Source organism: Nothobranchius furzeri, chromosome 3, assembly GCF_043380555.1.
Source record: "Nothobranchius furzeri strain GRZ-AD chromosome 3, NfurGRZ-RIMD1, whole genome shotgun sequence".
Taxonomy (NCBI): domain Eukaryota; kingdom Metazoa; phylum Chordata; class Actinopteri; order Cyprinodontiformes; family Nothobranchiidae; genus Nothobranchius; species Nothobranchius furzeri.
This window is the reverse complement of record NC_091743.1, coordinates 46,735,946-46,796,893: the sequence shown is the minus strand read 5'-3', so window position 1 is coordinate 46,796,893 and position 60,948 is coordinate 46,735,946. Positions and strand designations below refer to the sequence as shown.

At 44.2% G+C, this 60,948-nt stretch overlaps 3 protein-coding genes across 4 annotated transcripts in view; 1 reads left to right on the top strand and 2 right to left on the bottom strand.

Moving 5' to 3' along the window:
* The first annotated feature begins 6,535 nt into the window (after positions 1 to 6,535).
* Positions 6,536 to 35,186, top strand: LOC107385757 (sodium-dependent neutral amino acid transporter SLC6A17). Its single transcript, XM_015959854.3, has 12 exons — positions 6,536 to 6,669; positions 11,161 to 11,453; positions 20,171 to 20,328; positions 23,045 to 23,171; positions 25,097 to 25,278; positions 25,362 to 25,472; positions 25,548 to 25,789; positions 26,102 to 26,294; positions 26,363 to 26,555; positions 26,713 to 26,872; positions 26,955 to 27,117; positions 29,566 to 35,186. Exons 2-12 carry the CDS (start codon positions 11,171 to 11,173, stop codon positions 29,971 to 29,973), a joined length of 2,220 nt encoding a protein of 739 aa, XP_015815340.1. The 5' UTR covers positions 6,536 to 6,669; positions 11,161 to 11,170; the 3' UTR covers positions 29,974 to 35,186.
* Positions 35,187 to 37,498: 2,312 nt separating this feature from the next.
* On the bottom strand, positions 37,499 to 57,496 carry strip1 (striatin interacting protein 1). Its single transcript, XM_015959855.3, has 20 exons — positions 57,060 to 57,496; positions 55,576 to 55,645; positions 55,397 to 55,471; positions 55,185 to 55,319; positions 54,969 to 55,089; positions 54,672 to 54,847; positions 54,468 to 54,595; positions 53,617 to 53,799; positions 53,142 to 53,362; positions 46,052 to 46,117; positions 45,897 to 45,960; positions 45,738 to 45,809; positions 45,555 to 45,629; positions 44,271 to 44,368; positions 42,923 to 43,049; positions 42,738 to 42,838; positions 42,584 to 42,650; positions 41,441 to 41,545; positions 41,117 to 41,321; positions 37,499 to 37,977 (listed from the first exon to the last, which is right to left on the bottom strand). The coding sequence occupies exons 1-20, from the start codon at positions 57,294 to 57,296 to the stop codon at positions 37,730 to 37,732; spliced, it is 2,574 nt and encodes an 857-aa protein (XP_015815341.3). The 5' UTR covers positions 57,297 to 57,496; the 3' UTR covers positions 37,499 to 37,729.
* Positions 57,497 to 60,697: 3,201 nt separating this feature from the next.
* Positions 60,698 to 60,948, bottom strand: part of LOC107385760 (S-adenosylhomocysteine hydrolase-like protein 1) — a 19,491-nt gene continuing 19,240 nt past the window's right edge. For both annotated transcript variants that reach the window (XM_015959857.3, XM_054748989.2), the window contains exon 17: positions 60,698 to 60,916. In XM_015959857.3, coding sequence (XP_015815343.1) covers positions 60,910 to 60,916 — 7 coding nt within the window. In that variant the 3' untranslated portion in view covers positions 60,698 to 60,909. The remainder of the gene's footprint in view (positions 60,917 to 60,948) is intronic.

Genomic DNA, 60,948 nt, shown 5'->3' with positions numbered 1-60,948 from the left:
CAAAAGTTCTGCTCAGGGAGTAGCAGAATGACCTTCGCAGAAAAAGGGCAAAACACGCTGTTTCAGCAAAGCAGCGTGTTTGACAAAGTCCTTTGGAGCTGTTAGCCAGAGGTCAGGGTCAGACAGACATAATCTGAAAACACCAGCTGTCAAACATAAATCTGTCATTTCAAACGGGAAGGAAACTTCTACATTCTCCTAACTTTGGCCTGATGCAACCTGGATGCTTCTGGAGCTACAAGGTCATACTGTGGTGATGTGTGGTGAGCCACTGATTCCTCTGGAATCAGATATACAAATGTGTCTGGTCAGAGCCATGCTGGACCATCCTGCTGGTGGAGCTCACAGTTCCACAGGAGGAAGGCATGGAGGTTGTGAACAGTCTGAAGCATTCCCAGTACGTGGACCTGTTAGAGGACTGCAGGGATGGTGGCTGGAAAGCCATCATGTGCCCCGTCTGAACTGGGATGAAGGCTTTTCTCCAAGTCCTCAACTTTTCTCTTAAACTAAGATATTGGCTGCATAGGAGCAGGGTGTTGGAAATCCATGAGGGACCTGATGGAGGAGGCAGAGCTTGGAATTTTGAACTGTTAAAAAATAACAGCAACCTTGGTTGGAAACAACCTAAAGATGGACTCCGCAACCTTAGTAAACACAAAAAAGTGTCCTGGGCCCAATTCCAATATTCACACGGTGCCCCAACGGTCTTCAGCAAAGTGAGGCTTCAAGTGTGTAAAACATAAGTGTGCAAATAACTGCCGAATTGGGACAGGGACTATTGTGTCATCAACCACGATGCATGCCGGGATGCCAGTCGCTGTTTGTGCTACTGTTTAAAAAAATTGTAACTAACAACTTTCAAAAAAACAACTGACTAAATTTACATTAATTCTTGTCCACATCAGAATCAGCTTTATTGTCGGTGCTCCAGCGTCCCGAAGCACAGAAATTTGACTCCGCAGAGCAGCCTGACCAAGGTTACACACACAAAACGTACAAAACCAGATGCAGGCAGACCACGAGAGCTGCCATTTGAGGCGCTCTTTTTTTTCATTAAATCTTAGTCTGAAACATTCAGAGCATGAATAAATACCTTTAATCGTCTTTAAATGAACTTCTTTAGTTTGAAAATACATACATTCAGAAAGCCACTTGAGCCGATGTTCCGCCTTTTTCTCAAAATTTCCTCAAAATATTCCTCTTGTGGGTAACACTTTCCCCAAGTCCGCACTAGTGCGAACTTGGGGAAAGTGTGGATCAAGGGTGCAAAAGGGGTGTGATCAACTCCCGCACATGAGGATCAGGACACCCTACACACGTGCACCCCTGGACTGGAACACGCAATGGATGGAAGTGTGAGTACTGGGATTGGGCTATGGTCTGAGGTGAGTGGCCTTCATCTAACAGTTTAGTAGCAGGTGGGCGGAGTCATGGAGCGGGCACAGCCCCGGCTGCATGGGCGGGCAATGGGAGTCCGTGCCTGCCCATGTAGTCAGCTGTGCCAGCCCTGGACCAAAAGCAAAAAATGTTTCCTTTTTTTTCATAGGAGTAGCCATACTTCCGTGTTTTTTTTTTTATTGTCAACCCTGCAATCCAATCAGGGAACAAAGGCAACACTTTAACCAATCACAGACAGAGGGGGTGGGTCACTCTTAGTCTGGTTTCTGGGCAGTCACCATAGAAGACGATTTTTATGAACACTGAACACCGCCACACTGCGATTCTACCGTTCAACATGAATATAGAAAAATATTTCCTCAAATTCTAAAGGACATGTGACGATGACGGTGCAGACAGGAGGTGGAATAATAAACGGCTCCACGCCTATTGTAAATGTGGGCACTGATTTAAGCAGCCATGCTGGAGTTAGCAATCATGCTAAGAGAGCTAGCAACAGCACCCATGGAGATCAAAGAGCAGCGCCGAGCTAGTCTGGCCACGCTCCATTGACGGCTCTCGGTTGTGGGGCGGGTTCTACCGTTGTCTTTCAAATGATCTCCGCATTCCACTGGACAATGAATGTGACGTACTCTTGTTTCACTCTGTTGCATCATCCCACCCACCAGGCATATAGAGTGCCCTGATTGGCCCACAAAGCGGATAAACCTCTGTGATTTGTTCACCAAGCAGATAGAGCACTATGATTGGCCCACCATTATGGACCAATCACAGCTCTTTATGTGTTTGAAACCCCTCTAGAGAGCTGTGATTGGCTAGCCAGAGTCCTGGTAGGAGCTGCGGAGGTTCCAATGGAGCGTGCCTAGACCATTCTTTGCAAAGCAAGAATTTGGTCTAGTTCACTAGGCTAGCGCCGAGCAGCATAAACTCTTCTACATGGAATAAACAACGTGAGTGACCTCCTCTGCAAAACAAACACGGAGATTCATCGTAGTAGCATTACAGCTACGAGGGACAACAGGCCACAGTTTAGTGATATTGGCACAGAAAAGCCTCAAAGACCAGTCCTGCAGAGCTGGCCTTCACGCCTTTTCTCAGGAAAAAAAGATAATTTTGCTGTTCCTGGTATGGAAGCTTTCCCTGCCTGGAGTATTCAGTTCAAGCAGATGCTGCATTCTGCTACCCATGCAGAATGTTTCAGGGACCCGGACCCACTGACGCAACTTACAGTATAACTGGAAACATTCAATAGAATGTGGAAAGAGACTGAACAAACATGCTGCATCCAAAGAACACTTGACTTGTGAAGCCATGTGGAGGGACAAGGAAAGGCGAGTTCACATGAGTAAGGAAACATCAACATGAATTAACACTGAACAACTACAGCGCAACAGATATTATGTGTCTGCAATTATTGATGTTGTGGAGTTCCTTGCTGTGAACCAGCTGCCCTTTAGAGGTGACCATGATGCATTTATGGTAAATGGCCTGTATTTGATATAGCGCCTTCTAGAGTCCTAGAACCCCCAAGGCGCTTTACAACACAATCAGTCATTCACCCATTCACACACACATTCACACACTGGTGGTGATGAGCTACAATGTAGCCACAGCTGCCCTGGGGCGCACTGACAGAGGCGAGGCTGCCGAGCATTGGCGCCACCAGTCCCTCCGACCACCACCAGCAGGCAACGTGGGTTAAGTGTCTTGCCCAAGGACACAACGACAGCGACAGACTGAGCGGGACTCGAACCAGCAACCTTCCGATTACGTTCATTTAGTAAAATGAACAGCGACGGGTGTGGCCTATTTTTGTCTCTATTTGAGTTTTCTTCAAGGAAAGATGCAGAATTAGCAAAGAAAACAAAAACTATTCCTCACAACACCACATACAAAGTCATGGTATTCAACATGACTTAATGGATTTAATGAGTACTTTAGTAAGAGAGCATATGGTGGAAGAAGTTGGTGAAACATTCTATACATTAAAGGCAGATGGAACCAGAGATCCAACTGGGACAGAAAACATCTCCATTGTTCTCCGCTTTCTGAATGAACAATGTGAACCAACTGAGCGACTCCTAACCATAGCCACTGCCGACCAGGGAGGGGCCGCTACTTTGACTGACACCATCATAGGAGAACTGACCACTGCTGGCCTGAACCACGAAAATCGTCAGTCGGGTGTATGATGGTGCCTCCCTCGTGTCAGGTAAACATGGGGGTGTACAGAAGCTGCTTCAGCAAAAACTGGACTGAGAGATACCGTATGTCCACTGTTATAACCATCAGCTGCATTTGGTGGTCACCCTATGGTGATCATGCCCTGTCAGTTGAAGAGGCTGTGATGGACTTTTCCAGTGTGTGCAACATGCAGAAGACCAACTGTTGCCATTCTCCACAAAGGAGAGACACTCAAGCGCCCGTTGGACCAACGCTGGAGTGGACATTTAGCAACAGGTAAGTTAATTAGTACTGATACGTTAATAATGACGAGGATGTACGTTTGCAACTGTGTACTCTGTGAATGACTCCCCGGCCTGAAAATAATAGTGATCTATTTTCTGTATTCTGCATTCTCAGTAATTCTGAAATTATTTGATGACCTATTCACACTGCTCCAAGAGATCACCAACAACAGAGCGTTTGGAGCAGATCTGCGCATCGAAGCAACAGGATTGTGGCAGAGCATGTCCGAGCCAAGCTTTAAGTTCATAGCGGAGATGGTGCACAAGATCCTCGCGTATCTTGACCCCCCCAAACAAGCTTGGACAGGTGAAGGAAGAATCTTTTTATTTTTTTATCCTAAGCGGTGCAATAAATATGTGCAAGCCAAACCACATTTTATATTTATAATGTAATAATAAGTGGAAAGAGCAGGTCTGTCCAGCCCTGGTCCTGGAGATCTCCTGTCCAGCATGTTTTATATGTTCAGTGGCTGAATCACCTGTTCAGCTGCTCATCAGGCTGCAGAAACTTGTTAATCACCACTGATTCTAAAATGGTGTGCGGAAACAGGGAAACATCTAAAACATGCTGGGTATCATCACAGACAAAATTATGGTTATAGTGATTTTGGTTTCAAACTTATTTCTCAACCCTTTTCGTCACAGGTTCTGAAACAGTTCCAGAGGCCACTGGAAGCAATGCCCACTGTCTTCACAGCATTCAAACATGGACTGACCTTTGGAGCCAGCACTGCGTTCTGTGAAAATTCCTTTTCCACTCTTAAAAATGTCCTCACAGACCATCGCTTAAGTATGCTTCATCAGCGCAAAGCCAACCTCATTCAGTTGGCATTTGGGAAGGACTTGACCCGGAAATTCAGGAATGAGTGGAAGGACAAGATTGTAAGAAGGTTTCACACGGTCCACAACCGCCGCTTGCCACTCTTCTAACTTGTGATTAACACACACACACACACACACACACACACACACACACACACACACACACACACACACACACACACACACACACACACACACACACACACACACACACACCATCATGTGCAGTAAAAGGGGTCCTGCTCTGTGTATTCCTGTAGCTGCTGTAGCTATTTACCCTACAGCTGTTAACTCAAGTACTCAGTTCCATGTTGGTGGTTATGTTTTTAAGAGAAGTAAAGCTAAATAAGTGGACACTGCGCTACAGTACTGTCAGTACAGTACTGAGCGGTCAGCTGCTGCTGATCATCCCATCAGTGGCCTGGATAGAAAGGGAGGAATGAGACAACAACAACTTGCCAGATGATTATGTTTATGTTTATTCATTTAGCAGACGCTTTTATCCAAAGCGACTTACAATTTATAACCTACAGGGCATGTTGTGATCTGTGGGGGAAACCGGAGTACCCGGAGGAAACCCACGCATGCATGGGGAGAACACCAACTCCACGCAGAAAGGCCACAGCCGAGATTCCAACCTGCAACCTTCGTGCTGCGAGGCAACAGTGCTAACCACTGCGCCACCATGCAACCCACCTCACCTTGGGATCAACCAACTTGACCACTCATCTCTCCAGCCATGACCCCACCAGATTCCTCACTCCTCCAACCCGATTCACCTGCGCTCATCCTGGACCCCAACCTCTCAAGCTTCCTGCGTGAAACCCTCCTGAGCCTAACACTCCTGGAAGCCTGGCCACGACCTCTAGATCTGACCCCCCCCCCCCCCCCCCCCCCCCCCCGAGCCCTTCTCTCTCAAAGGATACCACGGTTCCCACAGCTCAGCTATGTGCTGCAGCCCTCACCTCCTTTGGACAGTGCTCCCTTGGTTAAATAAACTCAATTTATATTCTTACTTACCCGAGTGTCTCGTGTTAACTCTGTATGTCTTGGGTCAGGAAACTACCTCAAAACATGACTAAATGGCTCCACCTTGGTCCATTTTACAGATGATCTTAATAGATTGCAGCATCACAAGACTTTCAGCTTGACATGATTTTAGCTGTTTGGGTGAAAAACAAACTAAAATTACATCATTTATCAAAATCTGAGAATTTTTGTTTAAAACTCTGCATTCCATCAATGAAGCTAGGTCCTATTGTAGGTGGTGTGATGTTATGTGACAGCAGAAACTCAGCTGGTAGAGCAGGTTGTCCAGCAGAGGCTTGCCGGATCGATCCCCAGCTCCGTGTGTGTCCTTGGGCTAGACACTCCACCCTCCTTGGCGACCGCTGGAGCCAGTATATTGCAGCTGTGGCTATGATGCAGCATCACCATCAGTGTGTGAATGATGGGTCGTAGTGTAAAGCACTAAACTCATATATTTGGTTAAAGCTGGTTTGCATTTTCATACAGTTTCCTAACAACTTAGCGTCTCAGCATCTCTTTTCGAATTCTGATTCATGTATTCACATCACAAAACATGAATAAAAACGTCCACCCCAGAAGAAAGTTTCGCAGAGTTTAAAACAGCTGATGCGCGACGTTTTCTGCTTTCCTCAAACTAAGAAGAGCAGCAGAAGGCCTCCTCTCCTCCAGCATCCCTCTACAGGCTCAGTGAGTGGCGGTTGGAGTCTGTGCGTCACGGTGCGCACCGCACTCTCCTCCCTGAATGTTAAACGTAGGCGCTGCTCACCATGTGACGCTCCTCACCCCCTCCCTTCCCCACCGTCCTGTGAGCGCTCAGTTAGGACCACAGCCACACACACACACACACACACACACACACATTCTGCTCGCCGGATGGATGATTTTCTGCATCTCTCCACCAATTCTCCGACAGCTGATTCTCTTCAGGGCCCGGGTGGTGTTGAGACTCACGGTAAGTCCTATTCCAAGGCTGTCCTCATCACTCTTTGTCTCCTGGACATCACAGCAGAAGTTCACAACTGTTTGTAAAATTAGGTTTTCGCGTTTAAACATCGGGGGAACTTTTGTTTCTGGTCTCAGGAAGTTGTGAGTAAATGGCTGGAGGAGGGAGACGTGCTCTGGTTCATGCAGAGGTCAGGGAATAATTGCATGTGACCTTGAGTGTTTAGAGGTGATCACATCCGTCCTGGCTAGAGGCAGCAGCTGATGGCATCCAGCATCCATTCTCTCACAAGCAGGTTCAGTTCAAGTCTGTAAATCTGTGTTTGGAGGAGTCTTTTCCTCTCTTCAATCGTCCTCTGAGTGATTTTTCTGTGTCATACAGCTGGATTAGAGCTCAGTTACAGTCACATGATCAGTCACTAATTACTGTTGGGCTTTTAACTAGTTCTGATCAGTAAATGTGATGCTGTTCATCTCTCAGTGTGATGGCACACATTAACCACTGATACTCAGATCTGTTCAGAGCAACCTAACCAGACAGTTCATTCATGCACTAAAGCAGGGGTGTCAAACATGCGGCCCGCGGGCCGAATCCAGCCCGCAAGCGGGTTAAATCCGGCCCGCGAGATGGTTGTGTAAACTTTATTTTCCTACTTTACAATGTAGAGTGAAAATAAACTTATCTTTGTGAGCAAGTTTTCTCTGTAATGAGTATAAATAAAACAAAGCTGCGCTCAAGGCTCACACAAGAACTTGAATCACATCCTGAAGTTGGCCGCCACTCAGGATGTGACTTCTGATATTGATGTCCTGGTGAAAGCTAAAAGATGTAAAGTAAAATGAGTCAAATATACTTTAAGTGCTGCATGAAACTGATCTAGCCATGTGATCTGTAAGCTCTTTGAATCACTAAGGAATGTTTTTTTTATTTGTTGATTTTTTTTTTCAAATTTTCAAGTACACTTCAGGTGTTGTACTTGTACTACACTGTCTTCAGGCTCCAGCCTTGTTTTATATTGATTGTATTAAAACAAAGAAAACGATCTGAAGTTTTTTTTAATTTACCGGTCCGGCCCACTTGGGACTAGATTTCCCTCAATGTGGCCCCTGAGCTAAAATGAGTTTGACACCCCTGCACTAAAGGAAACATGTGTTCATGTGTTTGTTTCATTCTGAATGACTTCTGGTTACTTTAACTTTAGTTTCCTAATAACTGGAAAGAATATTAGCTCTAATTTTAGCCTTTGAACCTTTGCTGCTTTTCTCCATGAAATGGGATGCCATTATTGATTTTTACTGATTCATGATGGGTTTGGGAATCTTTAGGTCGGTTATCGCATCCTTTCAATCATACATTTTTAAATAACCATCGTATTAAATATGGATAATATCAATTCATGAGTCAAACAAGAAAAAAAAACTAATTGTTTAAGATTTAGAGGATTTTTGTTGCCTTATTAAAACATGAAAGGAAACAAAACAAGATCGAGGTCCCAGTCAGCAACAAAGAAAACAAGAATAAAACAATTACAAAAGTTTAGAGAAGACGATTTTTGAAGTGAGTCAAAGTCTCGACTCGCCCTTCCACCCATCCAGGTCAACCTTATTCATGGTTTACTAAAGTTGCACAAGTTATGAACAGAAAGGATTCGCAGCAAGGAAGTAATTCACAAGATTCGTCTCAAAGCACCTCACAAGGTAAACCCTCCAGTCGAACCTTCTCATCAGTTCACTCACGAGTTCAGTTCATTATGCCAGTTAGTCAAGTGTCCTGTGTAAGGAGGCCCAGCAGATGCTTACACGTGCCAAATTCCCCAGTCCGGTGCAGATCTGGGTTGATCGGAAATCTCTGTTTACATGGACACTAACTGAAACGATGCGATCATGTCGTGAGTACACATGCATCAAGCATTCAATCAGATTAAACAGAGGATGCGCAGAGTTGTCTTTCCCGGAAAAAAACAAACGCCATCTTGTCCACACTTCTGTTCTCTCCCATTTTATTTTCTCACTCTCTAGCTTTGTCCGTTATGTTTTCCCTCATTATGGACCGCTTCTGTGTACCTCCTGTCATGTTTCCGACTTGTCCTGATTGTCTGCAAATGCGGAAAGACGTTGCGCTGAAGTTGCACACATGTGGGCAGTATTGTACTCCAGCAGTCTGACTGGATGCGTACACGGACGTCAATCGGAACGAGGACTGGACCAAACCACCATCTCTCAATGGGAATGAAATTTCATTCCGATCGGGCCGCGTCGCATCAGAATTTTCCATTTAACATGTTTCCATGAAGAATTTTTGATCTGATAGAGCATTCTTTCCGACCACTTGTGCCCATGTAAACGTAGACACTGACTTGTTGTGTCAGACTTTAAGCAAGCATGTAGCGACAAATAGAATAGAATAGACTTTATAAATCCCACAGTGGGGAAATTCCCGTGCTACAGCAGCACAAACACGCAGAGAAAAAGAATAACAAGATTACAGGTAAACACACAAAAACAATAAGCTATTACTGTAACCTTCTACCTCTAAAAACAATGAATAAAAAGAAAAGTTGGGTTTCCAGAACCACGCATCACGAGGGACGCAGACATACTACTAATGTACATCCGACATTGCACACTATTGAACACGACTCCCCTTCTGAACCTGCTCTCTGTGAGCAGCTGTCTGCAGCGACTCTCTGGGGCTTTGGGGAGCAGAAACACACAAGAAAGTATAATTATAAAATGTTCTCTTTATTTTGCTTACAACCAGCCAAACTTCTTGTAATCTTTTAAAATGATCAAGAGTTCCTCAGACTTTTGGAGCTTCTTGCAAAGTTTCACTCAGGACTTTGTAAGTTGTTCACTGCTTTTCATTACCTGAACATAGTCAGAGGCACGTCTTTACTTAGTCCAAGTTCTTTAATTCTGACCCTTTTATTCTTGAATAAAAGGCTTTCAAACTTTCGCAGTGATGTGTTAGTGTGGAAAAACTGCCAAGGTTCTCCTATAAGTGCTTGTTTTTCCCAATAGAAAGTATGCTGGGTTGGCTCTGATACAAAACGTTCCTCAGGTTTAACCCTCTGGAGGTATGGCCATAGTATGCAGATCAGCAACGTTAAAACCTACCTACCTGGTTACTCCACGCACGTATTTCATGAGCATTTTTTAACTCTGAAGTACCCCTGAAGGACTTAGTTGCTCGTCCTTCTATCAAAACTTATTTTGAGCCTGAGAGGGTTAAATAATAAAAGTATTTGTGTTTTATCTGAGATTATGTATGCAACACAGCTGTGATCATCTGGTCTGGTCTAATAAACCAAACAGTGTTTGCATCATTCCAGTGAGTCATTTCCTCACAGTTCATCTGAACTGTGTGTCGACTGAGTTTTTCCAGTAGGATGGTTGGTGGAGTGAGCTGTTCCCAGTGCAGCCACGGCTCAGATTACGTGTTTTAGAGCTGGAGTGGATGACAAGGCAGAAAAGTGTGTGTGTGTGTGCGTGCGTGCGTGCGTGCGTGCGTGTGTGCGTGCGTGCGTGTGTGTGTGTGTGTGTGTGGGGGGGGGGGGGTGTTACAGTTAATGCACCCAGGATTATGAAGACTTGTAAACAGCAATTCATAGATTAATGCTAAGGGCTCATCTTCCAATGCAAAATGGGAGGAAATGTGTTTTTATGTTTTGAATGGAAGGACAGAAGCTGTAGGGGAACATGTAATTTCTCTGTTTGACCTTTAGGAACTTTTCAGGTGTTTGTAGAGAATCAGTTGATGGTGAGGAAGCTGCTTTTTAAGCTGATGTGAGCAGTGGGAGCTAGTGCACCTCTGTGTGCTAGTGCATTAGTGTTGTTACATTTCTAATTGGAAGATGCGGTCCGTGTCTACGTGCAGTGCAGGAGGCAGACCTGGACCTCCCACACTCTGTCATTACTGTGTCTGCTCAGAAGAACACACGAGGCCACTTCATCCAAAACATCTTGTTCACCTCCTCCATTACATTTGGTTTGAAGCAGCCGTTCCCTGAAAAAGAGGTCGAGCAGGATGCTGCTGCGGAGCTGCTTTAGAGGATTAGAGGATTTAGAGAGAAAAAACATTGCTGAAGTTAAGCTTTAGCAAAACAGGGACATTAGATAGGACAATCTGCAGAATTGGAAATTTCAAAAGGAAACGTGTTGCGTAAGAGAGGAAAAGTTGTGTGGAGTGGAGAGCCTGTCTTTATGGTGACACCTCTCATCATTCTGACAAATCTGGTGTCCAATGTGCTCCAAATGGATAAATAACAACAACAGCAAGTCTGCTGTGTTTTCCTGGAGCATCATTTTAGCTTGACCTTCCTGTTTTGTTCTAAATGCAGGACTAACAGCTCAGAAGTGGAATCCAGCCCTTCAGCATCATCTTCTTAGCTCCATCTCTTCCCGACATTTTCTTCCAATCATTTTTGTATTCTTCCTACCGGTAGCCAGGTTTCTCTCCTCCTTTCTTATTCTTTCTCCTTCCATCTCCATCCTCTCCCAGACCCTCCCAGATGCCGAAGAACAGCAAGGTCATCCAGCGTGTCCAGAGCCATGAGCACGTCACCGAATCTGTGACCGACCTGCTCGGAAATGAGGAGCCGCTAGACTACAAGAGCAGCTCCCTGAATGTCGGGGCTGCTGCTGGGAAGACAGTCCCACAGATAGAAGTGCCTGAAAACGATGGAAGACCCGCCTGGAACAGCAAGCTGCAGTACATCCTGGCCCAGGTGGGCTTCTCTGTGGGGCTTGGGAACGTGTGGCGCTTCCCTTACCTGTGTCAGAAGAACGGAGGAGGTGAGCAGAGTGACTGTGTCTTTTAGAGGTGGAGATGCTGCTTCGTTTGGTCAGAAAGAATCAAGAATTATTTATTTTTGTTTGTAAACTTAGATTTTGATGTGCTGATGAGGAAATCCAGAGCAGGAAGTGATGTCCTGCATGTTTTTTCTGCTCTCAATCAGTGGTCACCCTCCCTTTTTACGATGGTGCTGCCTCACAGTTTCCTCCTATTTTTGTTTATTTTGTCGCTGAAATGTTTCACATCTGCAAACAAATGTGTGTGTGAGACAAAGATAACCGGCGTAAGTACAGAACGCAGTTTTTTCATTTTTCAGGAAGATTTTGACAGAAAAATGTCTTCCTTACCAATTTAGCTCAATGTTCATGCAGCCATTTTCATCCCTCCGGGTCGCGGAGGCAGCAGCTCCAGCAGAGGCCCAGGCCTTCCCTGGCCAACGCAAAATCCCTCCAGCAGGTCTGAGTCAACCAGAGGGTCTTCTGTCAGGAGATGTCTAAGAGGCATTCCGAATAAATGCTTGAACAAACTCAGTCAGCTTCTCTCTAAAGCCTGATTTATGCTTCTCCGTCTGCGTCAGTGCGGAGACACGCAACGCCATTATCCATCCTTGCGTAGGGCACGCAAGTACGTACGGAGTCGAGCCCACTTTTTTAAACATTCGTCGAACGAGACGGATTACGCAAGCTTGTGATTGGTCAGGACGCCGCTGTTGTTTACAGCGCCGCCATTGCAAAGAGAGCCGAGGATAACTAGCGGCAGACACGGAGAAGCTTGAAGAATATCTCGCGAAAAAACTCTAAAATATGAACGTTTAATTCTCCCGTGACTGGAGGAGTGAAAAGATGCACAGCAAGCGTTTTATTTGTGGACGGAAATGACAGGAAACGTGGGTTTAGAGGTGGGGAGCGCATGAAGAGGTGGGAGAATGAGAGACAAATATGTCCGTGTTAAAAGTCTCTTAAACACACAAAAAACACAATATAAGCAAACGATCTTGGACCGATACATGACAGGATACCACAGAACAGCGCTACGCCCTCTGTTGTCCTGCCGGGCAATTGCTTTGCAACACTCTCCAGGAGACGTAGAAGTATGAGAGCAAAACGCTTCCGTCAGTCCGTGCGTGTCTGTCCCTTGCGGAGCTGACGGAGAAGCATAAACCAGGCTTAAGTCAGGGGTGCTCAACCCTGGTCCTGGAGGGCCGGTATCCAGCAGGTTTTGTGGTTTTTCTGCTCCAACACACTTGATTAACTGGTTGAATCACCTGTGCAGCCTCTCATCAGGCTCTGCAGAAGCCTGTTAATCACCTGCTGATTGAAATCAGGTGTGTTGAAGCAGAATTAAAACTAAAACATGCTGGATACCGGCCCTCGAGGACCAGGATTGTGCACCCCTGCTAAGTGGAGGAGCAGTGGCTCCACCCAGAATCTCTCCTGGAGGTTGGAGCTCTTCTTCTCTGTGGCTGAGGCTGACCAGCCTGTGAAGAGAATTCATTTTCCCTGCTTGTGTTCACAATCTTGTTCTTTTGGTCACCAAAGCTCGCGACCATAATTGAAGGATGGAACGAAGAACATCATCACACCCGCAGTAGTGTGATGGTTTGGGCCGCTCTGCTGCTTCAGGACCTGGACCACTTGCTGTAATTGATGAAATCATGAATTCTGATCTCCAGCAGAAATTCCTGAAAAAACATTTGACCTTAAACAGGTCATTCGTTACGGGGGGAAAATATTAAAATAAAATAAAAACAACAATAAAATAATTCAGACAAAATTCCTTCACAGAGATAACACTCTGTAGTTGACTTGGTTGTCGCCACCAGAGGGTTAGAGTGTCACTTGCACATTAAAAGGGTTGGATGGAGAGCTAGACAGATCTTTTTAAGGTTGGCTCACAAATACCAACTAAATGTGTCATCTTCAGATTTATACTAGCTATTATTTTAATGCTTCTGATTTTTTTTTCTTTATTTTACTGAAGCTCTGCTTTAAGAAATACTTGCTTAGGTTTTGATTTGATATCGTGTTAATAAAGGTTAGAAAATTCACTAAAAAGGTGCTTCTTTGTACGGCACCTGAGGGGCGGCGGTGGCAGAGGAGTTTAGTGCCCCCCTTTATCCAGAGGGTTGCAGGTTTGCATCCCATCTGTAGCAGTCGTTGTGTCCTTGGGCAAGAAGAAGAAGAAGAAACTATCATTTCTATAGCACCTCTCAAGATAAAAATCACGAGGCGCTTCACCCACCATGCCTTTTGGTGGTGGTCAGAGGAACTGGTGGCTAAAGTGTATGGCAGCCTCGCCTCTGTCACTTTGCCCCAGGGCAGCTGTAGCTACACTGTAACTCATCACCATCAGTGTGTGTGCATGGGTAATTGACTCTGTTTTTAATCAACTAGGACAATTTAGAAAAACAAATGTTTTAAATCATTATAAGATGATAGAAATGATATGCTATAGTGCACATATATGGTCATAGCTTCCTGCTCTCAGCTGTCAGCCTTGGTGTGTGTGTGTGTGAGCTCATCCATCAGAAACTACACAGCTCTTTCATTCAGCCCAGAACTGTCATGGGAGCAGCTGCATTGTGCAGAAAGTCTAAAAATAGCAGCAACATCGATTGCTCAGGTTGAGCTCATCTGATACTTCGATAAACAGAGCGGGTTGAGGGAAATGCATTCATGTAACTGCATAGGGAGGAGGTTTTGTTTGTATTTGGGATGCATGTGTGCACTGGAGTTGTACAAACCTGCTTCACTATCAGGAACCACACCTGGTGCATGAGTCCATGCTGCAGTAGGTCGGACTGTTTCAGCTGATTTATCGACTTTCTTAAGGACTTACTGCCTGTTGCCTCTCCCTGGGCTGCCACCTTACCGTGGTGGAGGGGTTTGAGTGTCTCAATGATCCTAGGAGCTAAGTTGTCTGAGGCTTTCTGCCTCTGGTAGGGTCACCCATGGCAAACAGGTCCTAGGTGAGGGATCAGACAAAGAGCAGACCAAAGACCTCTTATGATGAATTATATAAATGGAAACCGTGTTTCCCGGACGTGGGTCACTGGGGCTCCCCTCTGGAGCCAGGCCTGGAGGTGGGGCACGCTGGCGAGCGCCTGGTGGCCGGGCTTACACCCATGGAGCCCAGCCAGGTACAGCCCGAAGAGGAAACGTGGGTCCACCTTCCCATGGGCTCACCACTCGTGGGAGGGGCCAAAGGGGTCGGGTGCAGTGTGTGACGGGTGGTAGTCGGGGGCGGGGACCTTGGCGGTCTGATCCTCGGCTACAGAAGCTGGCTCTTGGCACATGGAATGTCACCTCTCTGGTGGGGAAGGAGCCTGAGTTGGTGTGTGTGGTTGAGAGGTTCTGACTAGATGTAGTCGGGCTCACCTCAACTCATGGCTCTGGCTCTGGAACCAGTTTCCTTGCGAGGGGTTGGACTTTCTACCACTCTGGAGCTGCTCCCACTGAGAGGCGCAGAGCAGGGGTGGGCATACTAGTTGCCCCCCATCTTGGTACCTGTACATTGGGGTTTACCCCAGTGAATGAGAGGGTAGCCTCCCTCTGCCTACATGTGGGGGGACGGGTTCTGACTGTGGTCTGTGCTTATGCACCAAACTACAGTTCAGACTACCCACCCTTTTTGGAGACCTTGGAGGGGGTGCTGGAGAGCGCTCCTTCCGGTGACTCCCTCGTTCTGCTGGGGGACTTCAACGCTCACGTGAGCAACGACAGTGAGACCTGGAGAGGTGTGGTTGGGAGGAACGGCCTCCCTGATCTGAATTCGAGTGGTGTTTTGTTATTGGACTTCTGTGCCAGTCATGGATTGTCCATAATGAACATCATGTTTAGACATAAAGGTGTCCATATGTGCTCTCTGCACCAGGATACCTTAGGCCGCAGCTCGATGATCGGCTTTGTCGTTGTTTCATCTGACCTGCGGCCACATGTCTTGGACACTCGGGTGAAGAAAGGAGCGGAGCTGTCAACTGACCACTAGCTTGTGGTGAGTTGGCTCAGATGGTGGGGGAAGATGCTGGTCAGACCAGGCAGGCCCAAACGTATCGCGAGGGTCTGCTGGGAACGTCTGGCAGAGTCTCCTGTCAGAAGGAGCTTCAATTCCCACCTCCGACAGAACTTCCAAAATGTTCCGGGGGAGGCGGGGGACATTGAGTCTGAATGAACCCTGTTCCGTGCCTCCATTGCTGAGGCTGCCGACCAGAGCTGTGGTTGCAGGATCGTCGGTGCCTGTCGGGGTGGCAACCCCCAAACCCACTGGTGGACATTGGCGTTTAGGGATGCTGTCAAGCTGAAGAAAGAGCCCTATCAGGTATTTTTGCCCTGTGGGACTCCAGAGGCAGCTGACAGGTACCGACAGTCAAAGCGAAACGTGGCTCGGGTGGTCGCCAAGGCAAAAACCCGGGCATGGGAGGAGTTCGGTGAGACCATGGAGCAAGACTTCCGTGTGGCTTCGAGGAGATTCTGGTCCACCATCTGGCGCCTCAGGGGAGGAAAGCAGTGTGCTACCAACACTATCTATAGTGGGGATGGTGTGCTGCTGACCTCTACTCAGGATCTTGTGGATCGATGGGCAGAATACTTCAAAGACCTCCTCAATCCCACCGACACGTCTTCCAGTGAGCAAGCAGTCTGGGGACTTTGGGTTGGCCTCTCAAATCTCTGGTGCTGAGGTCACTGAGGTGGTTAAAAAGCTCCTCTGTGGCAAGGCTCCAGTGGATGAGATCCGCCCGGAGTTCCTTAAGGCTCTGGATGTTGTGGGGCTGTGTTGGCTGGCGCGGCTCTGCAATATCGCATGGACATCGGGGGCAGTCCCACTGGACTGGCAGACCGGGGTGGTGGTCCCCTTATTTTAAAAGGGGGACCGCAGGGTGTATTCCAACTACAGGGGGATCACACTCCTGAGCCTTCCTAGTAAGGTCTATTCAGGGGTTCTGGAGAGGAGGGTCCGTCGAATTGCTGAACCTCCGATTCAGGAGGAGCAATGTGGTTTTTGTCCTGGCCGTGGAACACTGGACCAGCTCTATTCCCTTAGGGGGATGCTAGAGGGTGCGTGGGAATTTGCCCAACCAGTCTACATGTGTTTTGTGGATCTGGAGAAGGCGTTTAACCGCGTCCCTCGAGGGGCCCTCTGGGGGGTACTCCGGGAGTATGGAGTACCAGGCCCTCTGATACGGGCTGTTAGGTCCCTGTATGACCGGTGTCAGAGCTTGGTCCACATTGCCAGTGTTCTGAGAAAACATCCTACTTTGGCAATACCCATAGGATAATTTTACGGTGTTTTACATGACACAAACCCTAACCCTTACCCTAACCCTAACTATGTTCTGAGATATGGAGGTTTGTTAGTGCCACACAGCCACTTTCACTTTAGGCTCTAACTCTTAATTCTACCTATAACTATAACCAAGACTTCTTGTGTTGTGTCCTGATAGGGTTATGAATAATGTTTTGAACTATGGAGGTGTTTTAGTGCCAACCCCCCATTTTACTTTTAAACTTTAACCCTTAACTAAAACTCTACCCTTAACCAAGACTTCTAGGGTTTCGTCCTGATAAGGTTACGAACAATGTTTTGAAATATGGAGGTCTGTTAGTGCCACTCAGCCGTCTTAACTTTAGCCTTTACACTCTACACTCCAGCTCTAGCCTTAACTAGAACTTCTTGTGTTTAGTCCTGATTAGCTTACGACCCCTGGTGAACAATTACTGTTAGGCTAAGACTAATAAATAATATAATGTTTTAATTCTGGATGTTTTTATTACTACCTGTCTATCTGAATTTTAAATTCTACCCCTCACCCTTACGCTATCCTAACCCTAAAACTCCGTGGGTCTAATTCAGTAGTCTTTTTCTGTATGCTACTAGTCTCCTACCTATTGCAAACCTAGAATCTAACCCTCACCCTACACCCCACCCTAACCCTAAGGTTTGGGGGTTTAAATCATTAGTCTTTAACTGTATGCTACTAGTCTCCTACCCATTGTAAACTTAGAATCTAACCCTCACCCTGCACCCCACCTCTAACCCTAAGGTCTGTGGATTTAATTCATTAGTATTTAGCTGTATGGAATAATGTTTTTTAAAAAACTATATAGGTTAGTTAGTGCCACTCACCCACCTCTCTTGTAGTCTCTAATTCTGACCTTCAGCTCGAATCTTAACCAAGATCTCTTGTGACTAATTGGGATTTGTTGAGAATAATACTTTAAACTATAGAGGTCGGTTAGTGCCACCTGTCCACCTTACTTTGAACCCCTAACCCTGAAGTTTAGATTCCAACCCTAACCAATCTTACTTTTTAGATTCTAACCCTGAGTTGTAGCGCTAATCTTAATCTAGACCCCTTGTGGCCAATTAGTATTGATTTAAGAATAATGTTTTAAAACTATGGAGGTTTGTTAGTGCCACTCGCCCACTTTACTTTTAGCCTCTGAACTCGGCACTCCAGCGCTGTCTGCCTGCTCATCTCTTTTCCTCTCCCATTCCCTCTCATGCACGTAGGAGGAGGAGTTGGGAGAGCCAGGTTTAGCCTACTCCGGCTCGGATGTGTTTGGGCGTGACACCACATCTGTTACCTGGACCACATAACCCCTTTAAGTTAGGGTTAAAACATACACAGGTTTATACTTGAAAATACAGTTAATACCACACTACAAACTGTGCTGTTCTCTTTCTCACCACTGTTCCTCTCCCATTCCCTCTCCCACACTCAGGACTGGGAATTGGGGGAGCCAAGTTTAGCCTACTCCGGCTCGGATGTGGTTGAACGTAACACTACGACACCATGTCTGTTACTTGGTCTCTACCAAATCTGGGTCCACCTTGGTTTCCTCCTTGTTTCCTCTGGTTCTCTATTCTGTTCTTCTTCTCACTGTCTTCTTGAGTCTGTTTTTTCATGTTTTTCTACTCTACTCTTTTACTGTTCATTAAGACGAACCAACAACTGGAGGGGAGTTCTAGAGTGACACGCGACGGCCCGTGCATTGCCAGTGACTCCCTATTCAACTGTTTCGGTTAAGCTACTGATTCAGGGGGAACTCACTGAGATTTATCTACTCCATCTACTCCACCTAACCCAAAAAAATTAGGAATCAACGTCAATAAAAAGTACTAATACTTACAACTTACCTATTTTCCTGCAAATATGACAACGGAGTAGCATTCCCTTTTTGTGTTGTGCGCATGCGCGCACATGCTCAGGAACAACGGGTAGGACGGTTTACCGGGTAGGAGAAATTCCCAGAACACCGGAAGTAAGTCGGACTCGTTCCCAGTGAGAGTTGGACTCCGCCAAGGTTGCCCTTTGTCACAGATTCTGTTCATAACCTTTATGGACAGGATTTCTAGGCACAGCCAAGGTGTGGAGGGCATCCATTTTGGTGGCCTGAGGATCAGGTCTCTGCTTTTTGCAGATGATGTGGTCCTGTTGGCTTCATCAGAACGTGATCTTCAGCTTTTGCTGGAGCGGTTCGCAGCCGAGTGTGAAGCAGCTGGGATGAGAATCAGCTCCTCTAAATCTGAGACCATGGTCTTGATTCGGAAAAGGGTAGAATGCCTTCTCCGGGTCAGGGATGAGGTCCTGCCCCAAGTGGAGGAGTTTAAGTATCTCAGGATTTTGTTCACGAGTGAGGGAAAACTGGAGCATGAGATCGATAGGCGGATTGGTGCTGCACCTGCAGTGATGCGGGCGTTGTACCGGTCTGTTGTGCTGAAGAGAGAGCTGAGTCAGAAGGCGAAGCTCTCGATTTAACGGTCATTCTACGTTCCTACCCTCACCTATGGTCATGAGCGTTGGGTAGTGACCAAAAGAACGAGATCGCGGATACAAGCGGCTGAAATGAGTTTTCTCCGAAGAGTGGCTGGGCTCTCCCTTTGAGATATGGTGAGAAGCTCGGTCATTCGGGAGGGGCTCGGAGTAGACCCGAGAGGAGCCAGTTGAGGTGGCTCAGGCATCTGGTCAGGATGCCTCCTGGACGCCTCCCTGATGAGGTTTTCCGGGCACGTCCAACCGGGAGGAGACCTAAAGGTAGACCCAGGACACGGTGGAGGGACTATGTGGCCCAAGTGGCTGGGGAGAGGGAAGTCTGGGCCTCTCACCTTAGGCTACTGTCCCCGCGACCCGACTCCGGATAAGTGGATGAAAATGGATGGATGGATGGATGGATGGATGGATGGAGGCTTATTTACCTCCAGGGGCATCTTCTCCTGACTCAACAGGTTGCATTACCTGACCGGCAGCCATTTTTCACTTGCTGTCTGGAAGACAATTACAGGCACATTAAAGACCTTGTTGTATTAGCTATCAGTGTGTGGGCTCTCGCCTCTCTTCTCTCCTCTGTGATGCTCCTTCTCCTCCTTTGTCTTCATGCTTTGTTTGAGCTGAGGTGTAATAACACATCTGCTGCACGAGCCGGCTCAATTTTTAATACGATGTGTGATGGAGCGTATTCACTTAAAGCTGATTTATGGATCCTGCTAAACCTCCTCACTCCATTTAACTTCCAGTCTTTTTTTTTAGCTGTTTTCATTTAGGCTCTGCCTCTCTACCCACCCACTATGAGATGTGTGTGACATCAGCTGTATTTCCTGTTTTTGATGCAATAATAGATGAACATGGGAACAAATTTCTATCAAAGATTTGACAAAATATCAAAAATAAAAGGAAAATCAAATAAGGATATATTTCTATTGTTCATTTTCTCCCCAGGGGCTTATTTGGTTCCTTACTTCATCCTCCTCATCATCATCGGTATCCCACTCTTCTTCCTGGAGCTGGCCGTGGGTCAGAAGATCCGGCGTGGGAGCATCGGAGTGTGGAACTATGTTTGCCCACGTCTCGGTGGGATAGGGATGTCCAGTCTGATGGTGAGGACAGTTTGTTTCTGTCTTTAATCAGAGGATCATAGGCTGCAGTTAGAAAGCAGCTCTCAGATGCTGCAGTGAAACGGAACGCTGAATGTGCAGCAGTGAAAGAACAAAAACACAAAGCTCTGCCTGAGATTTATGAGCACGTCCTCTTTTCTGCATGAGTAAACACTTAATACTACTGTCATAGCAAAAAGATTAGAAACACCCTCTATCTGTGCTATGATTCTATGTTGCAGGACTTTATATAAAAACATTTTGGGCCTCTTGTTACTAATTTAAATAGTCAATAATATTTATTTTTAGCTGCTTTTTCACTGGATTCTGACAAGTCCCTCTGACTATGACAACATATGCAGCATATGGTGGTCAACCTGGAACCTCATACACACTCATAGCTGTCCAGGATATTTACAGTACTTACAGGTGGTTCAGAATGCCTGTGCTCGGCTTCTGACCAAGTTCTCCAAACACACCCACATCAACCCGCTTCTCCTCCAGCTTCACTGGCTGCCAGTCAACTTCAGGGTTCATTTCAAGATCCTGGTTCTGGTCTATAGGGCCTTACATGGACACGCACCATCTTACATTGGGGATCTTCTTAGTCCCTACACCCCCAGCAGGTCCCTGAGGTCCAGTGATCAAAGCCTTGGTTGTGCAGCACCAGGCTAAAGACCAAAGGTGACAGATCATTTGCTGCTGTGGCCCCCAGACTCTGGAACTCTCTCCCCCTGAGCCTGAGATCAGTGGACTCAGTGGTCTCCTTTAAAAAGCAGCTGAAGACTCACTTGTTCAAGCTGGCTTTTGTATGACCTTCTTCACCACTCTCTCTTTATTCTGCTCTCCCCACCTATTCCACCTTCCTCAGGATCCACTGATTTCCCTCTTTCCTGTTCACTCTCTCTCTTTCTTTACATTTTTTAAATCACAATTGCCTATTTTTGCCCATTTTAATATATTTCTAAACTTTTTCTAAATGCTTTTTTATATTTTTACAATTTTTGTTTTTGTGAAGCGCCTCATGATTTTTATCTTGAGAGGCGCTATAGAAATGATATTTTCTTCTTCTTCTTCATCAGTAAGACATTAGTTGGGTCTGAGGAATTGGCTCCCATAAACTTAAATAGTTACAACTTTGCTTTAGTTCATCCACTCAACATGTGATTGTAAAAGTCAACCATGCATATGCTAATGCATGTGTCAATAAAGGAACCGGCTTAATGTGACAGAAGTTTGGTATACACCAACAAGCAGCAGACGACTCCTTCTATCCTGCTTTAAATAACACCCCCTTACCATCACACCTCCTTCTCCATGCTCGACAGTGGGATACACGGATCCCTTCCTCTTTTCTTGAGCCTGTCAGAAGATAGTAACCAGTGAACTCAGTTTTGGATGCAGCAATGTTGAATCCTTGTTCATCAAGAGATGCTGAGTTTAGGTGGGGGTTCCCCAGGGGTCTGTTTTGGGACCCTTGCTGTTCTTGCTTTATATTCTTCTTCTAGGGCTGCTATTTAAAAACACATTAGTTTCCATCTTTATGCTGATGATTGTCAGCTTTGTTTTCCAGGTCAGCAGGAATGGGATAACATACTGCAGTTGGTGGATTGCTTCCCAAAAGTGACTCTGGATGGCGAGTAACTTTCTGGTGCTCAATGAAGGCAAAACTGAGATAATAGTTATTTCTCCAAATGACCAGCAGCTCAATGGATTGGACCGTTTATCGCTCCTCCCCTATGAAAAATCTGTGATACCAGACTTGGGTGACCTGCAAGATCTTTACATTCGGTTCACCTGTTGGTGGTTACAAGGAGTGATCGTGCTTTTGTGGTTATAGGCCCTCAGCTCTGGAACCAACTCCAATCAGAGATAAAACAGTCCACGACTCTGCCCATTTGTTAAAGCCAGACTGAAGCTTAATTTTAGATCAGTTTGCTTTTAGTGCAGTTTTTAGTGTTTTTACTCATTGCTCTTTGAACTTATTGCTTTCAATTCTTCTATTGTTGTTTATTTTTTGTGTTTTATGCTATAATTTTACTGTAATGTTTGTGTTTACAGTGTTTTTATGTGTCTCTGTGCTATGTGCAGCACCTTGGGCCTCCTTGACTGGGGTGGGGGTGGGGGGTGGGGGGTGGGGAGGTTTTATAAATAAACAATTGAACTGAATTGAAATAGCACCGCTGAAAGTCTCAGTCGTAATAAAAAGGCAAGAAGAGGAACTGATTTATTTCTGATTCTCATTAATTAAGAAACATTACTGATGATAAGGTAATAAAATTGGTTCAGAATGCAAAGAGCTGAGATTACAGACAGAATCTTCCGTTACTGGGTATTAGTACACATTTTTACTGTGTGTGTGTGTGCATGTGTGTGTTTGTGAGTAAATTCAAATGCATCAGCTCTCTCTCTCTCTTGGGTTGATGGGTTTTATTCATGTGACTGAGAGTTCGTGGCGGCCTTTCTTCAGTGCTGAACGACTGGGACAGAAGCTGCTATAAATACCTCAGAGGAGATAGCAGCTGAAAAGAGACGACTTTAATTATTCATGCTTTCTTCAACCTTATTTAGTGTCTGAATGTCCTTGCTGCCAAGACTTGAGAAGGCAGACAGCAGCAGGGGACGTTTACCAATCACGTAGACTCATTAGCATTTTTTTCTGCTTAAAGTCAAACGGCACATGTTTGTATTTAGTGTGATGTTTGCTGTATCTGTCTAGGTGTGCGGTTTTGTTGGACTCTATTATAACGTGATCATCGGATGGAGCATCTTCTACTTTTTCCAGTCCTTCCAATACCCTCTGCCGTGGAGCGACTGTCCAATCAGGAAGAACGGGACAACTGCAAGTGAGAAACAAAAAATCCCACAATAAACATGATCATATCACACAGAAACACAGCAAGAATTTGACAGAAACTGATGCTAATACACAAACTGTAGACTTTCTGTTGTATTTATTTGCTTTTTTAGACAATGTGTTGATATTTTTAACAAAACGTGTTAAAAAAACTATTATTTTTACAATTTGTACTAAGAAAGGCAGTTTTGAAGGTGCGGAGGGAAATAAAAGTCCTGTTTAGATTCAGGAATATTTGAATTTACAGTTTAAGAGCATCTAAACACAGGATGGAAGAGGATAAAAATGGAAGCAAATAAATTATTAAGTGAAGGAAAAACAAAGACACTCCTGAGCTTAATAATATTGATGTTCTGCTCATTAAGAACCGGGTCTATGTCCTGGCTCCTACAGGAGAGACTCCAGTCTGAGAGCCTTGATGTTTGTTTTCCATGTAATTATTCAAGTGCAATAAAACACACAAATTAGACCATCTGAAAATTAAAGAGGAGTGCAGAGGTTGTCTCCCAGAGTGCGCTGGTAGAAAACGGTCCTCATCCCATAAACCTGCAGTCAGTTTGTTCACGAACGAGACGTCAGCAGTTTCAGAGCAACCAGACAACCAACCAACACAGAGATTTTACGTAATATCACTTCCATTTCACGTTTACGGGTGTGTCCCGTAATCCAGGATGAACAGCTATGGAGGATTTGTTCATGATTAGAAGTATTAAATACATGACCTTGTGTGTGCGTGTGTGTGTGTGTGCGTGTGCACGCATGTGTGTGTGTGTGTGTGTGTGTGTGTTTGCGCTTGTGCGTGTGCGTGTACGTGTGTGTGCATGTTTGTGTGTGTGTGTGTGTGTGTGTGTGTGTGTGTGTGCGTGCGTGTGCATGTGTATGTGTGTGTGTGTGTGTGTGCGCACGTGTGCGTGTGTGTGTGTGCGTGCGCGTGCGTGTGAGAGTGTGTGTGTGTGTGTGTACATGTGTGCATGTGTGTGTGTGTGCGCGTGTGTATGTGTGTGTGTGTGTGAGTGTGTATGTTTGTGTGTGTGTGTGTGTGTGTGTGTGTGTGTGTGTGTGTGTGTGTGTGTGTGTGTGTGCACGCATGTGTGTGTGTGTGTGTGTGTGTGTGTTTGCGCTTGTGCGTGTGCGTGTACGTGTGTGTGCATGTTTGTGTGTGTGTGTGTGTGTGTGTGTGTGTGTGTGCGTGCGTGTGCATGTGTATGTGTGTGTGTGTGTGTGTGCGCACGTGTGCGTGTGTGTGTGTGCGTGCGCGTGCGTGTGAGAGTGTGTGTGTGTGTGTGTACATGTGTGCATGTGTGTGTGTGTGCGCGTGTGTATGTGTGTGTGTGTGTGAGTGTGTATGTTTGTGTGTGTGTGTGTGTGTGTGTGCGCGCGCGTGTGTGTGTGTGTGCGCGTGTGTTTGCGTGTGTGTGTGTGTGTGTGTGTGAGTGTGTGTGTGTGTGTGTGTGCGTGTGTGTTTGCGTGTGTGTGTGTGTGTGTGTGTGTGTGTGTGTGTGTGTGTGTGTGTGTGTGTGTGTGTGTGTGTGTGTGTGTGTGTGTGTGTGTGTGTGTGTGTGTGAGGTCTCAGCCTGTGAGCTCAGATGTAGATAACAAAAATGAGCCAGTGCAGCAGAATCTCTGAACATGGATTTTACATCAGAGCGTATATGGTGGTGTCCCAGATTAAGGCGTCGCTGCTGTCCAGCCACATGCAGTTTCTAACAGATCTGGTGTGCAGAAACAAACCACATCTGTGTTCGTCATACAAATGGAGGTTCGTGAGGTGCATACTAAGTACACAGGTGACCTTGTGTTGCTCTCAGAAATGTAACACACACCAGAAGAATTCAGATGAAGAATTCTTTCAGGTTTTTTGTCTTAATGTATTTCTTCTCCAGAAAAGCCAACATCTTTCTTTGTGCTGTGCAGTTGTAGAGCCAGAGTGTGACAAAAGCTCAGCCACAACCTATTTCTGGTACCGGCAGACTCTGAACACCACCAGCACCATCGCAGAGAGCGGTGGCCTCAACATCAAAATGACCCTGTCGCTGCTGGTGGCGTGGATCATCGTCTGCCTCGCCGTCATCAGAGGAATTGCCTCCTCTGGGAAGGTAGTGAAGCAGAGAGGACGGAATACAAAATGAGTAAACAAAAGTTTTCCCTGCTTTGAGAAAAGGTTTTCCCACTCCCACAGGTGATGTATTTCAGCTCTCTTTTCCCATACGTGGTGCTCTTCTGTTTCCTGGTTAGGGGCTTGATGCTGAAGGGATCCGTGGATGGTATTGCTCATATGTTTACTCCAAAGGTAAATTACGTGTCTTTTCTTGGTTTTCCACTTTTCTCATTGCTCCTTAATGAGCCCATCCCTGCTCTGTTTTAGTTGGAGAAGATGTTGGAGCCTCAGGTTTGGAGGGAAGCAGCTACCCAGGTCTTCTTCGCTCTGGGTCTTGGCTTCGGAGGAGTCATCGCCTTCTCCAGTTACAACAAGATCGACAACAACTGCCACTTTGACGCCGTGCTCGTCTCTTTCATCAACTTCTTCACCTCAATCCTGGCCACGCTGGTGGTGTTCGCCGTGCTGGGCTTCAAGGCTAACATCATGAATGAAAAATGTGTTGCAGAGTAAGAACAACATCTGTAGCTAGCCCTAAAAATTAACAAAATACCTGCCTTTTAAAGGTGCGGTTCACTGGTCTCAGGGAGTAGAAGCTAAGCGTTAGCATTAGCAACTCCATCACACAGCAAAACTCCTTCACGCTTGTGTTATTTATGGAGATAAAACATTTGCAGAGCAAACAGGGTCAGTGGTAAAGTTGTGTTACTTTAAGCCAATCAGAGGGGAGAAGTTCAAATATCATGAATATTAGTGAGTAAGACTCAAAATCCTGCCATTTTTGTCTGCATTTTGGTCATTCTGCTCTTTTGTTTCTATAGAAATGGAGAAAAGATTCTGGAATACCTCAACTCTAACATCCTGAGTCACGATCTCATCCCTCCACATGTGAACTTTTCCCACCTCACCACATCAGACTATGCTGAGCTGTACGGCGTCATCAAGACTGTGAAAGAAGGCAGCTTTGCTCAGTTGGGTCTGGAGCCTTGTGTCCTGGAGGATGAACTCAACAAGGTGAGTCTCTGCTGATCAGTTAACCAGCTCGTGTGCTAGATCTCACAGCCCTGGATGTCTCTCTGCAGGCGGTCCAGGGTACTGGTCTGGCCTTCATTGCCTTCACTGAGGCCATGACCCATTTCCCAGCATCCCCATTCTGGTCAGTAATGTTCTTCTTCATGCTCATTAACCTCGGCCTGGGCAGCATGATTGGCACTATGACTGGCATCACCACACCCATTCTTGATGCTTACAAAGTCCAGAAGGAGCTTTTAACAGGTACTCCTACTCCTCACCCTCACTCCTCATCTCCTTCACCAACACTTTCAAACCTCTTAATAATTTTTTATTATATTATTAAAGTACATCTGCCTGAATGTGTGACTGCAGTGAGAATAAAACCAGTTGTTAAAAGCCAAATAACTTTCTTTTTCAGTGTGTTGCTGCATTGTGGCGTTCCTTTGTGGCCTGCTGTTTGTTCAGCGCTCAGGAAACTACTTTGTCACCATGTTTGATGATTATTCAGCTGGCCTGCCTCTCACTGTGGTGGTAATCCTGGAAAATCTGTCTGTCGCTTGGATATATGGCACCAAGAGGTGAGAGTGAGCGTGTCTGTAATTACTTCTGAGAAGCGCTAAATGTGTGTGAAGTATTGTTTTAAATTGGTGTTTTTGTCAGGTTCATGCAGGACCTGGAGGACATGCTGGGCTTTCGGCCATCAGTTATCTATTTCTACCTGTGGAAGTACGTCTCTCCTCTCTGTCTCATCGTTCTCATCTCAGCCTCCGTCGTAGAGATGGCCATCAGCCCACCGGGGTACAACGCCTGGGTTCAGGAGCTGGTCAGTCTGTGTGTGTGTGTGTGTGTGTGTGTGTGTGTGTGTGTGTGTGTGTGTGTGTGTGTGTGTGTGTGTGTGCGTGCGTGCGCGCGCGCCTAATTATTCAACTGTTCATCAAAGGCAATGGAGACCGCAAGCCTGTGATTGGTCAGGACTCCATTTCCTTTCAATTGGTCAACTGCAAAAAGAAAAAAGTCACTCTACTTGTCACACTGGTGTGTGTGACATTTGTTCTCTTCATTCGACCCATCCTGTGGGGAAGCAGTGAGCTGCAGGCACAGCCGCACTCGGGAGCTATTTGGTTTAACCCCTCAATCCAACCCCTTAAAGCTGAGTGTCAAACAGGGAGGCAATGGGCCCATTTCTAAAGTCTTTGGTATGACCAGACCAGACCTGAACCTGATCTCCCAGTCTCAGGGCGGACACTCTGGCCACAGAATTATGGAAGCATGTGTCTAACAGAAATCTAATTATTATACAGTAGCAGAAGTTATTTTTCATTTTCTTCTTCATCATTGCTTATTCTGTGTAACGTACCAAAGGGTCAAATTTTCACCTTCTAATTGACCACAGGATGGCCTTTCATTTGCAGACATAAGCCCACTATCTATCAAGCCTCCAGATCCAGGAGGTTCTGCTCAGTGCTTGTTTGCATACAAGAAGACATAACTAAACTGTCAAGGTCTCCTGCAAAGGTCCTGCAAACTCTGTGTAAAAGCCAGACTGCTGATTGCTCACCCTAAAGAAAAATCAAACCTACTTGAAGCTCCTACAGGACTTTTCAACTCATTAGCTTAAATAATCATAAATGTTGAAAGAAATGTTTGAATAATATGTGCTTAAACCAATGATGGCTTTAAAATGAATATTGCTCTTACAATGATCCATTTCAGATCTTATGATCAGTAGGTGTTTCATTTTAACAAGTTTATCAATATTTACACTCCCACACATTACAATAAGATACTCATTAATGTAATGTTCACCTCACATAAGTGTTTTAAAGCATTCTCATTCACAAAGCATTAAACACCATTGTCACCAAGTCACAAAATGGGTAGTAATGAAGAAGAAAATGAAAAAGCAGTTTGTAGAATTGCTTATTCATTTTATTTCTGAGCCAAATTTGGGAGTTCTAATATGAAAATGAACATTTTTTCTGCTACTGCATAATAATTTGATTTCTGTTACACATATGCTTCCATACAAGCTGGTTAGGCCAGGCTAAAGCCAGAGTGTCTTTGTTCACAGCCAGGTCATAAAAAGCGTGTGTACCACCTCTTCCTCACCCCTTTTATGGAAGTGTATTACCGTTAGTGCTGGGAAAAAATTTAGGATCATTATCTCGTGATGACGAGAAACTTTCTCATTAAAATTAAACTTTATCCTTACAGCGTGATAAATCTCATTTTAAGGAGAAATTTTCTCGTTAAAAAGTGAAACTTTCTCGTTAAAACATGAAAAGTTTTCGTTACAGCGTGATATAAATCTCGTTTAAATTAGAAATTTTGTTGTTAAAACGTGAAACTTTCTCGTTATGTGATATAAATCTCGTTTTAACGCGAGATATTCTCGAAGTAAAACTTTCATAACTCGTAAGTGCTACAGGGTGAAACGCCGACATCTCACGGGATGTTTGAATCACGTCCAGAAGAAACAACGTAAGATGGAGTCAGAGAGAGCTTCTTTAGGTCTTTTAAAGAAGCAGTAATAAGTCAGAAGAACATATTCGCTCACACTTTCACCAGGTTGTCCTCCAAATTGATAACAATGGAGAAAACAGCCTGAGCTCTCACAATTTCTTGTTCAAGCAAAATTGCGTTACTTCCATTTTGTAGTTGAGGTGCAGCTTTTAATGTAAAAGTTGACTTCCTGTTTGTGCTTTTCACAATAAAAAAACTTTAAAACCTTTTCACATTCACAAATGATATGCGTAAAATATATGTCCCAATATTAAGCTAGCATGTTCTTTCTGTGTGGGAAATCTATGGGTGTTTTAATGTTATTTGCCTACAATTAAATACAACCTCAGCGCATGCATGGCACAGCCAGCAGTGAAGAGAGCTAGAGAGCGTAATTTGTTGTTTCAAACACGTTGCTTGGCGCTTTAGTCCCGGTTGTTGTGGCGCTGCCGCTGCTGTACTTCCTAACGTTTTACCATCAAGAACTGGAATAGCTGCCTCTTTCATTCTGAGTAGAACTCCAAAACGTATAACCACGTTTAAGGACTCATATTACGACTTATTAAACGCTGCTTTTGTCAGTTGCTAAGCAACTGACCGATGCTCCTCGTGCGATGTTGACTTGTGCCAAAATGGACAACCAATAATACCTTAAAGGGTCTGAGATGTTTGTTTATTGTTTATCCAGTGTGGCTGGTTAAAAAAACAGTTTCGTAGGTTTTGAAGATGTTTCTTGAGTGATTGAGTTTTGAAATTTCTGTCTCTTCAGGCACAGGAACGCTTTCAGAGCTACCCTCCCTGGGCCCTAGCCACGTGCTTCGCTCTTATTGTTGTGGCCATGCTTCCTCTCCCCATCGTTTTCATCGCTCGCCAGTTTAACTTAATGTCAGATGGCTCCAACAAGCTCTCTGTCACCTACCGGAAATCTATGATGAAAGACATTTCCAACCTGGAGGAGCAGGACGAGGCCAGATTTATCCTTGGAGCCAAGCCCGGCGAGGCTCCGGCATCTGTTCCAGGACACAGGCCCTACATGACTCCAAGGGGTAACACATCATTGGATCCCAATTCTCTCTCTCCAAACATCTGTTACGGCACAAGCTACCAAAACGCTGCGATAAGCCCCACCACACCCACGACGCCGCCGACACCTGTCACGCCAGAGTCTGACTCCTGAAGACCCTCCCCTAACAGCAGGTCTTTTTAAAACCTTTTTTGTTTTTTCAGCCATCAGGTCTTCACCAGGCACCGCTGCGTCACAGAGGAATCTCGCCACTGCCCTGCTGTTATCACGCAAAGCCAAACAGTTTAAATATGAGCACAAGATGAAATGTTTTCATGTCCCCCAACATCTACACAGCTTTTTATTTAAGATAAACATTAACGTGTGAAATCACCAGTTACATAATTATCACAGCTGAGTGAATTTTTTTGCCTCAGCAGAAGGATTATTATCAGAGAAATATCCGTCACACGTGTAATCCAGGCTGTGGCTGCTGCCTCGAACGTTTGAAAGGATTCAGCTCATGACAGCGGAGAGCTGAAGTGAGTCTGAGTCATAAAACACATCTGTAATGCTGCTCTCCGTCACAAATCTGACTGCAACAGCCACAAACAGCACAATACATGCCTGTTCTCCTTAGGTATCTAAATTGAAAATACATCATTTAAAATTTTTTTACAGGATCTTAATCACATACACACACACACACACACACACACACACACACACACACACACACACACACACAATAAGGCTGCTCTACAGAATGTTTTGTTCAGACCCAAAGTCAAACCTCCTGCTGGAGTTTTTTTGTAAAATTCTTGTTTTTTCATTTTGTAAATACAACAATAATGTAGAAATAAAGTTAGCATAATGTAGAATTTACTACGTGGAAATTAAAACTGTCACTATCCCTCATGCACATACATGTTCTGTAGGACAAATAAACACATTTTATTACCTTTTCACCAAAGACTAAAATGGAAACGAAACACTGGATGTCTAGCAATAAAAATAGGAATTAAGCAACAATTTTGATCTTTTAAAAGGGATATTTGTGGAAAAGTTATGAAAACTGAATCATTTTCATGTTAGGTAGCTCTGAATGAGATTAGCTCATAGCGACTAGCTAACAGCTAATCTGATCGAAGTGAATTTCTGTCATCTTAAAATGACTTTTATCTTAACCCTTTATGGTGGGTTTTGCAAATTCTATGTAAAGTTTAGATCAATGTCAACGTTAAATCAGTTATGTGTTAGCAAAAATGGTGATGTTGGCAGCAGCTAGCTGGAGTTTGGTGATACTACTGTGACTAGTGCGCCAGTGGGAAGGTTCGTTTTAAATGTTTTAAGACCAAACCTTCAAATTAAAAGTCATGGTGGGACACAAAGAACATTTTTCTTAACTTAAGAAATGTAAAATGGGGGCAGCAGTAGCTCAGGTGGTAGAGCGGGTTGCCTCATGAGCGGAGGGTCATGGGTTCGATTCCAGCTCCTGCCAGGGGTATCCTGTTGTTGTGTCCTTGGGCAAGACAATTCACCCAACTTGCCTGTGTTGGTGGTGGTCAGAGGGACCGATGGCGCCAAATCGCAGCCTCGCCTCTGTCAGACCTCCCCAGGGCGGCTGTGGCCACAAGTAGCTTACCATCACTAGCAGTGTGTGAATGTGAGAGTGTGTGAAAGCGTCTTTGGGTGTCTAGAAAAGCGCTATATAAGTTCAATGCATTATTATTATTATTATTATAAAAATTAGTTATGGTGCATTTTTATTCATCCTGCTCAAAGATTATCTTCATAATAGTCAAATAAAAAATTGTTGATCTACATCAACAGCGAGCTTAAAAGACAAAAATCCATCGCAGGACAAATGCAATAGTGGAAACACAAAGTTACTTTATGGACCACAAATGGCCCCCGGGCCACACTTTGTACACGCCTGTGGACGAAAAGCATAAGAGCACAAACCCAATTGCACAACGTTCTCTGTAACAAAAGTAACAAAGATAAAAAAGGACCAAAATATTTAGAAACCTTCGTAGCAAAAATACAAATAACATGAACTCATCAGCTGACCTGACAGAATGCGCTCCAGAAAGCCTTAGAAACCTCACTTTCACAAACATGCAGTTTTTGTAGGATCCTACAAATATTTGATTGTTAGTATTGAATACTACAGATGTTTAAGGGTTATTAAAGGCAGGTTCAGCAGTGGCAATGAATGTCTTTCTGATAAAAATGTTTCATTTTTGTACGAAACTGTTCAACCTGAGCACATTTAAGTTCCTGTCATACAGAAAAAAGTACATTTGTTTATTTTTTTATCGCAATATTCAGTAATAGTAACTTAAGGTATAAACTGATATTTATTATTCTGTGTATTTGTAGTTATATAGGTATGATAAACAACAAAGATTTATCTTTCAAGAGCAGTTAGTATATATAAAGTATTTTTTCATCTTGTTTTGATGCTTGGATGTAATGTGAGATTTTTTTCTTCATATTAATGGCACTTTTCTTGTGAGATGTGAAAAGTCTGCTAGATGATGAGTTATCATCATTATCACACTTCATGTGACGTTTACTCACCTGTGTTCACCTCTGGTTTTGTTATTTCAGCAATGTTTCCATGAATGCTGCCATCACAAACGGCTTCTAAAATGAAGTCAAAATAATTTGAGTCAGCTTTTTTCAGTCAGTGTCTTACCTCCTGTCAGAATAATGTGATTTAAGGAAACCCAGCTAGATTCTCAGGGTAGATAAAAACCTGATTTACACAACTCTGTTGCAGAGTCACACACACCAACACATTCTCACTCCGCATTGACGGAGATGTTTTTCTGTCAGACTTATCCGTTGCATGGGGGGCAGTGGCAGCTTGTCCGTAGGGGGCACAAGGGCCCTACCCCACCAGTCTCACAGGAAGAAGAAGAAGATCGGAATCACAATTTTATTTTTTAATCATGAAAATTAAACGAAACAATCGATACATCACACAGACGTAAGTGCTGAGTATAATCTGTATTTGTGTAGTTTAAAATAGTTCTCTTACACTGGATAAGATCATATTGCATTGTTGCTACTGTGTGTTTTAGCATCATCTAGTGTTGTTGAAGTATAAAATGTGAATTATATCAAAAGATCCGTAATTAGGCGTCCTCTAGTGCTGATATGGGATTAGTGCATCTGAAAACAGACAGCATAAATGCGCCCCACCAACAAAAAACATTCACCAGCCGCCACTGATGGGGAGTGTTGCCAAGCAACCCTGCAACCCTGCCCGGACAACAGAGGGTGTAATGTTTTTTCTGGGGCTGTTCTGCCACCATTACAGTCACGTCTCTGGTCAGAAATAGTTTGTTTACTATTGTGTGTTTATATTTTGTTTATGTATTTCAGAGACTTTTTAACGCAGACAAATTTGTCCCTCATCATCCTCCACCTCTTCATGCAGTCACCTCCTCCAAACCGTCATTTCTCCCCATTTCCTTCCGCAAATAAAGAGTTTTCTGCATATCTTTGTTCTCCTTCAGTCACGGTTGTGTGAACGTTCAGATTTCCACGAGATATTCCTCCATCTGCTCCGTGTCTGCCTATGGAATTTAAAGAGCAAGTCACCCCCAAATCAACTTTTTTCCCCTGATAAACTAAATAAACGAGTGTCTAATCGTGCTGCAGACACGTGTAGTCAATGGTTTTGCACTTAAGTGCATTTTAGTTAAAATTTTAATTTTCTGCCTAAAACTGTCAGTGTTGTGCCGTTGTCAGGTAAAAACTCTGCACTGTATTTGAATTTAAATCTGCCACTGCTATTGGCTAAGAAGTATGCTATGATGTAAGCTGGTACATTATGATGTAACAATGTCGTTGTGAGCCTGTGTGTGTGTATTTGTTAGCGGCTCCGCCCTCTCGGTCTGCCAGGCAACAGCATTTGTTGCATTTTTTAAACATGAAGTGAGAGTGGTAGGGGGTGACTTGCTCTTTAAAGGAAGTGGTATATTGACCAATCATAGGTCTCCGTCACCCTCTGTGGGCCTGCTGCTGAGCCCTTTTGTTGACGCATCGTGGCGTTGCGTCTCTCCTTTGCCGAGTGGACAGAGAAGTATAAACCAGGCTTAACAGATTACTGTAACAGGACCCATTTAAGAGCTGACAGTTAAGTTTGAGCTACAAAAGAGCAAACAGTTTCACGCTGCCTCATTTATACACAGCAGCTGTTTAAATTGTCCCCATTTCCTAAATCAAAGAACATTTGTGTTGTCACATGTATGTCAGAATACATGCAGAAGTGCACAAGATGAAACAGAAATACTCGACACATTTGATCGTTTCTTTGTTACACTGTATTTTTAACTAGTAATTAAAACCTACTCTTAAGTGTAATGTGCATATAAAGATGGTGTTAGGAAGCTTTTGTTCTTCCTGTGCTGCCATCTACTAAATAATCCTCAGAACAGGTTTAAAAATGTGTGATAAAGCTCAAACTGCAAATATTATTTTGACTTAATGTCATGTTTAGAACAAGTGAAGTCACCGTTCATTCACCAAAAAGCACATTTCCTCGGTTTAATGCTTTTAAAAAGGAAGGGGTTGCAATATCCCACCACAAATCTCCTTTTTCTACCAACTGCACATTATTTTTTACTCTAGACTCTCGCTTTTACTTTTGGGTCGAGTTTGTTTAGAAGATAAAGGTTAACATAAAAATGTAATTGTATTGTTTATCTTTGAATTTGGAGATGTGTGTTTACGAATGTGGAAAAATGGGACACCAGATGTGAGACTTCAGTGCTGTGAGTGGTGGTCTCAGTTTTCCTCCATTTAAAGTCGTATTTTGAAGCAGCCGCCCATGTGGACGTCTTAGTTTGGGTGAGATCTGTAAATAATCCAGTGTAACCAAACTATGTTAGGTCAAATGTTTTTTTTTTTCTGCTTCATCCTGTAAAGTTTCCAGTTTAGCTGTTAATGTAACTAGTAATAATGAATGTGACTAATGCACTTTTTTCACCTGACAGAAAATAAACCTTGTTTTGTTGCCATGGCAACATTGAGTTGAAGGTCAGTGTAGCAGCAATAACCTGGTACTTCACCTGCAGAAAGGCAAAGTCATCACAAGTGTCTAATGATAGAATGTAGGGATAACTAGAAACTATGTTAGAGAGCAAAATGGAAATAAGACTCAAGTGCTCGAATGAGTGTGTGTGCGTGCGTCTGTGTGTGCATGCATGCGTGCGTGTGTGTGTGTGTGTGTCAGGGCCTTTTAAACACTGCGTGTACAGCAGGCACAGGTCCCTTAACAGCTTCTCCTCAGTCTCATGGTTTTATGATTCTGACATTTAATGTAAAAGTTATAAATGTGGAAAACTAATCACAATAAAGAGCGGACAAACTTCTGCATCATTCTGCTTTCTGGTTTTAAGATTTGTGTTCATTATTATATTTTCCAGCAGATCAAACTCTGGATCACAAGTTTGACTGGGTTATAAATGTGATTAAATGTTAAATATTTGTGTGCAGAAATCTGTTGTCGACTGAACAAGAAAAGAAGCTGATTACAGAGTGAAAACATCACAATCTCATGAGAAAACGTTGTGTTCCAGTCCACAACTCGGGTGTCACTTCCTGAGTGCTTCAGATGAGCCTAACTCTGACTGGCCATCGGAGGAAACTCTGCTCCCATCGCATCTTTTGACAAGCTGTCAAAACGTGTTGCACGCTACAGCTGATACCGCAAACGGTTCCTTCAGAATAAAGCTGAACCAACTCCTTAAGAGTCCTCCATAGATGCAAATAACTACCTTTCGTGACCTGGAGACATCTCAAGACCGGTATAGTGGCGCTGCGGTTTCCTCTACGGACTTCTGTACCTTTGGGGTCCGCGGGCCTCAACACATTCCGGATCTACCACGGGGTCTCCGAGCTGGTACGTAGACTCGAGAGATTGCATCTGATGTGGTTTTATAAACCATCACTTATAGTTTTTAGCAGACCAAATTCACTCCCAGTTTCTCCGGATACGAAGGTTCTGATCACATCACATCCACAGCTCACAATCCATCCACTTAGATTCATTCATCATATAAAGTTTCCTTGTTGTCATGTTTTTAATTGTTTAGAAATACATTTCTTACTTTTTATAAACTTGACTCTGTCTGAATTAATACGAAATGTCTGACAATCCCTGAATAAACAAATAATTCTAAATCTTTAGGTTATACCTTCAAGACCAGTCAGACTGGATTTTCATATTCATATGGATACTCACATCTTATTGGTCAAAGTGTATCAAGCTTTAAAAATCAAATACATATGTATGTTACTCCTCCACGGGGCGTGTTTTAATCTTGTGTTTCCTTTTAATTTAGTCTTGAAATGAAGATTCAAGATTTAATGATGGGTAATTTTTCCACCGTATATTCCTCAGTAATTATTATAATTATTTTCTTCAACCTATAAGAATTATAATTAAAAGAATTAAATGATAATTCAAAAAGTAAAATGTGAAGTAATAGATCATCTGTGCTGCAGCAAACATCTAGTGGTCTCTGGTGAAGCCGGCACAGCGTCCCAGATGCTTCTGCACTGCTGCTGCGGGGCCTCTTCAGCTGGGACCCGCTCGAACGCTCTCCTCTTCTTTTCATCATCTCACCTGAAGTGGTGCTCCTGATCAGAGGAGGTGAACTCACGCTCACATTCAGGACGGCTGCAGTTTGTCTCGTCCCGGTCGCAGAAGGCAGAAGCCGTCTCCACGGGGAATGAGCAGCAGATCTAGCAGGTGGTGGTTCTGTTTACAGGCTCTGTGTTGTGTGCTTTGGTTTAATTTCCTCAAAAACAGACGGCGAGGCAAAGTGGAAACGGGTGTATCAAGTTTTATTTCGTTCAGGTACTGCAGATGCTTTACTCTTCAGGTATAAATATCTGACATTTCCTCTAGATTCGTACATCCTGTTCTGCTGCAGGTTTGCTTACACTGATGCCATAAACATAAACCTCATTAAATCTGACGTAGCCGAGCAAAACAACAACAATCCCAAGACAGTATAATTTTATTATAGTAATTAGGTCGATGAAAAACAAAAAGCCATGATAAATAGGTTTAACAATTTACATGTGTTTAAATTTTCTTAACTTTCCAAATAAAAACAAATAAACCCACAAGGGGGATGAAGAGGAAACTTGTTTTGTAACTCGTCTTTAGATGATGTTATCTGCTGAAGTTCAGAACTGATGAGTGAAATCAGAAACTACAAATGTAAACTTGTTCCTCCTTCACTCCAAGGCAAACAAGCACCGTTGGTCTGTAGGTCAGAAGGTCCACATGAAGGTCTCCACGGTCCCAGAGCCAAGGCAGGAGAGAAGAAACTCGGACAACCATAATGAAGTTAAGAGGTTTCCACCGCTACTGACCACTAACACCCTTCCTGAGGAGGTTACATCACAGGATGAAACCCAGTCTCATCTTTTTAAGAGTTAAGATATAAAAATCACTACAAATAGTTACAATTAAAACTGAAAGTAAACAAAACCATCAAGTAGTACTTCCATCTGGATTACTGACCTGCTGTCTGCGATGGATACGAGGCACGCAGATCAAACCACATCCCCTGCTTTTGTTACGGGGGGGGGGGGGGGGGGGGGAGAGATTACAGAAGAGCCTTGGTATAAAAAAGAGGATCTTTATACATTTTCCCCTTTTGGACATTCATGACATTAATGAATGTCTAACAGATAAAGTGTCTGAAGACGTTTGGTTGGATCCTCCAAACTGATTAAATAAATCAGCTTCTGAGAGGAAAACCATCTATTAGAACCTGTAACATAATGCTGATTGATCAGAGTTTTGTTTTTATCAGCTCCCACAGGAAACAGCTTCTTAAAAAGGAGAAAAAAATAACAACAACAATTATAATTGTAATAATAAAGTGTCTGAATCTCACTGCAGAAGTTCCTCCCATGAAATGGGTTTGGAGAAGACCTCGCGCTCCAGCCAGAGGTCATAGTTCATTTGAAAGTCCTCGGGCAGGTCCACCCGCTGTCCCAGGACGCTCTGCAGGCAGTTGTCCACCGGCAGGAAGTCAGGATTGCTGTGGCTCTTGTCGTAGCGGCGACTGTTGAAGCGTTCGATGCTGGCGCGGAGAGCGCACTCCTCAGCCTGGAAGTCCCAGGGACGAGCGTCCAGGTCTGCTCCAGCAAGCAGACGACAGGTCAACCCTAGTGGTCTGTTCTGATGTACACAAATCTAAAACTCTAACTTTATTTATAACATAATAAAACAAACAACTAGGTCTTCTTGTTTGTTTGAATACAATAAACAGCAAGTGACCAAGAAATAAAACCACACACCTAAAAACATTAAAGTTGTGTTTACAGATATGTAAAATAAAATGCAATGGAAGATTTAAAGGTGCATGATGTAAGAATCGAGTGAGAATGACAACCTGTTGTCTAATTTGGGTACTGCAGTCTAGTAATGTGCGGTATAAACACTGTAAGACATAACCAGTAAGATTTGGGCCTAAAATAAAGGATTGTTTACTAGCGGCTAACCGGTTGCATTTGCTGATGAGGAGCGAGACAGTTTAGCGCTTCACCCGCTTTTGCATTAATGTTGTGAATCTGCGTCAGCTCTGGACGAAACGCAGCAGCTGCTGCAGATCAGAGCGCGTGGATGATGGCGTGTTTGTAAAGAACACGGTTAACGTCGGTTACACAGACCTGGTTTGGATTTTAGATGGTGAGCCGAGAAACATCCTCAGTAAAATATGCCAGATGAGAGTAAAGTCGTATCAGCGTTAAAAGCTTGTAGACTACAAATCTTGTTAGTTTGCCATTAGTTTTGTAACATGAACTAGGGCTGGGCAACATGACCTAAAAACAACATCACAGTATATAGAGGATTTCACCTCGATAACGATAAATGGACGATAACTACAGATATGCGCAGAAACAAAAGTTGTCCACTAGATGGGGCTGTCACGTGTATTACGTTGTCACATTTTACAGCTTCTTAAAGGGACATGAACGTTGCCAACCTCCACACATCTTTTCATTGTTTTATTATCAAATTTACTGACACATCTCTGTCTGTCTGTCTGTGCTGGTGCACCCCACGGTGGGTCAGACTATCAAGGATCACCTGATCGGAGCGCAGTGAAACAATTCTTTGCCAGCACAGCAGAGGGCGTAGCACTTTTCTGAGGTATCCTGCCATCCCTGCAGTCACATCCCTTGTACGTTTATGCATTTCAGTCTTTTTAACACGGACACATTTGTCCCTCGTCAGACATGGCAACCCCGCTGATTCAGATTGTCTCTCTTTCATTTTTTCTAAAGGAGTACAACACACTAGAGCTGGGTGATATGGCCTCAAATCTATATTGCGATATAATCTGAAGCATGTGCGGTAACGATATACCGTAAATCCTCTAATATTAGCCTATATTTAATTAACTGCCGGGTATCATAGTTTGGCCGGTGTCGGCGGAGGTGGATAATGGCCGTTTTTTTATTGTGGCCGGGCGGAATGTGGTAACAAGCAAGTACGGGGGGCGGTTGTGTCATCCGTCTCACTTTTGATTTGCCAGTGATAGACCGCGAGGGTAACTTTAACCGTGCGGAGACGAAGAGGAGGCGAAAATTTGATATCAAGTTCAAAGAGAACGTGCTGATTATGCTGCAGAACACTGGGGAGCAGTAGGGGTTGTATGAACTAGTCGACTTCACTATAGTGACTTTTTATGCCTGTCATCGACTAGTCGCTGTCACGTGATAATGACCGGCAAGATGCAGTCCACGGAAAAGACAGCAGCCTGCTGTCAGCAGGTGACAAGCTCCTGCGCGTCGGGAGGCAACATGCTGTGCCAGAGCGTCGGTACTGACACCCACCGTAAAACGGACATTTAACCAAATTGTGACCTTTCCCCTCTTGCAATTTTACCTTCCCCTCACCCCCATCCTAACCTTAACCAGCTTGCGCATGCAACACTCTGATTGTTGACGCGCTCCAGACATCTGCGTCCTGAGCACGGCCACAGTAACATTATCACATCAGGTGTGGCCACCTCAAAAACTAATTTAACACGTGATCGTTCATGTCGGCTCATTTCCTTTTATGTTTTCTGTCTTTTATTTGTGCCTGATGCTTTTCGCTGCTGTGGATCAGGGCGCATCACCTGTTTTGTCCTCGGTGACGCACCTAACTGATGTGGCCGGCGAGCACTCCGCTGTTTTTGCGATCGGTAGATCTTTTAGAACTGCAGTTCAAAGGTAACTCATAAGTGAATATATATGAACCCAGGTAGCAGTTTCTCTTTAGGATTGAGAGGAGATGCAGGAAGATAATCAACAGGCAGGACAGAAAAATAGTCAAATAAAAGCAAGTTAGTTTTTGTACCTGGTGGTTGCAACAAACAGACACCATTGAAGGTAATCAGAAGTGAGGAACAGAAAATGAAATAATTATTTTAATGTTTAGAGCAGCAGGAACTCTGAGAGGCTGCAGGCGTATCAGTGAGATTGCGGCCGCTGCGCAGGGAGAGGGGGGAGATGGCTGAAGCAGAAAATACCGTTGTTAAAAGAAATGTGTTTAACTTTGAAAATGTGGGCGCAATTTTAATTGTCAAAAACTCCAGCGAACCATTAGTTCATTTTGCTCAAATAGAAATAGAGGCCTGCCTCTAATTCTGGCCCTCCTTCCAATAAAGGCGTGGAACTTGATGAGCTTGAGTCAAATACAGGCCCGGGCCTGTATTAGAGGATTTACGGTATATTGCGATATATTTTTTTCCTCTGTTCATATATGTCAAAATGACATGCTTTTAAATATCCTCATGTGGCAAATATATGCCACTTGAGGCATATAGGCCTCCTCCTCCACCCACTCCATGCTTGCAGTCACTGCCATTCTGTTTCCCCAATGTCAGCAGGGTGCACATCTTAATGACGCCATGAGTTATTGCGATATACCAAAAAACTCTATCATTACCCAATTTTATATCGTTTCTACCTTATATCGTTTATATTGCCCACCCCTACAACAGACAACCCTCCATGAGAAGGAAATGTGTTTTAAGACAACCTTCCTTCTAACACGACTTGGACGTTAGACTGTTTCATGATTGTTTCACTATAAGTTTATTACTTAGTGTACCTTGAAAAGCATTTTATTTACATAAATCTCCTGTAAAATGAGAGCAAAATAAAAACGTGAAACTATAATTTAAATACGGACTGAACTAAGAAGAGCTTTTGAATTGTTTTGTAAATAAAAGTCAGACCCATCCATCCAGAGCAGGAGGACGAGGCTTTGGGTTTCACTCACCGTTTCCATATGCCCAGTCGTCGTTGAGTCTGTGTCGGACTTTCTGATAAATAGCAGACATGGTTTTCATGTTGCTCTTCCTCCACTGCCGGCCTAAGTATTTGGTCTGAACTTTGAGCAGCTTGAGGACATAGAGCTGCATCATGGCCTGCTTCACCTTCAGCGCCCTCTTCAGGATGGGAGCTGACTTAAACACGACCAGCATCTGGTGGAGAGAAGCAGATTACTAACACACACATGCACACATACACACACACACATGCACACATACACACACACACATGTGTCATGGGTTTTAACAGTTTCCACATGTACTTCTCTCACCATGGTTCTGGAGTGTTTCCATTTGGTCAGTTTGTTCAGGATCCTCAGCAGGTTGATACACGAGAACAGATTCCTCCAGCAGAACTGAGTGTTGTCTCCAGCTTCCTGCAACCCAGAGATCATTCAAAGGGGGAAAAAAATCTGAAACTACACAAAAGAGTTTTTAACCCTTGAAGCTATTGTGTTCAAACTAGTTTCAGTGGTTCTTGAGCCAGAAACTTCAGCGGTTTCACAGTGGACAGCACTCTACTGCCCAGAAACTGTGCAACATTTTGTGGTTCAGGTAAGAACACTAGTGGGAAATATTGACCTGCTTTATGCAAAAGCCGTTTATTAGGCTGGTAGCAAATACGATGGTTAGCTTTTTCAGTTTGCTGATCGTCAATAAAAAGCAGAAGTTGGGTTATTTTTGGTTGGAAGCACGTACAGTGCATACAAATGTTGCACTGTACGTGCTTCTCTTTTATCTCTGTAAAATAGATTATACATACGTTGTCGGCTTGCCGTGTCTTGTTTTTTCCGTTTTTTTTTTATTTTTACGAATCGACTAATCATGGCAGCACTAAACCAGAGTGAACATCAGCCCGACCTACACTTGTTTAACGGAGCTGAAGGAGGCTTTGAAATCACAGACTGATGGTGACCTGGCTTTGTTTCTGTTAGACTTGTAAAGATTTTTTTTTGTCAAACAGTGAAGATATTTCTACTTAATGGCATATTTTAGTATCAATAGCATATTCTACAGTAGCCAAAAATAGATCGACATAATGTTGCTATGCATTTTGGGATTTAGCCCTAGACAAGCAAGTGTGTATTTCGCATGGGTGCCTATGAATCAGAATCACTCTGGTCATCTCAAAGTTGCAGTTTCATCTCCTAAATACGTTCAAACAGGAAGGAACTAAGCACCGCTGTTGCATGCTTTGTTTGCATAGCATTAGCGCCCAGCTGCACTTATGCTGTGACACCAACTGCAGAATATGCTATTGGCTCATGCTAGCGGTAGCTTATTGTTAGCACCAACTACAGCAGGCAATGGCGGGGTTGTTTAGGACAGTTGTAGTTCTTTCAACCAGCAGGAGGGATGAGTGGGAAACGTATGAAGTGTTGCTTGAAGGCTACACGATGAGTCAGAAAACTCACCAAACTCTCTGCGGTCAGCTCAGGGAGCTCATGCACCACGCAGTGGGGGAAATCAAGTACAGAGATGCTGTTGAAGAGACAACCGTTCAGTTACGTCCACCATTACCAGGAAGTTATTACGACTACAAAACTAAAAATAAAAGCATGACAGCACCTGTTCTTAGCTGTGATGTAAGACATTATGTTCTGGTTGAAAAACTTCAGGATGAGTGGGATACAGTTGGCAAACACCAGGTGCTGAGCCATGTACTCAAACTACAAACACACACACGCTTAGTTAAGGTGGATTTGCCTCCGATGAAATACTTTCTCATCAATAAAGCACAGGAGGTGTTTCACCTGGTAGATGTGGTTCAGCTTGAAGTGCTTCAGCAGCAGCAGAAGGATGGCAGAAATGGCTTTAACAATGATTTCTTTGTGCCGGTTGACGTCGACACCCAGCTTCATGCTCTGTAGGACCGTCGTCCTGCAGGGGGAGACAGGAGACCAGATCCTCTCGGAATAAAAATCAAGCTCCTCCCACTTACATCCTCACTGTCTGTTACAGACTTTTTCTGGATATAAACAGTTTTTGCAGAGTTTTCTTTTCAAAATAAAACTGTTTTAGATAGTATGCTGGTCTTCAGTAAACCTAGGAGGTTCGAATGAAGGAAACTGGACTTCTTTGGTTCTTTGAAAACCTTTTGCTTTTTTCCACTTAGAACTGACAAAAATCTTGGGATGAGAAGCGAAACGTCTTCAAGGACCCAAAGAGTCCGAATAACTTTACCAATCACTCAGGAGGGTTCCTCTGGGGGTTTCCAGGAGTAGTGCATTGATAGAAAAAGGGGATAACAATAAAATGAATATATTTTTAAAAGGTATAAAAAGGTAATTTATCAGCATTATCTAAAGGTGTGGAACACTGAAAAGCCATTTTTTAATGATTATAATCAGTCACTTTGAGTTTCTCATGCAGCTTGAACATGAAAATAGTCTCCTACACATAGGGATGGATACCAAATTCGGTACTTCTTAAGGCACCGACCGAATTCAGTAGTACTGACTTAGTACCGATTCACTTTCATTTTTCAGTTTCATTTGTAGTTTCTAATACATGGTGTCCTCATCAGTTATTCCAGAGGGGAAAGGAGAGGATTAGGAGTACATGGAGCTGGGTTTGTTTTTGCATCATTTAGAAACAGTTGTTGTTAAAGGTTTTCATATTGAAGAATTTTGTACAACACTACGATGATAAAATACAAACAGTTGTATGTTATTTATCATGATATTAATCAAATATGGTTAAATATTGGGAAAATAGTATATATTTAATTAAAAAAGCAATTTGAATAGTTATTAAACACTCAAAAGTATCGAAAATTGATATTGTTAAGTACCGGTATCGATTCGTAGGTACCGGGAATTGGTACCATATCGATTCAAATGTCAAAGGTACCCATCCCTACCTACACCTATCTCCTGCATTAGCTTCTGATGGAAAATAGACAATGAGACTCTAGGATTTGAAAATAATGCTGTCAGGTTGTGTTATGCTATTTTATTCCTGCACCTCCTGTTCCAACACCCCCACCCCAGCAAGGTGTTCAGATGTTTGATGGCATGAGGGACAAAGTAGTTTCTAAGACTGGTCTGGGTTTGATGAGAACAACCGTTTTAGACATTAGTCAGTAAATTTTCCACTCACGGCATCTCCTCTGGCAGCACGTCTGCTAGGATGTTAATGGAGTCCGTTTTGGCTTTAGATGTGGGAGCAGCAGCCAGAAGGATCTTCAGCAGTGCAATCTAACATTTAGATAACAGAAAACATCATCTAATCATCTATTTAAGCTCGTTTAACTTAATCACACACACACGCACACACACTTCTTTGTTTACATTCAACTTTTCTACATTTTATTTTGTAGTATTTTACCTTTATTTATTACTTGTTTCTTCTAAATATTTATTTCAAGAAAAGTGTGTTCATTTTTTTAAAAGTTCAAAAGAACAACCCCCCAGGGGGAAATGAAAAATGTAGACCAGACAAAAGCGCAGGTCTCAGGATCTTAAATGTCAAACTCAAGTCGAAATAAATCGTATGCGTTTCCTAACTAATCCTACAGAAAGTATTAAAGTGATGTCATTGCCTAATCTTATAATTGTAGCTGATGTTTGGACTGGCTGCATTTCAGGTTCCTTCATATAGCTAATATAATTACCGTATTTTCTGGACTATAAGTCGCACTTTTTTTCATAGTCTGGCTGGTCCTGCGACTTATATACCAAAGTGACTTATATACCAAATTATGTATACCGCGGGCCGGCTCCGGACCAGGAATGAGCTCCCTTGCCCGCCATCACCTGCTGGAGACCGTGGCACGCTGCTGCAGGCCGGCTCCGGTCCAGGTTTCAGCTCCTCTGCCCCGCTGGGAGGGTTTCAAACACCGCCATCACCTGCTGCAGCCTGTGGCGGGGTGCTGCAGGTGCTTTCCCCACCCGCTGGGAGAGTTTGAAACACCGCCATCCTCTGCTGGAGACCGTGGCGCGCTGCTGCGCCCTGGTTGTTTATTCTGTTATTGTTACTTGTACTTGTCTTAAATGTGAAATGCTTGGTCTCAGACTTTGTAAAAAATAAAAAATTTAAAAAAAATTCCCCCCAAAATGTGACTCATAGTACAGTGCGACTTATATATGTTTTTTTCTTCTTCATTATACATTTTGTGGCTGGTACGACTTATACTCCGGAAAATACGGTACTCATTTCAGGAGATTCTTAATCTATTCTAGTTCGACACAGGTTGTGTGTGATGAATAAGCCCAGGAGAGAGCCGAGAACAGCCATGTCTATAATGACGTAATAATTACTTCCAAACAAGAGTCAGTTTAAGCTGAGATCTACAGCTGGAGATCCTGAACAGTCACCATACAGTGAGGTTTTATTAGTGAACATTCACAGTAGCTGAAAGTAGACCCTGTCTGAAGAACCAACCATGTATTGAGGCAAACTGGGCAGGATTCCCTGATAGAGAAGCTCAGTGGAGCACATCTCCACTTCTTCTTCTCCCTGAAAAGAAAAACAGAAAGGACAAGAACTGTGACCCTTCAAGCCCTCTGCAGATTACTGTTCAGGCCGCAATCAGGGTAAATTATTAAAGATTTGCTTTCCACTCACAACAGAGAGGGGAGTTTTCTGGTATTCCTCCTCCTTTGCAATCTGGATTTCTGCTATGGAAATATACTTATGCTGGAAAACCAAAGGGAAAAATAATCATTTAGTAACAGGTGTGTTAGGCTGCCCTGCAGCAACAGCTCCACAAACCTGTCAGCTTACCTGCTTTAGTGTCTTGATGCTCTCGTGAATGGGTCTGGGCAACCCAACCACTGTGTCAGTATCACTGCAGGACACAAAAAGCAGCTTTACGCTCCCACATTATGACGTTAAACAAAGCTGTTCTCAAGTTTGGAGCTGCTTAAAATCAAACCCACCTGCCGAGAGTGTAACCGATGAATTTACTTCTACTTGACTCCAGAAAACTTTCTATATCTTTTTCTCTGTTTGAGAAATAACAGTAATATCAGAAACATCTCAAATCCTCTAAGTAAACAAAAACAACTTATCTAAATTAGAATTTCTGTTAATTAGCATAAAAAGTATAGTTTTAGTGGTTTTTATGTCATGTTTTCATTTCTTTTACTATGAGCCTTTTTATTGTAACTTATTCTCAGCATTTCAGCAAATTGCTGTTGGTTTTACTGTATTTGGCTTTTTAAGCACTTTGGTCAGCTTTCATGTTGTTGTAAAGTGCTATATAAATACAGTTGACTTGACCCCCCCAAAAAAAAAACTGAATCTGTAGTCATGAACTGTTAAATCTAGTGATGCACCGATATGAAATTTTGGGCCGATACCGAAATTAAGATCACCGTTATGGCCGATTACGTAGGGTTAAGTTATGTAAACCCCGGTTCTTTGAGAACAGAGTGAGGTGTTTCACTATGGGAATCACCCTGGCGTGACCAACTACGGAAGCTCCAATGACATCACGTCTGTCCCTGACAGACCGGTTGCGCCGTGCCCAGGCTCCGCCCACCCAGTATATACATGGCCAACCAATCCCTCCTACTCATACGGACGATTTCTTACCGATAATGCAAGAAGGGAATTGTTGGTGAAACACCTCACTCTGTTATCAAAGAACCGGGGTTTACATAACGTAACCCTACGTTCTTTTTCTAACTTCGTTCGGTGTTTCACTCTGGGAGATATGGCCCACTCCCGGATTGCATGTCCACCCCGAAGCGAGCTGCAGCAAAATTCAGCTTAACCACTAGGCAGATGCTGTGCATCCGGCCTCCAGCACTGAATGCGCCAGTGAAGGTTGAGACACATCCAGCCTGTAAAACTGCGCAAAAGTTAGCGGTGTGGCCCAGCTAACTGCTGCACAAATATCCTGGACTGACACCCCCCGAAACAGGGCCCAAGATGTGGCCATGCTCCTTGTAGAATGAGCCCTCACCCCCAGAGGGGGTTCAGCACCTTTGCACCTATATGAAAGGCTGATTGCTTCTACAATCCAGTGTGCCAGTCTCTGCCGAGACACAGGTTTGCCTTTATGGGCCGTGGCCCAAGAAACAAACAACTGGTCTGATTTTCTGAGACCAGCAGTCCGGTCCATATAAGCCCTTAAAGCTTGAACAGGGCGGAGACAATTAAGCTTCTGCTCTTCTGCTGAGGAAAAAGGAGGTGGGTGAAAAGCCAGCAGCTCCATAGGGGAGCAGCTATAAGACGACTGCATTACTTTAGGCACAAAAGCTGGATTGGGCTGCAGACACACCTTAGTGTAGCCAGGGGCCCACTGTAAACAAGAGGGACTGACTGACCATGACTGAAGTTCACTCACTCTCTTTGATGTAGTTAAAGCTAAGAGCAGTGCAGTTTTTAAAGAGAGAAATTTCAATCCAGCCCCATCTACAGGTTCAAAAGGATGATGACGGAGGGCCTCCAGAACAAGAGAGGTCCCACAGTGGTACCAGTGGCCTAAAGACTGGTAGCTTAAGGCGAGCACCCTTCATGAAGCAACTCGCTAATGGGTGTTGCCCCATTGGTTTGTCACCAAACCCCACATGGCATGAAGAAATTGCAGCCAGATAAACCTTAATATTGGAGAAAGCTTTACCCTTGTACATCAGACTGCAAAACACAGAGTACATCCACCACCGAACACTGAAATGGGATAACATGTTTTTCTTCACACCACCCCTCCATTTACAGCTGTAAAGAGAGCGAGTTGAGGGGGCCCTAGCGTCTTGAATGGTGTCAATGACACTTGGGGGCAGGCCACGCTCATATTCCACCTCTCACGGGCCAGGCCCACAGAGACAAGCGGTCTGGGTGAGGGTGATTAATTTCTCCCCCGGCTTGGGACAGGAGATCCCTGCGGACAGACAGGGGCCAGGGTTTGTCCCAAAGCATCTGGATTATTTCTGCCACCCATGGCTTGGATGGCCACAATGGAGCCACCAAGATCAAAGACAGGCCCTGTTCCCTTACTCTTATTAGAATGGAGGAAATCAGACTGAGAGGAGGAAACGCGTACAGCAGCACTCTCGGCCACTGGTGAGCCAATGCGTCGACTCCCAGAGGCGTGTCCGTGTCTGTCAGGGAGAAGAAGAGTGGGCAGTGGGCGCTTTCCCATGAGGCGAATATATCTACGGTAGCCTGACCGAATCTCTGCCATATTTGGTGCACCACCTGGGGGAGGAGTTTCCATTCTCCGTACAGAGGATTCCCTCTGGACAGAAGGTCTGCCCCTCTGTTCAAGCTGCCCGCCACATGTGTTGCATCACTGCTCTCCCCATCAAGGTGGCCCACCAACCTGTAAGGGACGCGTCCGTCGTCATGGTAACTCTGGACACCACCGCCCCCACCGGAACCCCAGTTGTGAGAACTTTTCGGTCTCTCCAAGGCTGGAGAGCAGACGTGCACGCCGGAGTTATTTTCACTCTGCGGTGGAGATGAAGGCGGGAGCACAGTCTTAACGACCTCACCCACCGCTGAACATCTCTCGTCAGAAGAAGCCCCAGTTTCACCACAGAAATCATTGACGCCATGAGGCCGAGATGGCGTGGGCAAAGTCTGTACGACCCACGGATTCCTTACTGAAAACGTGTGGCATACTGTGTGAAGGACGCAATCCTCTCTTCTGACAGCGAAATGCGGTAAGAGAGAGAGCCTATCTGAAGACCCAGATATTCTGTGCACTGTCTGGGGAATAAACTGCTCTTTGTTCAGTTTATTTTGAACCCCAGGTCGGTCAGATGGTTCAACACCACCAGCGCGTCGCTGGCTGCTTTCTCCCGGGAGAGAGCGCAATGCTGATCCCACGAGTCCTCAGTGAGGACAGCGCCGCCTCCACACTTAGTGAACACCCTCGGTGCTAATGACAGCCCGAACTGGATGGTTTGAAACTCGTAGGCTGTGCCCAGATAGGCAAACCTGAGAAATTTCCTGTGTGGAGGATAAATAGAGATGTGAAAATAGGCATCCACGAGATCGATTGCGACAAACCAATCTCCTGGGCGGACGGAACGGCAGTGTTTTGTGAGGCAACATTCTGAAAGTGTACTTGCGTAAGTGTTTGCTTAACACACGCAGGTCTTTGGAATGAGGAAGTAGCGCAAATAAAAACCCTGGTGGGCCTCGTCGCTCGGCACCATCCTAATCGCTTTTTTGTCCAGCAGTGAAGCAATTTCATTTTCCAGGATATGCGCCGAATCCTCTCTTGCCACTGACGTTATTATCCCGTTGAAACGGGGCGGTTTTGAGGCAAACTGAAGGCTGTAACCCCGACAAACTGTCATCAGAACCCAAGGAGGAACTGCACATGCGCGCCACCTCTCGGCCCGAGCCGTAAGCGAGCCGCTGTTGGGTGACGTCATCTCCGTCACCCGAGCAGCCTCAACTCGTCCTGCGGGAAAAGCGAGAGGGTCCTCTGCTGGGTGCAGAGGGACCTGATGGGGTTTGTTTATTATTTTTTGTGGGGAGCTGTCTGCCCTTGGCTGAACGCCTGGCTGCAGAAAGGCCGTCTTTATTCTTAAACAAGCCCCATGAACATTTTTGCACACCTTTAGGAACAAAGTGCTTGGTGACACTGACTGTGTGCTCATTTGAAAACTGAAAAGTGTTTGGTGACACTGTGTTTTCTGCTCCACTCGTCTCTCTGAACCGAAGAGGGAGGAGCTAACAAAACTCCTGCAGGACTGGGAACCACAGGTGTCTGAACCCTGAACACAGAGGTCTGTTTGTACCTCTGAAAACCTCTTCTTCTTCCGGAGAGGAGAAGCAAGAGCAGCTAGGATGTCTTCTTCCTCTTGCCCTCGCTGGGGTGAGACGAGCGGTTCCTGGCGGCTGCTGCTGCAAAAGAGTGCTTCCCCCACGGGCGAGGGTTCTCCACCTTGTTTGGCTGACCACCTGCTGATCGCTGTGGTCTAGCCCCACCCTGTCGACCCTTTGCCGCTGAGGCAGCTGCCGCAAACCCAGGCTTGGGTGCCTGATGGTTATGTTTACGAGGCAAGCAGAGATTGATGGCCTCACCTTCCTGCTTTCTGCGGGTACTTAGTCTCAGTCATCTTCTCCAAGGCAGGGCCAAAGAGACCTTCGGTAGGGTCATATGCTGCACCCATGACATCAGCTTTCTGGGTGTCACCTAGGCCTGACAGGTTTAGCCACAAGGCTCTCTCACCTGAAACCGCCAAACCCATCACACGTCCACAGCCCTGGACTGCTCCTCTAGAGGAGCGCAGGATGAGATCATTCAACACACAGATTTCATCCCATAAAGCCGGGTTAGGCGCCCCAGAGTCCAGCTGACGACCCATTTCCTCCAGGATTTCTCCTTGATAAGCTGACATGAGAGTAACCGCGTTGAGGGAACACACAGATTGGCCAGCATATTTGGACATCCTCTGAAAAACGGATGCCGTGAGACGATCCGTTTTAGATGGGAGAGAGATGCTGGATGATGCTGACACGGATCTGCGGTTGGGGTGAAGGTGGTATGCCACTGAAGGCTCCACCGTTGGGGGTTCGGCCAGCTCCAATTCCCCGATTCCATGCACCTCCAGTTTAGAGCATCTCTTGGTGGGGAGTTTGCTCTTAAATGGGCTCGACCAGTAACGGCTCATTTCTCTCATGCTGCTGGGACAGCCGGCACGAGCTGCTTGGGTGGAGCGGAGGATAGTGGGAGCCTCTTACCATCCTACAGGTCTCGTTCCACCCCTTCTGCCCCTTGGGCTGCAGGCCACTGAATGTTCATCTTTGCCGCTGCTCGTCTGCAAACCTCGTACAGATCAGCGTCCCCCTGCGAAGCCACCCCAGTGCCGCTAGACGGCCTAGAGTGTTGAGCCGGGAAGGTGGAATCCTCTTCCTCCTCTTCCATGTCCAAGTCGAGGAGATCTGAGTTCACATCACCTCCAGCCTCGTCATCACCGGCATCAAGCAGCCCGCTGTCCACCAGCCCCTCGAACAGAGGAGGTAGCGGGGGCTCCTCTTCCATCATATCCGCCCAGCTAGTGGAGGCTCGTGGCTGATGGTTGTCACCTTTATCAACAGGCGTGCCCGAGCAGAGGCCTGGGTCCCGGCCGTTAGCCACTGCCACTCTCAGCCTCCTTTCCCTTATCTTCTCCGGCATGGAGGAGCAGTGAGGGCATGTCTGCGGGTTAGCCAGCGATGCCTGGGCATGAGCAGCACCCATGCAAGCTATGCACATAGGATGAGGGTCCCTGCCTGAAATAGAAGCCCCACATGATGCCGGGCACAGGCGGGATGCAGCCTCTTTAGCCTTCGGTTCCGACCCGTCCGTTGGGATAGGGGTGGAAGCCATAGCTGACAACCTGACTAGTCATGACATGTTAGTCTGAAAAAGCGTTAGTAAGCTAGTTAGCAGGTGTAAGTCTGCAACTAAAGCTATATTTTGTATGTAGCGCAACTCGTTGCGACACGTTAGCGGCACCAAAGTAGCTCATTAGCAAATAAATGCTAAATAAGCACAGGACAAGCTCGCCTCAACGCGTTCGCTTGAGCCACACTCGCTAATACCACTCCGTCAATGACAACAGAGTAGCCGTAGGGGAAGTTCGCCGTGACGCGTTGACTGTTCCTAGTGAAGTGTGACAAGTGACTTAAGCTGGGCGTAGCACTCAGCTTCAGCTCAAACTGTACGACTTCCTCGCAGGGCAGATCTCACGAGTCATGTGCTCACACTGTACGACCCAGTTCTCGGATGCGATCCGACTGCTCACACTGTACGTCTGGTAGCAACACGTCGGCCCTAAAAATATGCTAAAAATAGCAGTTTTTACTCAACACGTCATACTTTTTTGTCTTGTCTTGCCTGTTGTCCTTCGGGAGAGCTGCAGGAGGACACACAGGGATTTATGGGGGTTGGATGAGGAAAACGAAATAAAGAAAGTAAATCTGTGTTTTGTGATCAGTTTAATTTGACATGAACACGACAAACACGCTTTCTTGACAATCTTTGTGAGTAAAAAAACGTGTAGAAATAAAAATGAACAACGTGTGTTATTAGGGAAATAGCGGGCGAGCGGTGTTGATGCATGATTGCGCATGCGCCGTGAGCGGTTCTGATACTTTTTGGGTCGCAGCTGCTCACAGCGCCGCTTCAACAGTGCGATAACCTCACGAGGGACGAGCAAAATATTAAACATGCCAGAAGTTTGTGCGACCTCACGATTGCTGATCGGTAGCTGGTCACGTGGTGTTAATCGCCTCTCGTACACGACGCTCGGCGCAAAACTCGCCCCGATCTCGTGGATTCTCGCACGAGTGGAAAATCGGCTCAAAAAAAGTGAAAAAGTCGCACAGTGTACGCCCGGCCTTAGACGCACTTACTCAGCTCAAATCCAGACTGCGTTCGGCGACTAATCCTGAGGGGACGCCTCGGAACAGTTAAGCAGCTAAACAAAGATGGCCTGAAAATCGCTGAGGGAGCAAAGTGTAGTTCCTCACGGGAAGAAAGCGAGAATGAGTTTGAGGGGTAGGTTGGCCGTGTATATACTGGGTGGGCGGAGCCTGGGCACGGCGCAGGGACAGACGTGATGTCATTGGAGCTTCCATAGTTGGTCACGCCAGGGCGATTCCCATAATGAAACACCGAACGAAGTTAGAAAAAGAACCGATATTTGCCAATACCGATATACTGACATTAATGCTTCTAAAATCAGCAGATTTTGTATAAAATGAAAATTATTAAAGCTGAAGTTACGTTATTACGTACACACCCCATACACATTTACGTTTCTGAGATGATTTCATTTACTGTTTACATGACTTAAGTATTACACATCCCCCCACCCCCCACCCCACCCTCTGAAACAGGCAAACAAATGGAGACAAGATGGAAAAAATATTGGTTGTTCATATCCGCCCGGTTTTATTTATCAAACCGATACAGATATGTTAAAAAACGACGAACATCAGCCGGTACCGATATTGATGCCGACATATTGTCCATCCCTAGTTAAATCTGCAGGTTTGTGGGGTGAGACTGAGACGTACCTGACTTTGGGAGCCCACGGAAGACCTTTAGGGAAGGACATCCTCTCTGATGGTGGGTGGGGAATGGGTGGAGGCATCACCTCGTCTCTTTCTATAGGAAAAGTCTCCGGCTCTAAAGAGTTGTCATTGTCATCGTTGTCATCCTCGTCGTCGCGAGAGTCGTCGGCCTTGTAGGGATCCTTTTCATTGAAAGCGTCCAGGTTGTCCTGTTTGATCAGAGCCTGGAACGAGTTCAGATATGCATCATTACACTCAGACTGGAGCCCAGCTGCAGCATGACAGGAGGAAAAACACTGAACTACCACAAAGAGCCTGAAAAATGGGTCTAAACGGTTCATTTGAGAAAACTTAATAAACGCAGTAGTGATAACAATATTAAACAGAGCAAAACACCAGTAAACAGCTCATCCTCCTCTTACTTCAAAGTGGTTTTCTGTGACCTGGAATATTTAAACGCAGCAGCAGTGTCGAGTACCTTGTGTTCCCGCCGGGCCCGCTTCTGTTGCTGTTCAATCAGATCGGACGCAGAAGCGGGAGGAGATGCTGCCCTCATGCTGCGAATGACTCGAATGCTGTCCTCCGGGAGAGGAGGAAGGCCCAGCTCCTCACGCTTGCAGACCTTAATGCCCTGAAGCTGCTCAAACCCTCCAAGAGTGAACTGAAAGAAAAAAGTGCTTCTTTGTGGATCCACTAGACTTTGTTTAACCCTAACAGGTTCCTTTAATAAAAGCTACATTGGAGGCTCTTTGCACAAAAACATTACTTTGATCAAAAGATGCAATTAAAATAATATTTTTCAAAAGTAAAATTTTTAACACAAATTCCATCCTTAGCTTCAGTCCTCACCAAACAAAGGAAAATATTTATGTGTTTGAGATTTAGCCCCTTTGGTGCCATGTTTTTTTTTAAAGAAAAATCAACATTGAAAAAAAATAAAATAAAATTTAATAGTTCCTTGTGCGTTATGTCATGAGGACTTGTTTTTTTTGGGGGGGGGAGGGGGGGGTTGTCAGAGCTTTGGAGAGTCACAAATGGGCATAAAAATAATTTTTGTTTACCCTTTATTTTGTGTGGAGTGTCAGATATTCAGAAAAACTCACATTCAGGTCTCTACGCACAAGAATATAGATTAAGTGAAATAAAATATATTTATGGCAACATTTAGCTTTGTTAGAAAAATGTCGTTTGAATGAGTCAGTGACACAAAAAAATGTCAAGGGACCTCATCATCATCACAGCCAAAGTTAATGAAAATGACTAACGCCTGCACAGAAAATGCACTTAATTCTGAGGGTGAACTTAAGTGTCCTTATGTTCCTTTCTTACCAAGATGCTCTTCCACAGCAGCAGAAGGACCTTCTTCATAGGGAAGTGAGGAGCATGGCCGCTGCAGAACTTGGTAACCATCCCAAAGAGCATGACAGAAATGGGCTCGTTGTTGAACAGAGGAGATCCTGCATTGAAGCAGCAGCAAAGACTTAGCTTCTACATCTGAACTGAACTTCAACACGACTGTAGGTCCATATCTACCCAGCTCTGCTCTGAAGGTTTCCCTGATGATTTTCCACTCAGGCTTGTCGGCCGGGTCGTTCTGTTGAATCGTCTCCACCATCAGGTACATGATGTTAAGCAGCACCCGGAGATCGGTGCTGTCGGCGAGGGAGATGGCCGGTTTTCTGACTGCACTACTACAGGCGGCACTGTTACTGAGGAGTAGAGTGCATCAGTGATATAACAGAAAATACATAGACTGAAAACTCTGCGAAACAACAACTTTTACAGCAATTAATGTGCAACAACCATTCATGAACTGAACATAAAACATACTCGATCTCCATGTTAAGTAGTTCCACCAGAGCAGAGAAGGTCCCAACATCAAGTAGCAGAAATATGTTATATCTCATCCAGTGCTGCACCTCAACCTCAGAGCTGCATTCTCCAAAGGTTCCTGCATAAAACAGAGATTTATCAAAGGTTAGAAACATAAAGCAGATCTTTACCTTGTAATTAAGTTGATTTTATTCAAAGTGAGGGAACACTGACCCTGAGCCATGTACAGAATAGCTCTAGCAACCTTCAGTCTCTTCTCACGAGTGATGACCTCCAGACTGTCCAGGAGACGCAAGGCATGAGCCCTGTGCTGAGCTGCATCCAGCTCCGTCCACTTCTTATCAAACACTGAAGCACAGCAAGGAAACAGCTAAATAAACATTTTATATTTTATAAGCATCTTATCGGTAATTAGGGCCACCTACCATGAGCTCTGAATTCTTCCTCAAAGCACTTCCTGTTAAGAACAAATTCTGGTCCTTCAGTGTAACTGTAAAGTTCTGAAAATGGTACAAAATAAAATTTAATTAATGGTCTAGTTAAGAACAAGTCAAACTTATTCTGAATCTAGATTTCTGATTCTGAGAAGCATATGCATCCAAACCTGACAGCTCTGCAGCCCACTTGTCTGTGTCAGAATATTCAAACTCGAGATCCGGCAACTCAGACATTCCCTGCACACATGAGATCAGATATCAGACAAAAATAATAGTAATTTCTTGCCTACAGTTTTGAAGAAGTATCACTAATTAGAATTTTAATTAAGAAATCATTTTATATATCCCAGATGTAAATTAAGTGTTGTAGTAACCCTGACTAAAGTATGATTTATTGTGAAACATAAGGATGTCAGAGTTAGATAAAAGGGATTTTTGACACCAAACACACTGCACACAATCCTAGCTCCATACTGCAGCAACACAACACTGCACACAAGATGTGTCCAGCCCCGAGTGATAACACCTGCTACACAAAAACACATAAAAATGAGAAAAGAGGCTGACATCTGATCTCCAAACTAACCAGAACCCAATCCCATTGTTAATTGAAGGATGAGTCACAACAACCACAACAAATATGATTTAGTGTTTACGTACAAGCATCAAACCAAGTGGATCAGTGGACAACTCTGGTCCTCTGAGGGCACTACCCAGCATGTTTTAGTCATTTCCCTGTTCCAACACACTTAATTCAATGGTTGAATAACCTGTTCAGCAGGTCATCAAGCTTATGTAGAGGTCTTTTAATCACCTGCTGATTAAAATGAAATGTATTAATGCAGGGAAACAACTAAAACATGCTAAAGAGCGGCCCTCGAGGTCCAGGACTGCCCACCCCTGCATGCTCTCTGGTCTTTCCTATTAATTTTCTCTCTCTCTTTCCGTACTTTTTGTTTTTGTGAAGTGCCTCGTGATTTTTATCTTGAGAGGCGCTATATAAAATATCGTTTTCTTTCTAATACTGATGGTGGAGCTCCTGCATATCCACTACAACCATGGTGAGTAAATTTGGTTTCATTTGGACAAACTGCAGTATTAAAAGACCAATTCTAGCACCAAAATAGAGACAAATCAAGTATTTTTTAATTTCTAGTTGTACTTGATTCAGTTTGTTTATTGGGTCAAATCAACTCCTGGAGCAGATTCTGGAAATTGCTGCTATGCATCATGATGCAGACACGCACTGTGACTAGGAAGAACCCTATGTTAGCTTATTCACGTAACTGTTTTTAAAGCACTGTTGCTGCAACTAAATGGATCATAAAGCACGAGTGGACCCGACTCACATTTTTTCAACAGGTAGACAGAATTCTGACAGGCAGTCCTGTTAGCTAGCATCAGCTAGCTACTCTAAGCGAAGCTAGAGCTAAACCAACAGCAACATTTCAGAGGACAAAAAGATCACAAAGATATACACACACATTTAAAACATTTTGAGTCAGTTACTGCAGATAGCAGCAGCCGAGTTGTTAAAGACATGCTAGTTAAGAGACACTCACAAAGCTAACGTTACAATAGCAGAAACGAGGCCTCGTCTTGATTACAGAACCCCCTGGCGAAATAAAAATTAACTTTTCTGTTAACGCACCTCTGAGTCTTTTCTTGAATTCCGAGGAAATTCTCCCCTGCCTTTATTGGGCAGCATAGCTCTTTGTTTATTGTTTACAGGTGGACCACCACCATTCCCACCGACATCCATCATTAGCAATTGGACGAACTCTCGCGAGATGAAAATTGAGCGAGAGTTTGTTTCTGACGCGTACGTGGACCTTCCTCTCGGTTCTTCTGTTGCATCTTTTTGACGAATTTGTATTAAATCTGTCATTCATGTTCAACTTTATATTATTTTTATAAGATCAATCCCACCCTTGCTTTAAGATCAGATTTTATTGTTTATAATTTTTAAGGTTTTGACGATCGGCGGTCAAATTCATACAAACATCAGATACCTTTATATTTACTCAACAAAAAACTCTATATTTTCTTTCAATGCCCCCACTGTACATCTATCATGTAAATGCGCACAAGGACAACAGCTCTGTTTTGCAATTTCATGTGTTTATTGAAGGAAAATTTGGACAGAAAAACAAACATTGAAAATTTTTTAGTTGTTCAATAAGTAGAAATGGTGATGGACAACACTACAGCAAATATTCATTGTTCATATGGTGTAACCAATTCCTCCTGTACTCCATTGGGAGCTGGTGTCCACCTTCAGCAGACTGTGCGAGGTGGGCAGCCTGCTGGTCTCCAGTCCATCACAAGAACACTAAAGTATTACTTTACATTATCCAGTCTCAGATGTTGCAATGGTCTGTTGGTAAAATCCCAATGAGAAACGATTCTATTGTCCCAAAGTCATTGCAGTTGTAGTGTCATGAATGTCCTGTTTTTGACCAAAAGGTCATGATCTGCTGCGTCTGCTCGAGCAGAGACTTGTCTCTGACACAGGCTAATCTACATGAGATAGTGGCCAAGGTATTTCATGCACTCTGCTCATTGAACTGCTTCACCTCTGTTACAGCTCAAGACGAAGACGAAGAACTCTTGATAAACACATAATCAACCAACTTAGTTATTACCAATAATAATGTGAGCCCAATGTTCAATCAATCTGTGAAATGACAATGTTATTACTTGATATTATAATCCTGTGATCAGTAGTATTTTACAAGTAATTATAATCTTGGGCATTTCCACTAGACACTAATGACATGTAACGCTAAAGCCACATGACACATTTCCTTTTGTCTGATCCAATCAGAACCTTCGTTTCTGACGCGAGGCATTGTTTTCTGTGGTGTTTGTTTAAACCCTCTTTTGCATGTCAAATTCTGATTCGCCAGTAAACCAAAATATGACAATTATAAAAACTATCCCACGCCACCTTTTGTTTGGTTTAAAGCGTTCTAGAGAAGTCTCGGACAGGCCATCCGGACTTCCCCTTCAGCCATAAAGAACCTCGACAAGCTGGATAAAATCTATTATAAGTTACACCTGTCTGCAACGGTTCCTTCAGAATAAAAGCTGAACCTCACGACCCCTTCAGGGTCTCGCTGACGCCAGTGATAACCTGTCGTGACCTGGAAGCATTCCGAGACTAGTTTGGTCGGCAACGCTGCTTTTCTACCGGCTTCGGTACCAAGAAGGGTCCAAGAGGACCTCAGCATTCTGGATCTAACGGAGGCTTCCCCTGGGTATGTAGACCGACAGATGGCATTTCATGTGTGTTACAAATCTACTGAAGTTTAGAGCGAAACATTCACTCCCACTCAAAACTGCTTCTCCGGATACGCTGGTTCTGATAACATTCCACACACACACCATCATCGCACGTTTCACTCCACCTTAGTCCATCAGTACACAGAGTGTTAAAGTTAGTCTTGTTTAAATCGTGTAGAAATAAATTTCTTAACCATTTTAAACCTGACTCTCTCTCTTTCCTCCGAGTTATAAGAAGTGTCAAGTAATCCCTGCAATAAAAAGTTCTGATCGTCTGGTTAAAATATTCAAAGATCCATCAGATTGATATTTCATATTTCTATGGAATCTCACATTTTATGGTTCAGAAGTAAGATGTAAACGACCCATCCTTTACACAGTTTATTTGGTCAAAGATTGTCAACAGGAACGTTTTAAACAGCTGAACGTAAAAATACAGAATACTAGTTGGTTTCTGCAACCTTTTTCAGTAACCATCAAAACATTTAGGTCATGTCAGACTAATTTAACAAACCAACAGCTGTGGAAACACAAGAGAAGAAAACACGTGCATGTGGCGCTGCTTAGCTGTCAGTGTGTTTTGTGATTAACAACCATTAACAGACTTGGGAGGAAAACAACTTTTCTCATGAAACCAAATTTCTGAGTTACAAGGCACTGTCAACCTGACAATGATGTCCTCACGGAGTGTCCCTGACTTTAATGCACGTAAGCTGTCAGTGCAAAGATGCAAGGACTGATGGCGACTACACAACTCAAGGCAAGAGAGACTGAATAGGATGTTTGTTTTTATTCTGCACAAATCAAATCCAGGAATTACCTGCGTGTGCAGATTACAATTTATGATGCAAACTGTAAAAAAAAAAAAAAAAAAAAACTCGTGGTAGGAAAAATAACACTATTTCCTGTCAGGGCTTTGGGGAAACGGCATGCTGAAATGTGTGAGGCATAAATTTAAATATGTGATTTAAACAAACACTTTACAGGTTCATCAAACGTGCCTGCTGCTGTTAAGCCAATCATTACAAAGAATTTATGCAAGCCTCACAAAACAGTTCTTAACCCTTTGATAATAAAACATTAGAATATAAAACCACAATATGACACAGAAGGTAATGCTAACTAACATGTATTGTTGCTGGAAATCAGCTCATTTTAGAATTTTTCCATTTCTCATTTAAATCGTAATACTTTTGGTACCTGAAACAGACAAAGATGTAACATTTCAAATGATGTAATTTAAATGTAATAGTAATCCGAACACTTGAACCTTTTACCACTGTAAAAGGTTAATTTTATTTTTTTAAGTGCATGTTAGAGACCATACCAAGGCCAGAAGAGGTGGGTCTGGTAAAATAACATATTTACAGGACATTTTCGATTTTTGAGTGCCTCTAGATGATAAAGATGTTATTTATTCTAAGTATTAATTGTCAATGAACAGTTGATTTTAGCCGAGGTTAGCAGTATTAATGATTATTCATATCAGGATATTTCTTCTCCTTGACAGGTGGAATGCATCATGTAAATAACTGATTTTTATAGTAGGAGATACCTGAATTATTTTGGCCACTAGTTGATAAAATATATATACTTAAATTGCATCTCTTGGTTTTTAAGTCATCGTGGCTCATCTGTAACTACAATCATCAATTTAAAGCTAAATGTCTTTAAATGTGTACATCCAATATAAAAATAAGTGGCTAATGTCAGATTTGGTCCAAACATTTTTCCATCAGACAGGAGTTTTACATCAGCTCACATCCAGAGATGGCTTTAAAACAGTTCTGTGCACACCAGAAGGGTCAGCTAAATGTGTAAAGAGCTCACTAACCAGAGGAATGATGTGGTTAAAACATCTGCTTTTATACAAGTTAAAACATTAACCCTGCCCCTCTTCCCCAACAGTCATTTGGCACAATGAACTCATAAAGCACTCAGCAGCTATCAGACAAAGCCAGCAGGTTTGGAAACATGTGCAACATAACCTTCATCAGACAACTGAGCGCTGAAGTCACATTAACATTTTACAGCCAGAGAAGTGCAGCGTGCATCATTAGGAAGCAGCAAGTAAAAGAAATCCAGCTATAGCTGATAAAATACATCTAGTTACGAGTTGTGATCTCATCAGGGTATAAAATACAATATATATGGGTTTTAATCCATCATCTGGAACGTTTGGGTCCGCTTTAGGTGGTCAGGAGTGTTTCTGCAGACTAATACCTGGGAATAAAACAAAGACAGATCAGAATCTG

Excerpts from the sequence above, each read along its gene's own strand:
- LOC107385757 (XM_015959854.3), top strand. The coding sequence starts at position 11,171 with ATGCCGAAGAACAGCAAGGTCATCCAGCGTGTCCAGAGCCATGAGCAC. Across the intron at positions 25,279-25,361 it reads GAATTGCCTCCTCTGGGAAG|GTGATGTATTTCAGCTCTCT; the intron begins GTAGTGAAGCAG and ends CCACTCCCACAG. Across the intron at positions 26,295-26,362 it reads TGGAGGATGAACTCAACAAG|GCGGTCCAGGGTACTGGTCT; the intron begins GTGAGTCTCTGC and ends GTCTCTCTGCAG.
- strip1 (XM_015959855.3), bottom strand. The coding sequence starts at position 57,296 with ATGACAGATTTAATACAAATTCGTCAAAAAGATGCAACAGAAGAACCG. Across the intron at positions 55,320-55,396 it reads GGAAGAATTCAGAGCTCATG|TGTTTGATAAGAAGTGGACG; the intron begins GTAGGTGGCCCT and ends GCTGTGCTTCAG. Across the intron at positions 45,630-45,737 it reads AGAAAACTCCCCTCTCTGTT|GGAGAAGAAGAAGTGGAGAT; the intron begins GTGAGTGGAAAG and ends TTTTCTTTTCAG.